We start from the raw sequence: 72,089 nt of genomic DNA on the forward strand, positions 1-72,089 counted from the left end.
ACAACTGCTGCCACTGTCCAACATGGTGGCCGGCTGCCAGTAGTCGGTTAGGTGGGTGAATGTGTTTTTGTATTTTATAAACTTTATTATATGGGGGTTTTAGCTAAATTAACAAATTGGAGGTTAAATAATCTAAATATTTTCAGAAAATGTTTTCCAAAAATATACCAAACACATTCTCGGAATTCTATCTTATCTATTTAGAATATTTATTTTAAATAATGTACCAAACAACCCCGAGTCTATATACTCAACCAAGCTTATGTTTTCTTAAAATTGTTCAAAAACCACCCTTACAGCTAACTCTGCAATATTTTTTGTTAGTGATATGCTTGTAATTCCTAATTTACCCTTGTTAAACTCATGTGTTAAATAAGTTAGAATTAAGTGGATGCTTATGAGATCTAATTACCGTACTACCCTTCACAATTAAAAATACATTAATACCCATGAAAAATAATAAAATGACATTTATATCCTTAATCAATTTGAAGTGATGTTGTTTCCATGAAAATGACCATTGTTTTTTTTTTTTTTTCTATATTTGTTTTAAGTTTTTTTGGTTATATAAAGGCCAACATATCTCTTTTCTGGTCATATTTTTTTTGCTCTAATTTTATTTTTTGTTTACCACAGTTTGACCAATGAATGAATTTATGGGTTAAGTTTGATTAATGTATGGCTTATTACTTCAAAAGTTTTTACTTGACGTTCTAGATTTAGGGTTTTCAACTGTCGTTTTCTATAAAAAAGAGCATACGAAAAGACAAAGATAACCCTCGCCACTAATGGAAAATGTAATGTAGTTAGTTGTAATTTGTAAGGGTGATTTTTGAAAATTTTAAAAAGTATAAGGGTAGTTTGAAAATAGACTCAAATCCTTAATATGATATGATACTTTTTCAAAACTCAGAAGTGGTTGTGGCAAAAAGCCCATTTATTTTATTTTATTTTTGTTGTGATTGGGTGTTTGGATTAGCTTGCATACTAATTTTAAGGATCCTAAAATTAACGATTAGATAAACTTTTAATAATTACCTTTATTAATAATCAAAATCAAGGTAAATCAAATTCGAGACCGCTCAAATAATAACTCAATATTCAACCACTTGACCGAGGGCAGTCGCCCATTTAATTTCCTTTTATACAGTTTCATTTGGGTAGAATTATAAATGGATGGTGAATCGACTTTTGACTTCTGAGACAACTCGGTCCTTTCAATGTTACTGGTTTTCATAACAATAATAAAATTAAAATATATAGTTGAGTGATGGGGCTCATGATCAATTAATTATATCGTACGTTAATAAATGCATTTATATGATTCCCAGCAACGGTGGTTATGTCTGGTGGCCAAACCCAATCGATATCAACTCTTGTTGCTTCACACATTTTATAACACAACCTCCTTTTCTTCTTTTCACTTTTCATTATCTAAAGATCTACACCAAAATGGTTGGAGAATCAAGAAAATGGATGATCCTAATAGCAACAATATGGATACAAGCATTTACAGGCACAAATTTCGATTTCTCATCTTATTCTTCAACACTCAAATCGGTTCTTGGGATTTCTCAGCTTCAGCTCAACTATTTGTCAGTCGCTTCAGATTTGGGAAAGGCTTTTGGTTGGTGCTCTGGTGTCTTACTCCTCTATTTTCCTTTGTGGGTTCTTATGTTCATGGCTACTTGCACGGGACTCCTTGGTTATGGTATTCAATGGCTTCTCATTCAAAAACTCATCGTTTTGCCTTATTTTCTGGTTAGTCTTCTATCTCCTTTAAATTTCATGAATGAATCTTTACTACAGTAGTTTCTTTTCTTTTTCTTTCCGGGCATTTGCTCCTATTCCTTATATTTGCTTTTCGCTTCTGAAAGTGCTTCTGTTTCCTTGGTTTTCTTTTTCCTTCGAGTAAATACGTTTGTTTTAGACTATTTTTGGTTTGCTTAAAAGTAGGTTAAAATTTTTCCTTCCTTTAACCAATTATATTTTGTGACACATTTAGTGGACCTAGAATTACTTTTTTGTAAAGTAAATAAGAAATATAATCTTAATTTATGTATCATCAATTAATTTTTGTTTATTTTGAAAGCTAGAGTCAGGTGCCTAACCTCCAGTAATGTCCTTTTCAAATCATACAACGTCCACTAACATTTGGTGTTGCACAGAGATTACCATTATCTTCAATTATGTCTATGTTTTACATAATAAAAATGTGTTTTAGACCTCCAATGCAATATCTTTGCATATATTAAACAAAAAGCAAATGCATATCCACAATTGAAGTTACAAATAATTGACTATAATAAACAATATTGAATGGCGAAGGCTCTTATTTGAATTTTGAACTCAATCATTCATATCCTTATTACATTTACTACTACAACTGCCTTGCTAATGAGAAATATAAACATCATTCAAAATATATATCTACTTCATGCCATAATCCATTAGGAAAAGAAACAAAAGCTAATACTAAGAAGTGCTTTTTCTTACTTCTATTTGTTGACATGTAATTCTTTGGCAGGTATTTCTACTATGCCTATTGTCAGGGTGTAGCATCTGCTGGTTCAACACAGTATGCTTTGTTTTATGCATCAGAAATTTTCCAACCAACAGGCCACTTGCATTGTCCCTCACTATCAGTTACAATGGTTTAAGTGCTGCTCTTTACACTCTTATAGCCAAAGCAATAAACCCTGAAGATGACACCATTTACCTCCTCTTGAATGCCCTTATTCCTCTCATCACATCCAGTTTAGCACTCATCCCAATCCTCCGCCAACCTCCCTCGCAGCAACTCTCTACTGATACCGCTGCCCGTGATTCCTCCATCTTTTTCATTCTCAACATTCTAGCTGTTATAACTGGTCTATATCTTTTACTACTAAACACACTATCCTCCGATGCATCAACTTCACGTGTTCTCTTTGTGAGGGCTCTATTTCTTTTATTCCTACCCTTGTGTTTACCTACCATTGTCTATGCTAAAAACTGGGCTTGTCGAAGCATCCCCACAAGGTTCCATTTTGACAGCCCAAGCTTCAATTTGGTTGACATCGACAACCTTCAGCTCCATAAAGAGCTCATTGGAAGTGAGCAAAGTAATGCCTTAAATATTGTTGGTTCATATGACTCAACTGAGAAAGAAGAATATTTTGGAAAAGTGGTGGAGAAGGACAGGTTAATATTACTGGGTGAAGAACACCTAGCAAGATTTCTAGTGCGAAAATGGGATTTCTGGCTTTACTATTTAGCATATTTTTGTAGTGGGACAATTGGGCTGGTTTATAGTAATAATTTAGGGCAGATTGCAGAGTCACTTGGATACTATTCCCAGCTAAGTTCTCTCATTACACTCTATTCCACATGTTCATTCTTCGGTCGTTTGCTCTCAGCTGCACCTGATTTCCTACATGGGTACGTAACTACTTAGACAAAATCATATATATTATGTTTATAAGTCTGACTACAAATGAATGAATTCTAATCAACTGCCTTCAGAGTTCACCAAATAAAGAGGAAATAAAATCCTGCAAAAGTTCCAGGCATTTTGCATGGATACTAGAGTTATTCTTGCAGTTGTTCATGAAGGCTCTCATTAGAATATAATCTGCATTGACATTTCAAATTATTCTTAAACAAAGTTTCTTAACAATCCTCACACATTTTCTAAACTGATATTGTTCACAACGACATTAGATTTTACCAAAGGAAAGGAATATCTTGCAGAATTTCCAGGCAATTTGAAGGATATACTCATATATGCCTAGAAAATAGTCCATAGTGTATTGGTTCATCATAGAGGGCATATATATATATATATATATTTTTTTTTTTCTATTTCTGATACCTAGAAAATAGTCCATACTCTATTTGCTCATCATAGAGGCATCATTAGAATTCATGTTCTGTAAGGATTTGAATATTCAAGTTGCTCCTATATATTTTTTGACATACTAAACAACAATCTGAAGCTTGAAAGTCTAACCAATGCAGCAAGGTGGATTTTGCAAGGACAGGTTGGCTAGCAGTCGCAACACTAGCAACACCTATTGCTTTCTTTTTGCTAACTGCATCAGGCAGTGAGGTCATATTGCGCACTTCAACAGGCCTGATAGGGCTAAGCTCTGGATTCATGTTTTCTGCAGCTGTATCAATCACATCAGAGCTCTTTGGACCAAACAGCGCCGGCATCAACCACAACATCCTCATCACCAACATCCCCATTGGATCACTCCTTTATGGCCTTCTTGCAGCTCAAGTCTATGATGACAATGCAGGAAGTTCAATACAGGAAAGCTTGATGCATGAAGCATCAGTGTGCATGGGGAGGCAATGTTATCTGAAGACATTTATATGGTGGGCATGCATTTCCTTGTTAGGCCTTTTTTCCAGTTCTGTACTTTTCCTAAGGACCAGGCCTGCCTATGACCGATTAGAAAGGAATCGCAGTTTTCTTAGCTTGTACACATAACGCCAAATTTGTATAACTTAATTTCAATATCAATAGCAAAAGAAAATGCATTATATTAATTGCATAAACTACAAACCCAACACATATTATCCACCGCATAAACTATTTGCTCGATATCTAAAATAACATAAGAGAATGTGTAATATGGATAGATTAGTTGATAAAGTTAAGATGTATATCTTTCCAATACATCATAATGAAGGAAATTACAAACAAGAGACTAAAACTAGAACCCGACACAATAGAGCGCATCCTCATAACAAGTTATAATACATTATAGAGCGCATCCTCGTCGAAAAGTTAAGATATATATCTTTTCAATACATATAAGTTTACAAACAAGAGACTAACACTAGGACCCGACACAGCAAAGTGCATCCTCGTCAACAGGTTATACTACATTACAGAGTATCTAAACCACAGTTTCAGGACAGTAATATCAAACAAGTAAAAACCCATTAAGCAAGTGATCTCAGTTAATAATGATAGGCGCATCTTCACCTAAAACTATTTTTTGAGTAGTTTAAAAATTCAGATGGCATTTTGCCTCTGACAATTTGAACTCTGAATTTGAGTACCTGAGTGCTGTAATCGAGGAGTTCAAATACACAGGCATCGCCTATCTCTAGCTTATTGTCCATGGCAAAACATTTCCACCTAGCATGAAACCTTTTATGATGAGAAACCATCTGCCATTCATTGCCCTTGAAGATGAGAAAAGTGGGAATTAGCTTCTGGATTTGAGCTGAAACCGTCGAATTTCAACAAATGAAGATTTTGTTACATTAACTGAAATTATACAAAAAAAATAAATAAAAAAATTGGGAGTTAAATTAAGTACCAGATGATAGGAGGGTTTGAGTTTTGATTTGGAAAGAACTACATGGAAGTTGGTTTCCCAGACAATGGCCGAAATTCATCCCCCAGCAACTCCATTGTTGTTGCCTTTGAAAGGGACTCCATCTCCCATTGGGCATTTTCGACTTCTTCCCCTGAATTACTTATCTGAATATTTCAAACGCTTCGCCTCTGCTCATTTACATCATTCTAGGATGTAGGGTTTCAACTGTCGTTTCTCTAAAAAAGAGCTACGAAAAGCAAAGATAACCCTCCGCATAATGGAAAATGTAATGAGTTAGTTGTAATTTGAAGGGTATTTTTGAAATTTTTAAAAAGTTAAGGGGAGTTTGAAAAGACTCAAATCCTTAATATGATATGGTACTTTTTCAAAAGTGGCAAAAGCCCATTTATTTTATTTTATTGGTATGTGGTTTCTTGGATTAACTTGCAACATTTAGGACTTAAAATTAACGGAGTAAATCTTAATAAACACCTTTATAATAATCAAGTAAATCAAATAATACACAAGATCACCCACACTTGACCAGGGCAGTCGCCACTTAATTTCCTTATATAGTTTCATTGGGTAGTTATAAAAGGATGGTGAATCGACTTTTGACTTCTGAGACAATCCGGTCCTTTCATATTACTGGTTTTCATAACAATAATAAAATTAAAATATATAGTTGAGTGATGGGGCTATGATAAATTAATCGTACGTTAAAAATGTATATGATTCCCGCAACGGTGGTTATGTCTGGTGGCCAAACCCAATCGATTCAACTCTTGTTGCTTCACACATTTTATACACCAACCTCCTTTCTTCTTTTCACTTTTCCTTATCAAAGATCTACACCAAATGGTTGGAGAATCAAGAAAATGGATGATCCTAATAGCAACAATATGGATCAAGCATTTACAGGACAAATTTCGATTTCTCATTATATCTTCAAACACTCAAATCGGTTCTTGGGATTTCTCAGCTTCAGCTCAACTATTTGTCAGTCGCCCAGATTTGGAAAGGCTTTTGGTTGGTGCTCTGGTGTCCTACTCCTATTTTCCTTGTGGGGTCTTATGTTCATGGCTACTTTCACGGGACTCCTTGGTATGGTTCAATGGCTTCTCATTCAAAACTCATCGTTTTGCCTTATTTTCTGGTTAGGCTTCTATCTCCTTAAATTTCATGAATGAATCTTTACTACGGTGTTCTTTTCTTTTCTTTCGGCATTTGCTCACTTCCTATATTTGCTTTCGCTTCTGAAAGTGTTCTGCCTTTTCTCTTCGAGTAAATCGTTGTTTTAGACTATTTTGGTTTGCTTTAAAGTAGGTTAAAATTTTCCTTCCTTTAACAATTATTTTGTGACACATTTAGTGGACCTAGAATTACCTTTTGTAAGTAATAAGGAATATAATCTTAATTTATGTATAATTTTTGTTTATTTTGAAAGCTAGAGTCAGGTGCCTAACCTCCAGTAATGTCCTTCAAATCATAAAAGTCCACTAACATTTGGTGTTGCACAGATTACCATTATCTTCAATGTGTCTATGTTTTACATAATAAAAATGGTTAGACCTCCAATGCAATCTTTGCATATTAAACAAAAAGCAATGCATATCCACAATTGAAGTTACAAATAGTACTATAATAAACAATATTGAATGGGAAGGCTCTTTGAATGTGACTCAATCATTATATCCTTCATTTACTACTACAACGCCTGCTATGAGAAATATAACATCATTCAAAATATATCTACTTCATGCCATAATCCATTAGGAAAAGAACAAAAGCTTACTAAGAAGTGCTTTTTTTTATTCTTTGTTGACATGTAATTCTGGCAGGTATTTCACTATGCCTATTGTCAGGGTGTAGCATCTGCTGGTTCAACACAAGTATGCTTTGTTTATGCATCAGAAATTTTCCAACCAACAGGCCTGCATGTCCCTCTATCAGTTACAATGGTTTAAGTGCTGCTCTTTACACTCTTATAGCCAAAGCAATAAACCCTGAAGATGACACCATACCTCCTCTTGAATCATCTCTCACACACAGTTTAGCACTCATCCCAATCTCGCCAATCCTCGCAGCAACTCTCTACTGATACGTGCCCGTGATTCCTCCATCTTTTTCATTCTCAACATTCTAGCTGTTATAACTGGTCTATATCTTTTACTACTAAACACTATCCTCGATGCATCAACTTCACGTGTTCTCTTTGTGAGGGCTCTATTTCTTTTATCCCTGTGTTTACCTACCATTGTCTATGCTAAAAATGGGCGTGTCGAAGCACCCCCGCAAGGTTCCATTTGATAATACCAATTACAAGTAACGTTGTTACAACTTACAAGGCTGTGGATTCCCTCTAAGCAATCCCTAATTCCTTAATTGATTTTTTTTTTTTATTCTATTCAAAATAGGCAAAAGTAGAAGACCTTCCCCTCTATTACTAGATTAGTTACGTGGGCACGTAACACCCTTCTCTTAAAGGGGAGATCAACTATCAACTTAAATTGACAGATTTTGAAGAAAACAACCAATATCAATATTTTCCAATATTTTGGAAACTGGACCGGCCAGTCGAATTGGTGACTGATGCCCTTTCCGGTCTGATTTACTATTTTCAACTATTCACAAAATCCTTAATTTGACCATTAACGAATGAGGGGCTATCAAGTGTCAGAGTTAGAGGGGTTTGTAGAGTAGACTCAATTGAGGCTTGTGGTTCAAGGGGTGGTGTTGGATTGAATTTTGGATGCCGAAATTTGGCCAAAAAATCAACCTAATACACAAGTCACGGGCACGGCTAGCGAACGAGAGATTACCAAGTGTTTGGGTTAAAGGGGTTTTTAAGAGTGGAGGCCGGTGGTTTAGATGGTGGTGTTGAATTGGATTTTGGCTGTCAAAATCAGTCGGAATGTGGCAAGAAAAATCAAAACCTAAACTGTCATAGGAGTGTGTTTGCAAGATTTCAAACCTCTACGGACTGATATTTTTTAGGGGTATTTTTGCAAGATTTTAAACTTTTTGGATCACAGGCAGGCCACCGGTTTAATCGATTGGATTGGTCAACACGGGACCTGGCGCCTTGGCCGGGTGGCAGCCCAAGTCAGGTTTTAGAACATTGATATTTTCTACAATACAGTCTATTGCTCTTTGAAGTATGACTAGTTCGCGAAAATTAATTTTTCTTTATAATTTCAATTTTATTTCTCTTTATTCATTGTTCTACACTCTAACAACACATGTAGTAAAAGAATATAATAATAAAATTATAACGGAAATGAAATAGTTTAAAATGTTGTAATTTCATGAATGTAGTCTATTATAGAATTGAGGTAAATGAGAAAAGTAAAGTTGAAGGGGCTAAAAGTAATTCATTTAAATTTAAAGAGATTGAAATTAATAAAAAGGAGTATATGGACTATAATGTAATTTTGGGTTTTTGTAACCACGCTGGAGTTTTAAAAGATTTCACCCCCTATTTGTTTAATTTTTCAAACTGTATTATATTTTACTATCCTATCTTAAAAAATGAAAAACATGTTTGTTTTAATATTGATTATTCAATTCAAAATCTAATCTTATTCTACTCAACTCAAAACATTTAACAATTACCTTTCACAATAAAAGCTTATAAATTAACAAAAATACCCCCACTAACCCAAGCCATAATCGCTTGCCAGCAAGCAACCATTGTTGGCCGCCAAATTCTGGCAGTAGAATTGGTTGTTTCCTGCTAAATACATTGTTCATATGGTCGAAAAATGCCAGATTGGTACACGATCAACTAGATCTAGCCGGTTGTGCGCCATTCTGACAACTGCTGGCCACTGTCCAACAGTGGTGGCCGGCTGCCAGTAGTCGGTTAGGTGGGTGAATGTGTTTTTGTTATTTTATAAACTTTTATTATATGGGGGTGTTTAGCTAAATTAACAAATGTGGAGGGTTAAATTAATCTAAATATTTTCAGAAAATGTTTTCCAAAAATATACCAAACACATTCTCGGAATTCTATCTTATCTATTTAGAATATAATATTATTTTAAATAATGTACCAAACAACCCCGAGTCTATTATACATAAACCAATCTTATGTTTCTTAAAATTGTTCAAAAACCACCCTTACAGCTAACTCTGCAATATTTTTTGTTAGTGATATGCTTGTAATTCCTAATTTACCCTTGTTAAACTCATGTGTTAAATAAGTTAGAATTAAGTGGATGCTTATGAGATCTAATTACTGTACTACCCTTTACAATTAAAATTACATTAATACCCATGAAAAATAATAAAATGACATTTATATCCTTAATCAATTTGAAGTGATGTTGTTTCCATGAAAATGACCATTGTGTTTTTTTTTTTTTTTTATATTTGTTTTAAGTTTTTTTGGCTTATATAAAGGCCAACATATCTCTTTTCTGGTCATATTTTTTTTGTTCTAATTTTATTTTTTGTTTACCACAGTTTGACCAATGAATGAATTTATGGGTTAAGTTTGATTAATGTATGGCTTATTACTTCAAAAGTTTTTACTTGACGTTTAGATTTAGGGTTTTCAACTGTCGTTTTCTATAAAAAGAGCATACGAAAAGACAAAGATAACCCTCGCCACTAATGGAAATGTAATGTAGTTAGTTGTAATTTGTAAGGGTGATTTTTGAAAATTTTAAAAAGTATAAGGGTAGTTTGAAAATAGACTCAAATCCTTAATATGATATGATACTTTTTCAAACTCAGAAGTGGTTGTGGCAAAAGCCCATTTATTTATTTTTATTTTTGTTGTGATTGTGGTTTGGATTAGCTTGCATACTAATTTTAAGGATCCTAAAATTAACGATAGATAAACTTTTAATAATTACCTTTATTAATAATCAAAATCAAGGTAAATCAAATTCGAGACCGTCAAATAATAACTCAATATTCAACACTTGACCGAGGGCAGTCGCCCATTAATTTCCTTTTATACAGTTTCATTGGTGGTAGAATTATAAATGGATGGTGAATCGACTTTTGACTTCTGAGACAACTCGGTCCTTTCAATGTTTCTGGTTTTCAAACAATAATAAAATTAAAATATATAGTTGAGTGTGGGGCTCATGATCAATTAATTATATCGTACGTTAATAAATGCATTTATATGATCCCAGCAACGGTGGTTATGTCTGGTGGCCAAACCCAATCGATATCAAATCTTGTGCTTCACACATTTTATAACACAACCTCCTTTCTTTTTTCACTTTTCATTATCTAAAGATCTACACCAAAATGGTTGGAGAATCAAGAAAATGGATGATCCTAATAGCAACAATATGGATACAAGCATTTACAGGCACAAATTTCGATTTCTCATCTTATTCTTCAACATCAAATCGGTTCTTGGGATTTCTCAGCTTCAGCTAACTATTTGTCAGTCGCTTCAGATTTGGGAAAGGCTTTTGGTTGGTGCTCTGGTGTCTACATCCTCATTTTCCTTTGTGGGTTCTTATGTTCATGGCTACTTGCACGGGACATCCTTGGTTATGGTATTCAATGGCTTCTCATTACAAAACTCATCGTTTTGCCTTATTTTCTGGTTAGTCTTCTATCTCCTTTAAATTTCATGAAGAATCTTACTCACGTAGTTCTTTTCTTTTCTTTCCGGCATTTGCTCCTATTCCTTATATTTGCTTTTCGCTTCTGAAGTGCTTCTGTTTCCTTGGTTTTCTTTTTCCTTCGAGTAAAACGTTTGTTTTAGACTATTTTGGTTTGCTTAAAGTAGGTTAAAATTTTCCTCCTTTAAACAATATATTTTGTGACACTTAGTGGACCTCGAAATTACTTTTTTGTAAAGTAAATAAGAAATATAATTTAATTATAGTATCATCAATAATTTTTGTTATTTTGAAAGCTAGAGTCAGGTGCCTAACCTCCAGTAATGTCCTTTTCAAATCATACAACGTCCACTAACATTTGGTGTTGCACAGAGATTACCATTATCTTCAATTATGGCTATGTTTTACATAATAAAAATGTGTTTTAGACCTCCAATGCAATATCTTTGCTATATTAAACAAAAAGCAAATGCATATCCACAATTGAAGTTACAAATAATTGACTATAATAAACAATATTGAATGGCGAAGGCTCTTATTTGAATTTTGAACTCAATCATTCATATCCTTATACATTTACTACTACAACTGCCTTGCTAATGAGAAATATAAACATCATTCAAAATATATATCACTTCATGCCATAATCCATTAGGAAAAAGAACAAAAGCTAATACTAAGAAGTGCTTTTTCTTATTCTATTTGTTGACATGTAATTCTTTGGCAGGTATTCTACATGCCTATTGTCAGGGTGTAGCATCTGCTGGTTCAACACAGTATGCTTTGTTTTAGCATCAGAAATTTTCCAACCAACAGGCCACTTGCATTGTCCCCACTATCAGTTACAATGGTTTTAGTGCTGCTCTTTACACTTTATAGCCAAAGCAATAAACCCTGAAGATGACACATTTACCTCCTCTTGAATGCCCTTATTCCTCTCATCACATCCAGTTTAGCACTCATCCCAATCCCCCGCCAACCTCCCTCGCAGCAACTTCTACTGATACTGTTGCCCGTGATCCTCCATCTTTTTCATTCTCAACATTCTAGCTGTTATAACTGGTCTATATCTTTTACTACTAAACACACTATCCTCCGATGCATCAACTTCACGTGTTCTCTTGTGAGGGCTCTATTTCTTTATTCCTACCCTGTGTTTACCTACATTGTCTATGCTAAAAACTGGGCTTGTCGAAGCATCCCCACAAGGTTCCATTTTGACAGCCCAAGCTTCAATTTGGTTGACATCAACGACCTTCAGCTCCATAAAGAGCTCATTGGAAGTGAGCAAAGTAATGCCTTAAATATTGTTGGTTCATATGACTCAACTGAGAAAGAAGAATATTTTGGAAAAGTGGTCGAGAAGGACAGGTTAATATTACTGGGTGAAGACACCTAGCAAGATTCTAGTGCGAAAATGGGATTCTGGCTTTACTATTAGCATATTTGTAGTGGGACAATTGGGCTGGTTTATAGTAATAATTAGGGCAGATTGCAGAGTCACTGGATACTATTCCCAGCTAAGTTCTCTCATTACACTCTATTCCACATGTTCATTCTTCGGTCGTTGCTCTCAGCTGCACCTGATTTCCTACATGGGTACGTAACTACTTAGACAAATCAATATATTATGTTTATAAGTCTGACTACAAATGAATGAATTCTAATCCACTGCCTTCAGAGTTCAGTAAATAAAGAGGAAATAAAATCCTGCAAAAGTTCCAGGACATTTGCATGGATACTAGAGTTATTCTTGCAGTGTGCATGAAGGCTCTCTTAGAATATAATCTGCATTGACATTTCAAATTATCTTAAACAAAGTTTCTTAACAATCCTCACACATTTTCTAAACTGATATTGTTCACAACGACATTAGATTTTACCAAAGGAAGGAAATATCTTGCAGAATTCCAGGCAATTAAAGGATATACTCATATATACCTAGAAAATATTCAATCTATGGTTCATCATAGAGGGCATATCTATATATATATATATTTCTATTTCTGATACCTAGAAAATAGTCCATACTCTATTTGCTCATCATAGAGGCATCATGAGATTCATGCCTGTAAGGATTGAATATTCAAGTTGCTCCTATATTTTTGACATACTAAACAACAATTGAAGCTTGAAAGTCTAACCAAGCAGCAAGGTGGATTTTGCAAGGACAGGTTGGCTAGCAGTCGCAACATCAGCAACACCTATCGCTTTCTTTTGCTAACTGCATCAGGCAGTGAGGTCATATTGCGCACTTCAACAGGCCTGATAGGGCTAAGCCTCGGATTCATATTTTCTGCAGCTGTATCAATCACATCAGAGCTCTTTGGACCAAACAGCGCCGGCATCAACCACAACATCCTCATCACCAACATCCCCATTGGATCACTCCTATTGGCCTTCTTGCAGCTCAAGTCTTGATGACAATGCAGGAAGTTAATACAGGAAAGCTTGATGCATGAAGCATCAGTGTGCATGGGGAGGCAATGTTATCTGAAGACATTTATATGGTGGGCATGCATTTCTTGTTAGGCCTTTTTTCCAGTTCTGTACTTTTCCTAAGGACCAGGCCTGCCTATGACGATTAGAAAGGAATCGCCGTTTTTTTAGCTTGTACACATAACGCCAAATTTGTATAACTTAATTTCAATATCAATAGCACAAAGAAAATGCATTATATTAATTGCATAAACTACCAACCCAACACATATTATCCACGCATAAACTATTTGCGATATCTAAATAACATAAGAGAATGTGTAATATGGATAGATTAGTTGATAAAGTTAAGTGTATATCTTTCCATACATCATAATGAAGGATACAAACAAGAGACTAAAACAGAACCCGACACAATAGAGCGCATCCTCATAACAAGTTATAATACATTATAGAGCGCATCCTCGTCGACAAGTTAAGATATATATCTTTACATACATATAAGTTTACAAACAAGAGACTAACACTAGGACCCGACACAGCAAGTGCATCCTGTCAACAGGTTATACTACATTACAGAGTATCTAAACCACAGTTTCAGACGTACATAACATCAAACAAGAGAAACCCATTAAGCAAGTGATCTCAGTTATAATAATAGGCGCATCTTCACTTAAAACTATTTTTGATTAGTTTAAAAATTCAGATGGCATTTGCCTCTGACAATTGAACTCTGAATTGAGTACCTGCGTGCTGTAATCGAGGAGTTCAAATACACAGGCATCGCCTATCTCTAGCTTATGTCCATGGCAAAACATTTCCACCTAGCATGAAACCTTTTATGATGAGAAACCATCTGCCATTCATTGCCCTTGAAGATGAGAAAAGTGGGAATTAGCTTCTGGATTTGAGCTGAAACCGTCGAATTTCAACAAATGAAGATTTTGTTACATTAACTGAAATTATACAAAAAAATAATAAAAAAATTGGGAGTTAAATTAAGTACAGATGATAGGAGGGTTTGAGTTTTGATTTGAAAGAACTACATGGAAGTTGGTTTCCCAGACAATGGCCGAAATTCATTCCCCTGCAACTCCATTGTTGTTGCCGTTTGAAAGGGACTCCATCTCCCATTGGGCATTTTCGACTTCTTCCCCTGAATTACTTATCTGAATATTTCAAACGCTTCGCCTCTGCTCATTTACATCAGGGGGGCACCCACCCACCCAAATCGAATGGAACCAAAACTGACCGGTTCTTGACCCTTCTGGTTTCTAAATGCTGGACTCAGGCTCCCGTTTCGGGTAAGAATTACAAATACCTATGTTAGATTACTGGGAAGATAGATTACCTTATAAGATTACGAGAATCTTTAAAAAAATATGTTTGGTTAGTTGGTGGGTATGTTATATGAATATGTTTGGTTATGGGGAATAAATTGGTAGGTATATTATTTAAATTACTAAATTATCCCCCTTTTAAATATTAATATAAGATTATTTTTATTATTAATTTTTGAATAATTTTTTTAACCCCCAATATTTCAGATTTAGCTAAAACACCCCGCTTATATAAAACTTTAATTTATGACGAAATCACTCCCACCTCCTGCCGCCACCGCAAACCACAGCCGAAAATCTCCGAAAGCACCCGTGAGTACCTCACCGTGACGAAGAGGCTTCGCTATGGCCGTTTTCGACCATTTCGATGGCCGAAAACGGCCATATCAGGCCAGATCTGGGCTAGATCTGGCCATTAACGGCCACAGACATGGCCGTTAACGGCCAGATCTATTCCGGCTGATCTGGCCGTTAACGGCCAATTCCATCGATCTGGCCTGATATGGCCATTTTCGACCATCGAAATGGCCAAAAACGGCCATATCGAAGCCTCCGGAGCCTCCCATGGAATTTCGTTCCTTTTCAAGGACTCTGACGATTTTCCGGCGGTGGTCCGTGGTGGTTGGCCGTTGCCGGTGGTGGTGGCTGGGTGGTAGTGGCGATGGTGGCTGGGTGAGTGGTGATCTGTAAATTATTTTAAATATAAGGGTATTATTGTCCAAAATTTTAATTAACAAGGGTAAAATTGAAATAGAATATTTATGTAAATTTGTTTTAAAGTAAGGGTATTATTGTCCAAAATTTTTATTAATAAGGGATAAAATTGTAACAAAAAAAGATAACCCTGGTAATCTCAGAATACCTAAGAAAATGGAGGTAATCAGATTACCTCTTATATTACCAATAGCAACCACTATTGGTATTTAAAGATTACCGGTATCTTATATTACTTGACAACCAAACATGGTAATCAAGTAATATAAGATGATATAACCCCAGTAATCACACTTAACCCCGAACCAAACGCTCCATTAGGTTGTGTTTAATTAGGGCTGTGGGCAGATAACTCCTGTTATCTATCTTTTGATTCAAGACATTCCTTTGTTTGGTTTGACAGTAATATAAGATTATGGGAATGTTTCATTCCCAATAGTGAATATTGTTGGTCATTTTGGGGGTTATCAGATTACCTAGTCTAGGGGGTGTTAATCTTTTTTCACCGAGGTTATTGTTTTTTTAACCAAATTTGCCCTTAAATAAAAGTCATTTCAGACTGAATTGCCCTCAAATGTCTACCAAATAACAAATACTCAAACCCCTTATATTTGAGAATTTAGCTAAAACACCCCAGCCACAAAAAGTTTTAAAGTTAACAAAATGACCATTGCCGGCCACAGGCAATAGTTGCCAGATCGACGCACGACTGGTGGTCGAAAACTGCCAAATCGCTGTGGATCTGGCTGAAAACGGCCAGAACAGATCTTGCCATTTGCGGCCCTTTTGGCCAGATCCATGACGATTTGACTGTTTTTGGCTTTCAATCTGGCTGAAAATAGCCAGATTAGCATGGATTTGGCTGGAAACAACCAGATCACCGTGGATTTGGCCATTTTCGGCCAGATCCATGACAATCTAGCTATTTTCAGCCTTCGATCTGGCTAGATACAGCCAAAACAGTGCACAGTCGGCCAAATCTGTTTGGTTGTGTGCTGTTTCGAGGACTGCCGGTAGTAGCCGGTGCTTGTGGTCGGTGGTTTTGGATGGCTAAGGGTATTTTATTAAAATTTAAACTTTGTTGTTGGGTGTTTTAGCTAAATTCTCAAATATAGGGGGTTAAAAGAATTTATTTGAATAATAATAAAAATATTATTATAATGATATTAAAAAGGAAGGGCAATTCAGTAAAAGCTTTTGTCGATAATATTTTATTCTTCCCAACCAATCATTTTAATTATTTATACCCACCAATCTAACCAAATATATTGATATAATATTTCCCCATAATCTTCAAGGTAATTTATCTCACTGGTAATCTTACATTTTTAGCAATAAAACATTCCCCGAACCAAACACACCCTAATAGGGTTTGTTTGGTTCATAGAATGTTGTATTACTGTAAAAATATAATTACCTTGAAGATAGATTACCTTGGAAATTAAGGGCATTGTCATATTATATATTATATATGTTTGATTAAATTGGTTGGTAATTTGGTGTAAATAATTAATATATTTGGTTGGGGAATAAAAGAATCCGGGAGAACCATTTATCAAATTGCCCTTCTTTTTAAATATTATTATTATTACTTTATTGTTTAGATTATTACTTTTAATCTCTTATATTTGAGAATTTAGCTAAAACACTCCAACAACAATAAAAAGTTTAAAATTTAACAAAATACCCCCAACCACCTAAGACAAATGCCGGCTATCGACCACCATCGCCAGCCTACGTTCGCAGTCACCGAAATGACGCACAACCGACCAGATCTAGTCAACCATGCTTGATCTTACCATTTTTGGCCAAATTCATGGATTTGGCTAGAAATAGCTAGATCAGCGCACAACCGACTAGATCCGACCGATTGTGTGCTGTTCCAATGATTGTCGAAAACGGCTGGCAGTGGTGGTCAGCGGCCAACAATCGTTTTGGGTGGTTGGGGTGTTTTGGGTGGTATTCATGTAAATAGTTTTCATAATAAGGGCATTACTGTCCAAAAATTTAATTATTTAAAGGTAAAATGGTAATAGGTATTGTGGGGCATTTTTGACCTAAAAATTAATTTATGAGGTTACAAAAGTCATTTCACATAGTTGAGCTAATTGTTATATGGTAAACATATGAAGGTATTTGTGTCTGAAATGGTTATTAATTAAAGGTAAAATGGGAACAAAATTCATATTACCCCGATAATCAAAGAATAACACCCATTGGGAAGGTAATTTGTTACCCCCTATATCACCTATAATAAATACTATTTCTTTTGCAAGATTATCGAAATCTTTTATTATTTGACAACCATATAAAGAAAGTCGGAATCAAAGATATATTACTAGAGTTATCTTCTTAGACCCCTAACTAAACACACTCTTATTATTCACAAAAATGATAAATATATTCAGTGTAAATTACAAATACATCACAACTTTTTACATAAATTACAAACACACTCTGCGGTCCGTTTACAAAAATTACCCAACTTAAAAGCAATGGGTAAATAAGTCTTTAAAAAACAAAAAAAAAATTAAAAGCAAAAAATCTTAATACAATAAAATTAATTACAATATTTGAAATTATAAAAATTAAAAAGAAAACTAAGAAAAAGTATAAACCCGACCTTAGAAACCAGTATACCCATTGTCGTATAGTCCTACTCCCCGGCGGCCGCGACACTCTCCATCTCCGTTCAACCAAGCAGCCCCTAATACAACAAAACCCCAGTATAACGCACACCTCCCTACCTCCAAAACTAGCCACAACCTCAAAAAACCCATAACTCTTGCACTAGCAGCGCTTTGCATCTGGTTGGCACGTTGCCAGATTTGGTTAAACGACATGGCCATGTCGTTTTGTTTCAATTAAGAGTTGAGGTGGACGAGGTGTTTAGAAGGTGCATTGGATGAATTTTTGAAGTGATGTTTGTGAGGATTTTGGTTTTGATGAATATGTTTTTTTTTTTTTTTCCTTTTTCTGGATTTTTTTTTTCTATTTGAGTACTTAGATCTTGATTCCGATTTCGGTTCTGGTTCCTACAATCGTGAACCTGAACCAAAACCAAAACCAAAACCGCACAAACCCTGGTTCCTATCGGTTTCGGTAAAACCTATTTTCTTGCTACCCTAGTTTCACTCAATGCTCCCACAATTATAATCACATTTAATCAATTAATATTGTGATAAAAGTAATTATTAAAGTGGTAATTTCTTGACAAATGTTGTTTTTTTTTTTAACATTAGTAAATTATTAATAGTGTCTTGTTATGTGATACAGATTATTGTGACTCTCCATTTTTATAATACAATTTATGAATTCTTTCAATATTACATAAAATTCCTCTTCCTTTTTCTAATTAATTTGTAAATTTAATTTACAACGATTTTAAATGTCGATTTAGGTAATTAATTTGTTTAGTTTGGTTCATTAATTTATTTTCAATCATTCTAATTAATATAAGATTAACAAAACTAAAATACTTAAGTAAGGCTATTATATTAAGCCTATTATAATTTATAAGTTATATTGACATCTAATGAAAATGAGAATACATAAATTGCATCAAAATCAATGTTCTAAAACCCGACTAGGGGTGTCACACAGCCAAGGGGTTGGGTCTTGGGTTGGCCGGTGATCCAGAAAGTTTAAAATCTAGCAAATACACCATTGAAAATACTATCAGTCCCGACAAGTTTGAAATATAGCAGATATACCTTTGTGACAGTTAGGTTTTCACTTTTCCAGCCAAATTGCAGCTAATTTCAACGGCCAAAATTCAATCCAACACTACCACCTGAACCACCGACCTTCACTGTACAAAACTTCTCTAACCCCGACAATTGGTAGACCTCTATTTGCCGGCTGTGACTCGCATATACCTTGATTTTTGGCCTTTGGTTTTTTCGGCCAAATTCCGGTTAATTTCGGCGGCTAAAAATCAATCCAACACCACCACCTTAACCATCAACCTTAACTCTACAAAACCCCTATAACCCTGACACTTGGCAGCCCCCCGTTTGCCGGTTGTGACTCGCGCATCCTTGATTTTTCCGACCAAGTTCTAGCTGATTCCCAACATCCAAAATTCAATCCAAGATCACCCCTTAAACCACCAGCCTCCACTCTACAAAACCCCTTCAACCTTGACACTTAGTAGCTTCTCGTTTGTCGGAGGTTGGGTTAGGGTTTTCAGGAATAGTTGCAAGGGGTAACTTGGCCTGGAGAAGGCCCCGGGTTCAGGTCTGATCGGTTAAACCGACTAGGCCGAGCCAAGTTTCAAAATAGAGATCAAAATAATATAATATCATCTCATTAAGAAAATTAAATATAAGATATTTTGTATGAAATCTTATCAATATTCAATAATCATCCACAAAATTAATTTTATATATATGGGAATTTCATTAAGCCTGGCCCGTCTTGACCCCCAATTGTTTCAATGAATCCTCGTCCTATTCGAATTGGGGTGGGTCGGATCTCCAATAGGGCAGTCCAAATGCCCATCCCTAATAAATACCCCTATTAGATCCCATACCCATCCCCGATAACGAGGACAACGTAAACTTTCTCCATCCTCGTCCCCAACCTTGAAATTTTCAGAAATTTTCTACCTAGTGGGAGCGGTTTTTCGGGTACTCGACCTTGATGGGTTTTATTTACATCCCTTCATCCAAAGTTAGTGTTGCATAGAGTTAGAGGTGGGAAAACTTGAAAATGAGCTGTCGTGAGAAATGCTTAGTTATATTCGAAGATACTCCCTTTCTCCTTGCAACTTCAGCAAGGAGTCAATGCCCACTTGTGTTTGGTAAGATATCAAGCCACTTTTAGATACGCAAATTAAGGGTTCATAACAAGCTCCTCCTCAAGGTTTGAGGGAAGTATACACGCACCTAAGAGCTTTGAATAGTAATGAATGCACCCAAAAACTTATTACTTCATTATATAAAGATTTTAATACCAATTGTGTAAATATACATTCTTTTCAACTTGTATTTCTTCAATTTTTGTTTTAAATATATAAATAGTAATATCTATTAACCAATTTTTATATAATACATTATAATTAACATGAATAGTTGAATTATTATTTAATTATATATAATAAACTAAAAATAAAATAAAATAAAACCTATATTTAATTAGATTACATCCTTAAAAAATGAATAATATAAAATGAGAGAGGGAAGCATAATAAGATCGAAGATACCAAGTTCTTTTCGAAACAAAGTTTAAGGTTCCTTTTCAGTTTTTATTTTTTCAAATTTTATAGTTAAAATAAAAATTGAATAAAAGGGTGTTATTATAATATTATATGATAAAGTAATCAATTTTTTGAACACATTTGTTATGATCCAAAACTCTTGCGTGTATTAGATTCCCAATCCCTGAGGAGGAAATTGTTATAATCCGGGCAAATTAAATATAATATTCCCGATAATCACGTCAGATCAGAACGACACCTTCAAAATGTGTAAACCTAACCAAACGTTCCCTTGAAAAAGCAAACCAAATTTCCTGAAAAAATCTCTCTTCTTTCAACTCATCTCGCTTTTCACTTGCAGAATCTCTCTCTATCTCTTTGAGCAAATGCTTACTTTAAATCTAATATCATCCTCTCCTGTCACTTTCTCCAAATCCAACCCCATTAATGCTTCTTCACTTTTTATCAGAACTCAAAACCATAAGTACTTAATCTCCCCTTCTTCTCTTCTCAACAAACCCACCTCTCCTAATTTTACCAAAATCCATGGATACCCACTTGGGCTCACTCCTCTGATTCAGGATTCAAGCGCCAAAAACGAATACCCTTTTGGGATTTCTTCAAAAAACAGATCTTTGATTGCTAAAGCAGCACCTGCTGAATCAAACCCAGAAGGAGATGGAGAAACAAAGCCCAACAAGACTCTCAAACTTGCACTTGTGTTTGGTTTCTGGTACTTTCAGAACATTGTTTTTAATATCTACAACAAGAAGGTATTAAATGTCTTCCCTTTTCCTTGGCTTTTGGCATCCTTTCAGTTATTTGCTGGCTCTGTTTGGATGCTTGTTTTATGGTCTTTAAAGTTGCAACCTTGCCCGAAAATTACCAAACCATTTATTGTTGCGCTTCTTGGACCTGCATTGTTTCACACTATTGGTCACATTTCAGCTTGTGTATCTTTTTCTAAGGTGGCTGTGTCTTTCACCCATGTTATCAAATCAGCTGAGCCTGTTTTCTCTGTTATTTTCTCATCCTTTCTTGGTGATACTTACCCTTTAAAGGTTTGGCTTTCCATTCTTCCAATTGTTTTTGGTTGCTCTCTTGCTGCTGTCACTGAAGTTTCCTTCAATTTTGGTGGTTTGTGGGGTGCTATGATTAGTAATGTTGGTTTTGTTTTGAGGAATATTTTTTCTAAGAAAAGTTTGCAGAATTTCAAGGAAGTGGATGGATTGAATCTGTATGGTTGGATTAGCATAATCTCTCTGTTTTATTTGTTTCCGGTTGCGATTTTCGTGGAAGGTTGTCAATGGATTCCAGGTTATTATAAAGCAATTGAAGCTGTTGCCAAACCATCTACATTTTATATATGGGTGTTGCTTTCTGGAATTTTTTACCATCTATATAACCAATCGTCTTACCAGGCACTTGATGATATCAGTCCATTGACCTTTTCCGTTGGAAATACTATGAAGAGAGTGGTGGTTATTGTGGCAACTGTTTTGGTTTTCAGGAATCCTGTCAGGCCTTTGAATGCCCTTGGATCTGCCATTGCGATATTAGGAACTTTCTTGTATTCACAGGCTACAGCTAAGAAGAAAGTTGAAGGTGAAAAGAAGAGTTAAAAATTAATTCAGTTGGGCTCTTTACTATTGTTTTCCTTGATGGGATGACATTTGCATTTTTGTCCTAGTTTTTCATTTCACAATTATAAAATCTTATCAATGCTTGGATGTTTTTTCATTTCTGTGCTCTGTTTTTTTGTGACAATGTGTTGCTCTATCTTGCCTCTTGTTTTATTTTTAGTTGGAATGTTTGCTAGAGGTCCTTGAAGATGCATAAAAAAATGTCTTTTTGTTCAGCATTCAGAAGCCATAACAGTCCAATATCTGAGTTCTGATGTGGGCTATTCTAGTGCAGAACCTGCATCGGATTTATAATTTCATATATTCTTAATTCTAGGTGTTAAAATGCTTGTTAATACTGGATTTTAATAGGGTCTGTTAAATAGTTAAAGTGGAAGAGTCTGTGGGACTGTGAAGTACAGGAAAGAAAATATATGTTTTACAGTGATTTTGGGTTTGAAGCTACACCTCTGGCTAATCGCAAACCCGGGGCCATATTGGGATGAAGTGTAATTGCCTGCAGGGAAACCGCAAACAACCGCAAACAACACCACAAATGGTCGGGGGGGTTTCCCAGGGTTGGTGGGGAGAACCCTCTTATGCTCAAGTCTACGCGAGAGAATGTGATATAATATGACATATGCCCTAGCAATTGTGTTTAAGAATATTCCTATGGTTTTTACTAGAGATGATGAAGAAATGAGAAGTTCAAAACTCATTTCATTATTTCAATATGAGTTGTGGTTTACTTATGGCACACATGTTTTACTTTTGATGTAGGAATTGAATTAATTATAAAGTTAATAAAAGCTGTTGTGTGAAAATTGAAATTGAACTTTATGTTAAGCAAATGTTTTAAAGTTGAGCCAAAACGTAATCAAGTTAATACTTTTCTGGGGCAAACCATCAATTCTGCAGACATAGATTCTTATATATTTCGACGATGTCAAGTTTTAGCTTATTAGTGTTACATAAATCTGTTTCTTTCCTTATTGAGTTTATTTAGATTGTTGAGAAAGGAGTTTAGTGCAGTTTTACAGAACTTGTTAATGCTGATTCAGATCCTTAACATACTGAGGTTATATAATCTATGATTTTCTGTTCTAGATTATCAACTGGTGAAGAGATTTGTTTTCAAGATGTTAATTTGAGTATGTTTCCAATGTAAACAGCTTTCCTTGATTGAGTTATATGGTATAGGCTTTGGATTGCTTCACAGTTACTTGAGGCAACAATTTTCACCATATGGATGAAGTTTACCATTCACCAAATATCTCTTTTCTATTTATTAGTTTACCATTCACCAAGTTTTATGATAATAGGAAGTTAAATTCTTCTTCTGAATCTATATTTTATCCCATTTCCTCCATGTTTTATCGGGTGTTTGTTAACTATTGAATGCAATGCCATTTGGACTAAATATTCTTAAGATCACGTGAGTGTTGGAAAGTGTATGAAAACAACAACCATAACCAAATACAATAATATAATACTACACACAGGGGCATCTGTTGCCTTGCTAAATTTATAATAATATATATATTAAAGTAATAAACATACAAAAATGTAATTTTAAAAGTTATACATACTAAATTATTTGTAAATGCCGTCATATCTCTTTCTCAATATATGTAATAAAATAATTATTTAACAATTGATTACAATATATATTTTATTGTAAATTTATCAATTTAGATATTTAAATTAGGTTGGTATCCATTTAGTTGTATTAAGATGCTTAACCACCTGAGCTTGAAATTGTTAAGAAGGTAAATATGTAGTAAAATGAAGAAACTAATATAATATAACCTTAGCATTAATAAAATAACTTGAGTTGTAATTAAGCACAATTTGGTGTTGTCATTCATACAAAACATTGCATAAAATTGATGGGATGAGCTTTAGCAAACAAAACTAAGAAATACAAATGGGGTACTCTGTTTTGTTTTTTGAATGAGGGGATACATGTTTTCTAAAGCATCACTTAGTATCCGAAACTGCACTTAACAATGGAAAGATGTTAGATTTAACTGAGAAAGAATAAAATGTCATGTCATAAATACCCCTTGTTCTACATAATATTATCAAGTATGATTTTTGTTGGAGGTTATATAAATGGCCATTTTTGTCAAGGAGACCCAATGCTACAATTAGGGTGTAACGCTATAAATCAAGCTCCCAAATGGCTATTTCTTAGGAAGCCTATGGCATTATCTAAATGACAGGCAAGCCCAAGATATTCTTTCAATGTAGGCCTAAGGCACTCTCAAAGGTTCAATGATGAATGATCTAGACATATCCTCTCGTAAGCCTTTTTACAACACAAGGCTCAAGTCATTTCAGCACATTAAATCTATGTCATTAGAGACAAGGTCGGTATGATTTTCTGTACCTTTTTCGAAGCTGATCATTGGAGCAAGTAAAGGTTCTAGAGCTAGCTGCATTCTCATTGAATATACTTTGAGCGGTCTTCCATGATTCTCCCCCTCTTTCCTCGGCAAATTAGGCTCAACAATTGTTCCATATGTTTAAATAGGGCATTGAAGATAATGAACTCGAAGGTGGTAGGTCAAGAAGAAATTCCTTACGCTCCCCTGCAGATAAGGTTGTTTCAATATAGGTGACATGGCTTGATTGTAAGACTCATAACCTTTCTTTGTTGGAGAATACCCAACAAACTCACATTTCATTGCTTTGGAGTCAAGTTTAGTTCTCTGGTGAGCATGAATGTGAATAAATACAACACAACCGAATGTTTTCTAAGAGAGACAGTTGAAGCCATCAAATTTAGGATAGGTTTGACAAAGGAGGCTTATCGAGGTCTTAAATGATATGGTAATCTATTGATTAAGTGGGCAACAGTCAAGACGGCTTCTCCCGAGTATGATTTTGGAACATTCATTTGAAAAATTAAGGCTCTTGTTACCTCACACAAGTGTATGATTTTACCGGATTTCCTGAAGAGATTTTTCAAACATAATGTATGTTCTATGTACCTAAAAGAGCAATTAATTAAAGTTGCGACCAAAGGTATTATTTTCACTTTAGTGGTTTGCTCATGGTGTCTAGTTAAAGTGAGAGAGTAGATTTATAATTAAATTAGCAGTTTCAGAAGACCAAAAGATTTTAATGCTCTAGAAGGCAGCCATATTGCTATGTAGAGAGCTTTTTTGGCTTGGATCAAGCGAAAAGTGAAGTAAGGACGTTGAATTAAAGGTGAACTTTGAGAAGATTGTACCTTTTTGCTTCTTTTAAACGCAACCTTATTATTATCCGTTGTTATGTAGAATTGTATTTTGTTCAATTATTTGCAGTATGATGTAATTCCAAATTTCCATCCATTTTAATCAATTTCATAATTTTTTGTGCTCATAATTTATTTTTATGTGGAGTTAGACCCATATCAGATTGTCTTCAAGAATATTGATCATTCATGCTAAAAGTGTGTTTGACATGGCATTGAATATTGATCATGCACAAACCGACTATCATATTACTTATTTATCTAATGAACACGATGCGCAATCAAATGCTTATATGGTATGCTGAAGTGAAACGTGCTAATAATCCTATCAGTCCAGAATCATCATTTCATGCTATAAATATTATGTCTTGCTTAGGAAGTAGTTTAACATACAGTCCATCCGAAGATCGACCATCAAGTTTACAACTACGGAGTACGCACCAGTGATATATGGAAACAATAAAAGTAATTGGGTGCATGGTATTGAAATGATCAATCTATTGTTCTCGTATGTCTAGTGTAGACATAAAAATTCTACGGTTATGGAAATAAGGTCTGATCCCGTGAGATTGAGGCCACTGACAATCCGCTATACCTGCACACAAAGCAAACAAGCGTGAAGCTTACGTAACACCAGTATGGTGTCTGCCATAGGCACTCCGATGCTCAAGTCAGTAAAGCTGAATGAGGCAATTTAGTGAGGGCTAAGGGAAGGAAGGGTTATCGTAAGTTTAGTCGGAGACTAGAACCACGACGTGGGTGGATAACTCTTAGGAGAAAGAGTTTGGATGCGAGGAGGTGGTATTGAGATTGAATGCCTAAACAGAGCAGTGACCCCTGTTTATATAGTAGTTGTAGGATCTTCGAATCCTAGTAGGACTCTAAATCCATAAGGGAAGAGGTCTAGTGAATAGGAAAGATCCTGGTTCACTTGCCTCATTAGTAGCAAGAGTCCTAATTCACCTAAGATACGAAATCTTGGGCGAATTAGGATATAACCAAATAGGAAGAGTCCTACTTACCTTAGTCTGGAAGGCCTGACCTTAGGTGGGCTACCCGTGATGCCCATTCTAAATAGAGGTTGGATTTGGGCCTCATGTTTCGGCCCACGTCATGAATTCTGATGTTGACCTAACCGGAATTAGACCGCGACCTTGGGTTAGTGTAATAGAAAATGCTTGTTTGGCCTTGATAATGCCCAAGGTGATTTTTGGCCCCTACAGTTAGCCCCCCCAGTTACTTTCTAAGCTAAGAAGTATTTAGCTTAGAAAGTAACAGGTTTGATGGGAGGTTAACCAAGCTGAGTACTGGGGTGAGAGAGCGTTCCCTTGGCTGGATGAAGATATCTCGTCTTGATGAAAGATGTGAGGTGCCTTTGTAGATGTGCTTAGTTGGCCAAATGATCCGAGTGATAGAATGCATGGTACAATTTCTGTAGTTGTACCCACCCGTTTGATTAAGCTGAGTGATAGGATGTGAGGCGCAATCCTTTTGTAGCTACGTTTGCTTGGCTGACTGAGCTGAGTGATAGGATGCAAGGTGCAATTCTTTTGTAGTACTCACTCGGCTGGTCAAACCGAGTGCTTATGTGGTTTGCTTATGAATTTTGAAGGGAAGATACTTGTCACTTCTAGGATTGGAGATCAAATTGGCTTGCTCGGGCGAAGCGAGCTTTGTCCAAGTAGATTTGGTGGCGCCGAGAGAACGGGACGCGTGTACTATAGGGTTTCGCATACTACTGGCAGAAAACAAGAAACTACAGATCCCAAGGAAGGGCTATCGTATGACATGTGTACGATTGGCATCTCATCTTCCATTCAAGTGAGAATTTAGAAAGTTGCAGCCAATCGGTTGTTGCCGTGTGTTATCTCTGTCAGGTTGGGCATTTTAAAGGGAAGGAGAAATGTGTTTGGGGCGATTGTTCATCTTCGCTCTTCATTGAAGCCTGATTTTTCTCTCTGTTAAAACCCTTCTCTGTTGTAGTGGCATGCTGTTTTCGCTAGATTTCTCAGTCAATCACGGTAAAACTTCATTTTCAAGTAAAATTTTCTTCATTTTCTTTTCTTTTTGCATTTCTAGACGAATTGTGAGCAATTTTTAGGCCTGTTTGAGTAGGAAACAATGTAAGGTTTTGTGAGGTTTCCTTGGGGAGAGTTTATACAAGTTTAAGCAAGTTTCTAGTTTGATTTCGTTAAAACCAAGGGTTTGATGTTTTTGAGTTTGGCGTCTTTGTTAAGGAAGTCAAGTTTCTAGGTTTTTTGTAGAGTTTTGGTGAGGTTTTGGTCGGTTTTTTTTTTTGGAGATTTTGGGTGATTTTATTGGAATTCTGGGTTTTTTTGGGTTCGTCAGAGAGAAAAAGACAAGTTCGACTTATTTAGGGATACCACTCGACTCATCTTGGTGTCTTTGTCTGAGTCGAGAGAGATATTAGGCTTGGTTTAAAAAAGGGCTAGTCGAAGTTAGGGCTACCTTAGTCATCTGGTCAGTCTGCCAAACCGAGTTGAGTATAGCGAGGTTGTAGAAGTTCATCCGATGTCTCACTCTGAGTCGAGTGAGGAGAGTCATATGGAGACGGATGTGGGGGGCGAGTACGAGCATGTTCCCACCATGGTGGTACTGCTAGAAGAAGGTAATGTGCCAGTGGGAATTCCAAATGGGGTGAATGTGACTGCTTCAAGCCAGGTGATGCCATTGATTTGTGTAGCGACAATTTTGGGAGGCAAGGGACGAGTGGGGAAGAAACAGAGGACAAGTTCGATAGCTCTGAGAGTGATGGTTCAACTAGTGGCGGATCGGTAGAGGAGCCGAGCTGATCGGGTAGTGGGATTTTGGGCACCGATTATCTGCCTCTACTCAAGGAGAATGACCAATGGTAGATTCGGAATAGTACCACATTCTTAGCTCTATGGAGATCAGAATCTCGAAGAGCTATGAAAGGGGTCGATTAGGAGGCAAAAGGATGGGTGAGTATGTATGAATTGTGGTTTCATGATGGTTTGTGCCTTCCCATACCTCGGCTCATCTGGGAGGTGTTGAATCACTTCATGATTGCAACAACATAGATAATGTCGAACAGGTGGATACTGTTATTGTGCTTGGAGGTGATGTGTGCTCAGAATCGAGTGATGTTTGGTCTGCACGAATTACTACATTCTTACTATTTGAAGGAGCATGATCGAGAGAAAGGTAGATATGCCATCACCCTTAGGCATGATCGGATCCACTTGGTAACCAACCTAAGGTCAAATGACAAGAACTGAAAGAAGCAGTTCTTCTTTATGAAGGGTGAGGCCATATGCAGTGAGAGAGGCCGAGGCGAGATGCCTTACACATGGAGAGCCACGGGTGAAAGACCGATTCTTGTCTATACTTGTGATTACAAAGTCTTAATCTCCCTTTCTGATGTAGATCTCAACTTCAATCGAGCCGGACAGAGCAGAGACAACTTGGACGTGATGATGAGGGAAGTTCTTGCCATTTCGAAGCAATAGAGAGACTGAAGAGTGATCTTGAAAGAGTCTAACCTGAAAGCGAGTCACTTGTGGGTTGGAGTTGAAGCTGTTCATGGAGGTATCCCATTTCCCTCATCGAAGCAAGTGTGGCACGTGCTGTTGATTCGCTACAACAACTACATATTATTCGAGCATTCTTTTCTTCATCCACTAACACCTGAGGAGTTTTCCATTGTAGAGAGGCTGATGAGAAATCTTAAAGTAGACATACTGAGTGCGAGTAATGTGGCTGCACAGTGTAGAGTTAAGAGGAAGAGGGAGTTAGCCTTGAAGAGAGTCCAAGTCCAATAGACCGAGTCGACTCCTCCGGCTAGACAATTTTTGGCCAGAGCCAGCTCATCGAAAGAGGTCCCGTTTGACAAGGACGAGAAGGTAATGATCACTTTCCCCAACACAGCCTCGGTCTATTTCGACGCAGCTGAGTTGGGCAATCTAGTTGAATCATTTTTGCTGCCCGCTGATGAAACCTGATTGAATCAAATGGGGATGACTACGGTGGCTGAGTGGGTAGTACCTCGACAACTTCAGGCATATCTTGATTTTGAATATTTTTGCTAAGTTATGAAGTCTGATTGCATGCTTTGAGTGGGAGCCTTTATCTAAAGAAGGCTGTGATCGCCCATGATGCGAAAATTTAGGAGTTGACCAAATCCAATACCGATTTGAGAAATTGGGAGGCCCAGACGTTGAAAAATGTGAAGGAGAGCTCCGTTAGGCAGCAATAGGTTGAATTGGAATTGGTCGAACTAAGGAAGGCGTTAGCCGAGGTGGAGAGGGTGCTGTCTGAGGTGAGGAAAGAACTGGCTGATAAGGAGGAAAAGTCGATCACACTCAGAGAGCGATGCAAATCTATTATTGAGGATGTCATGATCAAGGAATGTACTAAGATGATGAAGGAATACAAGGTCAGGAATACCACAAATTAGGACCTTGATGGCGACATTGAGCTCTCAAAGGAGATAGAGGTCGAGGTAGCTAGTGGAGACGACCGAGTGGAGGAGAAATGAGTTAAGTCTGACCCTAAAGAACAAATGGAGGATTTTATGGAGGACCAAGATGAAGCTTTGGCGAAGTCTACCGAGTCCACTGAGGATGCAGCAACTGTTGAAGGGTCGATCGGTCAAGATGAAGCGGTTGGGTCGATTGAAGATTAGTTGGCTTAGGATGATCAGTCGGATTGTGTGGACCCTCAGTTTTATATGTTTTTGTCTTTGTAAACTTTAAGGCACGTAGTGCCCTTTTGCTTTGTATTTTCGACTCCACGTCATTTGTGACTTTTTATATATTATATTCGGTTCTACTCATTATCGAGTGTTGCACTTCTTTCTATCGATGTATGTATTGCGTATACTTAAAATGTTTGATTTTTTGAAAGATGATGTACTAAGGTTGGGTCAGCGTGACCGACTGAGTGTACAGACTAATTAAGACTAAGTACGTTGATGCTTGGTCGGTGTGACCGATTGGTTCTGGTTCGTAAGAAATGTTTATAACGATGTCGTGCAACATGTCAGTATGATTGATTGACTTTGAGTTGTTAACCCATACAATAAGTACTAGTAAGCAATAGAGCAAGTGTTGAGTTGGTCGAATCGGTATCATCGACCGAATGTGTAGATTAAGACATTCGACCTTGTGGTTGAGTGTGAGTCAGTGTGGTGGATCTAAAATTGAATTTTCTAAGGCCTTATGGTTGAGTCGGCGTGACCGACTTTGTAGTGGAATTTTTAAGGCGTTAGGCCTGAGTCGGCGTGACTGACTTTGTTTGTAGTTGAATTTTCAAGGCGTTATGCCAGTCAGTGTGACCGACTTTGTAGTTGGATTTTTAAGGCTTAGGCTTAAGTCAGCATGATCGATTTTGTAGTTGAATTTTCAAGGCATTATGCCTGAGTCAGCGTGACCGACTTTGTAGTTGGATTTTTAAGCCTTAGGCTTTTGTGGGGCCAATCGGTGTGATCGACTATGTAATTGAAACTTACTCAGCCTTAAGTGCTGAGTCAATGGGCATTGATTGAAGTAGAACTATTGAACACAATTTTTTGTTGAATAGTACTTTTATTGATTTAAGACATTGAGGTCGACTAATGTTGAAGGAGGTGGACAGGCCCACTCATCCATTTTGAAAAAACAAAAAGAAGTTGTGATACGATCTATTAGAAGTGATAGCGCTTGAGGTGGATGGCGCTCCAGCTATGGCTGACGTCTTTGCCTTCAGGAGATTGGAGTTTGTAGGCGCCCTTGCTGACTAACTTGGTGATTTTGTATGGACCCTCCTAAGTAGGACTGAGTTGGCAAACGTTGATCTCCTTGGTGTTCTGAAATACTTTCCAGAGGATCCAGTCACCTTCTTTGTGTTCTCACTCAGATGTTGCAGTTGTAGTGTCGAATGACCTGTTGACCTGTTGCTGGTAGATTGCATTTCTTATTTGGGCTTGTTCTCGGAGTCATCAACGATGTCCAAGTTATGGCATAGGTTTTGGCTGTTTGATTTTTCACTTATTCATTGGAGTCTGGGTGATGAGACTGATACCTTGGTTGGGATGACTACCTCTAAGCCATATACAAGGGAGAAGGGTGTCTCACCTTGTGGATAAGCAGAAGGTTGTTTTGTATGACCATAAGGCTCTTGGTATTTGTCTGCCTATGCCCCATTTGCTTTCTAAAGGCACTTTTTCATCGTTTGCATGACAATCTTATTGGATGATTCGGCTTGGCTGTTTCATTGGGGGTTTCTAGGAGTTGAGAAGCTGAGCTTGATCCCCCACATTTCACAGAAATCTCTAAAGCCAAAGCTGATGAATTGGGACCCGTCGTCAGTGACTATCTCTTTTAGAATTCTGAAATGATAGATTGTGTTATTCCAGATGAAACCTTTTACCTCCTGGTCTCATACTTGGGCACATGCTTCTGCCTCAATCCATTCTATGAAATAGTCTATGATAGCCAACATGAATAGTCACTGCCCAGGTGCTGTTGGAAGCTTGTCAACGATGTCCATCCCTCACTTCGTGAATGGCCAGGGGGTGAGGACGGAGTTGAGTCGTTCAAGGAAGAGGTGTGAGACATGAGCAAATCATTGACAACTGTCGCACTTCCTGACATATGAGCCTGAGTCTGAGCGCATAGTGGGCCAGTAGAATCTAGAGGTTATCACTTGGTGTGTCAGGCTCCGTCCCCCTGCATGGTTCCCACACTCTCTCTTATGGAGTTCTGCTAACACATATTGGGCTTCTTCTAGAGTGATGCATTTGAGATAGGGACTGGAGAATAACTTCTTAAGGAGTTGTCCTTCATAGATGGTAAATCTGGCTGCCTTAGTCCTTAGTCAGTGTGTTTCATTCTTGTCGGCTGGGAGCTCATCCTTTTTTAAGTATTTGAGTATGAGAGTCATCCATGAGTCAGTCGGCTTAATGTGCATAACCTCTGAGGGTTCTTTGGGGATCAACATTGTATCAAATTGGGGCTTTTTCCAGTCGGCCGTCCATTGAAGAAAAATAAGTGGGATATAGGAGTCAGAAATACCTTAAAGGGTTAAGCCAAGGTTGACGAGTGCATTAGCATGTGTATTTTCAGTTCTTAGGGCTTGACTGATAGTGAATTCTTTGAAGGCCGATTGGAGCTCTTTGACTAGGTTCAGGTATGTTGTCATCTTCGAGTCTCTAGCCTGGTAGGTGCCTTGCAGTTGATTGACTACAAGTTGGAAATCAGACTTGACTTCCAACCTTGTTACCCCTATCTCCTTTGCGAGTGAAAGACCGGCTATTAGAGCCTCATATTCGGCCTCGTTGTTTATATACTTGAAGCCGCATTGGATGGCCCGTTGGATGACTTCTCCATTTGGAGTTACTAATACTATTCCCAAATTGTTACCGTTTACATTGTTCCACTCGTCGACCAAGAGAGTCTACTTTAAAGGAGTTTCTGTTAGGCATAGCAACTTTCTCTTCGCCTGAGTGGAAGCATTAGGAGTGAAGTCTGTAATAAAATCTGTTAACACTTGAGACTTGATGGCTATGCACGACTGAAAGGATATGTTGAATTCACTTAACTCGATTGTCCACTGGGTGAGTCGTCCCAAGAGCTTAGGCTTATGCAATATCTTCTTGAGTGGGTAAGTGGTGAGGACAACTATGGGATGACATTGGAAATAGGGTCGAAGCTTCCTAGATGTGTAGATGAGCGCATGTGCCAACTTTTCTAACTGATTGTATCGGGTCTCAACGTTGAGGAGGGACTTGCTTACATAGTAGACTGGTAGCTATTTCCCATTACCCTCTCTAATTAGGACGGCTGAAATAGCTGATTCTGAGAATGCCAAATATATTTACAATTTTTCCCCAGTTAGTGGTTTAGAAAGCAGAGGGGGAGAAGTCAATTACCTTTTATGTTGCTATAGGGCTTCTTCACAGGTCGGGGTCCATTCAAATTGCTTTGACTTTCGAAGGGCCGCGAAGAAGTGGTGACATTTGTTTGCCAATCGAGAGATGAATCAGCTTAGGTCAGTCACTCTTCCAGAGAGACACTGAACGTCTTTGATGCATGTTGTTGAGGGAATGTTCAGTACAACTCAGATTTGATCAGGGTTAGCTTTTATCCCATGCTAAGTCACCATGTACCCTAGAAATTTACCAGAAGAGACCCCGAATGATAACTTGGCTAGGTTGAGCTTCATATTGTACTTCCTTAGAACTGTGAAGGCCTGACTGAGGTGGTCCAGATGCTGCTCGGCTATCAGAGACTTGACGAGTATGTCGTCAATGTACACTTCCATAGTATTGAAATATGGAATGTATGGAGAATGATGCATGTGATACTATCACATGTATGTTCATATTTTGCAAAAATTTTCAATCAAATTAAAAACAAGTAAGGTATAACATGTTACTTAAGTCCTTAGCAACCTTGGAGACTTTTAATTTCAAGAGAAACTAAACAAAAGAGTATCCATACTAAGGTAAAAAAAGAATTAGGCTAAGAGAGACATTTAAGGTTCTTATCAATTTTGATCTCTATCTCAAAATTTATATATCATTTTCTTTATATATGTAGCCTTGTAAACAATTCAATAATTGTTTTGGACTTCCTTAAACAATTCCATAATAGTTTTGCAGTTGTAAATAATTTCATAATTATTATGAAGTTGTTCAACTTCTTTAAATAATAACATTGGATTAACAATTTAAGTCTTAAATTGCTTACATAACAATTTAACCTTTAAATTGTTCATATGTTTACAGTTACAACCCATTGTTAAATTCAATTTAATATAAAGAAAATGATTAATTATGAATTGAAATTCTATTTAATTCCAATTAACAATTTAACTCTTAAATTATTCACAATAACTAATATAACCCTCTATTGAATCTAATTCAATGATAATAATACAAATAACTTTATTACCCATGGTAGGTGCTAGCCAACCTTGGATAATCAACTCTCTTTGGCTATTTCTCCATTCACCTTAGTTTTTATGTGTGACCTCTTAGGTTCACTGTGGCCTAGCCATAGGCCCAATATCATAGTTTATTCTGATATGTTTTGTTATAACTCTTTATGAACAAAACTCCCACTGATTATGGTAGGCATCTAGCAATGCTCTATAACCCCTAAGTCATAATGAAGATATACTCCAACGAACCCTTTTATAATCACACGCGCTATATAATCAAATCCTTTCATTGTCTAATCCCAATTAAGAATGGATTCATGGTATGTCAAAATCCTTATCTTAATTTTATATCAAATTAACAATCAATACATATGGAACGTGTCACCATGAAACAATCTTTTAGGTAACATTTTATATACCCCAGTCGGAGATTTTCCTTTTCCAATGTATCTTGACATTTGTCTAGAAGCTTGATATCAATATATACCAAGTCAACGGATTCCATCTTGACTACCACTTGTCCTTACACATAAACAACACATGGACAAATCAACTTATTAACACATGACATGATTAGCCTCGTGTTTATACTCCATATGAACCATATGCGTTTATGCAAAATCCAACTGTGATATCTCAGGTCTAAGGATTAATAATACACTAGTACGATCTTATGATGAATCATTAACTACATTTTAAATGTCCGTGTGATTCATCATAAATGGCCATATTTGATAAATAGTTCACTAACCGCTTATCCATGCTAATGCCCTAGTGATATAACTTTTATAATCACCTACACTAATACCATCACATGATATTATACGAAGGCATTCAACATGCCTACTATGTAATGTAGAGAATACTTTGATGATTTTGATCTTCTAAAGATTTGTATCATCTGGACATTTCACATGTAATACATATATATATAAATGAAGCAATAAACCACATGTGAAATAAGAACACTTTCTTCTATTGATAAGATAAAAATGTGTATACAAAATGTATACATTAACACACACACACACACACAAAACATAATACCTTGGAACCGACGACACGATTGGTTCCTAGGGCATACGCTAACAAGTATCACCCAAGTGGTCTGCTAACATCTTGTTGATGAGCTGTTGATAGGTGGCCCCAACATTCTTGAGTCCGAATGGCATCACTTTGTAATAGTAAGTTCCCATTTTTATGATGAAAGCAGTTTTCTCTTGGTCATTCGGATACATGAGTATCTGATTGTAGCTGGAGAAGGCATCCATAAAGTCGAGCAACTCATGACCGGCTGTAGCATCGACCAACATGTCGATATGTGGGAGAGGGAAAAAGTCCTTGGGGCATGCTTTGTTCAGGTTTGTAAAATCTATACAGACTTGCCACTTTCCATTATTCTTTCGAACGACCACCATGTTAGCAAGCTAGTCGGGGTAATGGAACTCCCGAATGAGTCCATTACTCAAGAGTTTTTCTACCTCTTAGTTGACGACTCAGTTTTGCTTTGGGGCGAACTTTCTTCTCTTCTATCTGATCTGGTGGCAGTTAGGATCAACCTGGAGATGGTGCATTATTGTGTTAGGGCTGATCCCTGTCATATTCGTGTGTGACCAAGCGAAGCAGTCACGATTCTTTTGCAGGAAGTTAATCAGACACTTTCTGATTTCAGGACTCAGTTGGGATCCAATCTGAGTCTTCCGATCAGGATGATCCAGGTCAAGATGATCCAGGTCAGGATGATCCAAGTCAATTTGTACTTCATCCAGTTCTTCCATTGATGGTTGATTTGACTTGGTTGGACGAGTCAAATTTGTTTGTAGTTGCTATAAGGTATGAGACTTGCCTTTAAAGGCATTCTTGTAATAGTCCCTTGAGGCCTTATGGTCACCCTTGATTTCTTTCACTCCCTACTTGGTAGGGAATCTGATTGTCTAATGGAAGGTTAAAGGGATGACTCTCATGTCATGGATCCAAGGTTTGTCTAGGATAACGTTGTAGGGTGAAGGGCAATCCATCACAAGGAAAATAGTTTGTCAATTTACCCCACTGGCATAGACAAGAAGGGTTATCTCCTCGATTGTGTACTTTTGCTTAAAGTTGAACCGACCAGGATGGTGTGGTGCCTATTGATATCTGACTCGTCCAGGCCTATTATCTTGATAGCTTCTAAAAACAGAATGTTAGTTGAAGAGCCTTCATCCATGAATACTCTCTTTACTATAATATTTGCTATCTGTAGGGTGATCACTAAGGCATCATGGTGCAGGGCAGTCAGGGTGGCCGGCTCATCATCCTCAAACTGGATGACTTGTTGAGTGGGCTTCATGGTGATGTCTTGATCGTGCATGCCTTTTTGTCGAGGAATAATCGACTCCACTGATTTCTGAGCCACCAGATATCATGTTGAAAAAACCTTTTGGCTTTGGATCTAAAGGAGGGAGGGACCAGTTTTTCTCATCCTTGTTTTTCATGGTGTTTTTGCCCTTATCTATCAACAAGTCCCTAAGATGTCCTCTCTTAAGTAAGGCCACAACGTCTAAACTCAAAGCGATGCCCATGGTCATGGTATGCCCATGGTCATGATGGAACTCACACCATTTGTTCATGTCCCTTTTAACATCAAGTCTCAGCTTGGTGGCCACTTGACTGTCGGACCCATTCCTCTCATTATGGAAACCACTTAGGCCGGCTCAACATTGAGGTTGTATTCAGGGACCATGAATGAAGAAGAATTGGAAGGTTTGTATGCAGGTCGGGGTGGAGGGCAATCATACGGTTTCTAGTTGTTTCTGTTGGAACTGCGAGCTAGAGCTAAGTTGTTTGTTTCATAATGTCGAGTTTCTGGGCATCTCTCACTCTGGTTTTGTTGGCGTTCATCATAGGGTGTGTACCTTCTACAGTTTGCTTCATTCTCTTCCCATCTTATCTGGATGATTTGTTGGGCCAGAGCGTCCTCCATTGAATTACAACCCAGATTGGTGAGGTCTTTGTAGAGTTCCCCATTGGGGAGGAGTCCTTTCCTGAAGGCATCCACTGTTGTCTTAGGATTGCAGGATGAGATTGATATCTTCTCCTTAACCAATTGACGTATTCCTGTAGCGGCTTTCCTCTCTTCTGATAGATCCTGTACAAGTTGGCCGACAACTTCTTAAGTTTCTTGCTGCTTGCAAATTGCTAAACGAATATGTCGGTGAGCTGGGCGAATGAGCCTATAAAGTTGTTGGGGAGGTTTGTATACCACTAAAGGGCAGGTCCTGATAGGCTGGAGCCAAAGCTCTTGCACATGCATGCTTCCCTGAGATCATGTGGTATGGAGAAGGCAAACATCCTCTATTTGTATGAAGCAATGTGATCATCTAGGTCGGTTGTACTGTCATAGGGTTTCATGTTTGGGATAGAAAACTTTTGAGGTATCTTGGCTAGGGCTATAGAGTCAATGAAGGCTGAGTCGTCATAGCTGTTGGGAAGGCTTTTCTTGGTTGGGGTGGGGACTCTAGGTATGCGTCTCATCATAGCTTTCATGTCGGCCAACTTCTTTGCTAATATCTATTTAAGGGGAGTGGCAGTAGACGATAGGTCTAGATTGATAGTTTGGGAATGGGTGTTTCTCTCACTCGGTTTGGTGGGGCGAGCCGAGTCATTATGGATAGCTTGGTGGTTGGTGTTTTGTGTGCTTGGGGCTCCATTCATCCCTTCATGATGAGTCATCCTGAGTGTAATGGTTCGGGTACTTATGTCTGCATGAATGGTTAAAGGTATAATTTGGGGGTCATTCGACCCATAAGGATAAGCCGAGCAGAGTGGAGCGGTGTTTGGCAGGGGTGACTCCTTAACCCATGTTGGAGAGCTGAGCTAAAGGGGTCTTAGATGTAGTGTGGGTCATTGATGGGGTGGTCAATGTTAGTTATATTTTGTTGTTGGTGGCTGGGAATGGCTTGAGTTAGCTAGTCATGGGTGATTAAGGGGTCAGTTGATAGAGGTCGTGTTTGCATGACTAGATTTACTGTATTTGTAATGGCGGGTGCCAGGCCATTCGCTATGGGTGACTGGTTGGGAGGATTGTAGGTCTAAGGCCGAGGATCTAGGGTCTGGAGTCATGAGTGGTTGCATGGAGTTTACTGGGACGCGAAAGCGATTTTCCAGTATTTGATTGAATAGGAAGTCGAGAGAATATAATTGATTTACCTTCTCCTGTAGGTTTTGCTTCTCGAGCTAGATGTTGTTGTTCTCAGTTTCCAGCGCCGTGACCTTGTTAGCCTGTTGCTGCATTAGTGTTGAAAGAGCCTCGACCTTAGTCGAAAGGCCTGAGGCAGTATCTGTGATTTCAGCCATGACATGATTCTTTATAGAGCAGAATGTCTAACCAGAATTGATTGCCAGAGGCCCCATGGTGGGAGCCAAACTGCAGATGCAAAAATTCTATGGTTACGAAATAGGGTCTGATCCCGTGAGGTTGAGGCCATTGACAATTCATTGTACTTGTACATAAAGCAAACAAGCATGAAGCTTATGTAAACATCAATGTGGTGTCTGCCATAGGCACTCCGACGCTCAAGTTAGTAAGGCTGAATGAGACAATTTAGTAAGGGCTAAGGGAAGGAAGGGTTATTGTAAGTTTAATCGGAAAATAGAACCACGACATGGGTGGATAACTCTTAGGAGAAAGAGTTTGGATGCAAGGAGGTGGTATTGAGATTGAATGCCTAAACAGAGGAGTGACCCCTATTTATATAGTAGTTGTAGGATCTTCGTATCCTAGTAGGACGCTGAATCCATAAGGGAAGAGGTCTAGTGAAGAGGACATATCCTAGTTCACTTGCCTCATTAGTAGCAAGAGTCCTAATTCACCTAAGATACGAAATCTTAGGTGAATTAGGATAGAACCAAATAGGAAGAGTCCTAATTACCTTGGTCTAGAAGGCTTGACCTTAGGTGGGCTACCGATGACGCCCATTCTGGAGAGAGACTGGATTTGGGCTGCATGTTTTGGCCCACGCCATGAATTCTGATGCTGGCCCAATCGGAATTGGACTGTGACTTTAGGTTAGTGTAATAGAAAATGCCTGTTTGACCCTGATAAGGCCCAAGGTGATTTTTGGCCCTTACATCTAGTAGCTTTCTTTAAAGAGTTAACCAATGGATGGGATACAGGTAATGACGTGTTACATCAAGCTTTTGCCATGTTTCTTCCATGGTTGTAAAGGGTATGCTTGTTTACCGTTTTGAATGTACTCATTTCATTTTCTTTCATAGGAATTTGTGGGAAGCCAATTCAGCTACCTTTTGTTGGTGGTGTGTTGGAATTAAATAGTAAAGAAATTAAAACAATTTATTTAAATTCCAAACAATCAAATGTAAATGAAAAATACTATCTTCTAGCCAGATGCATCAACACCTACTTCAAGAGTAAACTCTTGCTATTTTCTTGCTTTAATACTTCACCACATATTTTAATCGATTCAGAGAGTCAACCCATGATCTTCCTCCAAAGATTGGCTCAAATAAGAATCTCGTTGCAGACTGGCATAGCTAATACCAATTAGAAGGAAACCAAGAGCAAATTTGGAAATATATTTTGGTGTATTAATCCAATAAGTTATGAAAAGTTTGCCAAAAATAATTAGAAGACATTAACTTTAAGCCAACACAAGATGTAAACCGAAACAATAAGGTGAAAATAGTTTAGTTTATTATTATTATTATTTTTAAATTAGTTAGATGGAGAAAAATTAACAAGCACGTAAGACGGTCAGACGTAGAGGTTTGTATGAACTGTTTTAGTGGAAAACGTGGATTTTGGAATTGAGTAATACTACGCATACAACATGTTAGGATTATTTTGGAATTAGGATAATTATGTTAAGTATTTTGTTATTATCTTTTATAGCTATGCTAAGTCTTTTATAATTACACTATTATCTTATTAGGATTATCTTATTATCCTTTTATAATTATGATAGAATATCTTATTAGATTTGAATTAGGTAATTAGAGTCATTTTGAGAGTCATTTAGAGTCAAGTGTAAGGTTATATAATAGCCTAAATCTAAATTGTGGTTATCAATGAATAATTTTGTCAATTGATCTCTTTATCTCTTGTTCTTGGAGGTCTCTGTTCCTCATATAAGCAGATCCTATCCCAAACCCTATTATTGGTGCTCTTGTTCCTTAGTTATGGCGGAAGACACTCGTTTGCATCTTTTGGATGAGTAGCTTGCTAAAATTATGGCCCTACAATCTGCCCAATCGCACAAACTCTAACTTCTTTAAAAGAGAAATTGGAAGTTTTGACAAGTGGTTTTCAAGATGTTACTTTGCATATTTCAGCTCTAAACAACAAGTTTGATCAAACTTGCCAGCAAAACCAACATTCTGGTGAATCATCTTCAGATTTGAATGGGCAACAAGGATCGACTTTCGAGAGTTTTTTTCCTAAGTCTCTTTGTTTAGAAGTCCCTCATTTTGATGGCACAGATCTGCGTGGCTGGAGGTTTAAAGCTGAGCAATTCTTTGATTACCATAATATCCCTACCAAGCAATGGTTGACGATCTCTTCCTTCCACATGGATGGGCCAGCTCTCTCCTGGTATCGCTGGATGCATTCCAATGGGCATATTCGTTCTTGGCATTCTTTCCTATAGGATTTAGATGTTCGTTTTGGGCTTTCGAAATTTGTGGATTACCAAGGGCAATTGGCGAAACTTGCTCAAACAAGTTCTGTAGTCGCTTATCAAACATAATTTGAGGAACTCTCTAATCAAGTTTCTGGCCTTCCAGGTATGTTCCTTCCAAGTTGCTCTGTATCAAGGCTCAAACCAAAAATCCGATGGGAGGTGTAGTCCTTCCAGCCTCACACCCTCAACCATGCCATGAGTCTTGCCCACTTGTAGGAGGACAAGCTGCAGGATCTACACCTATACTTGCAATTTGCCGGCCCCTAATCTTGCGATCCTAGTAAATCAACTCCTAATGTTCCTTTAGCATAGCAAGCTCTTGTGCCGACTCCAAACCAATCAGATTCTTTGCCTGTTAAGCGACTCACGGTGGCACAGATGCAAGAACAGCACAACAAAGGTTTTTTCCTTAATTGCGATGAGCACTTTCAACCTAGGCATCGCTATAGGGCCAAGTTCTTTCTCTTGCTGATAGAGGAGGATGATGATGAGCATGACGATGAATTGGGATAACTGCTGTTGATGGTGTCGTACCTTGCAACCTTGAGGACAAGGTTGAGTCGAAGGGGAAGGCAATGTTATGATTATTTTAGAATTAGGATAATTATGTTAAGTATTTTATTATTATCTTTTATAACTATGTTAAGTCTTTTATAATTACGCTATTATCTTATTAGGATAGAATTAGAATTATCTTATTATCCTTTTATAATTATGATAGAATATCTTATTAGATTTGAATTAGACAATTAGAGTCCTTTTGAGAGTCATTTGGAGTCAAGTGTAAGGTTATCTAATAGCCTAAATCTAAATTGTGGTTATTAATGAAGAATTTTGTCAATTAATCTCTCTATCTCTTGTTCTTGGAGGCCTCTGTTCCTTATATAAACAGATCATATCCCAAACCCTATTACAACATTTCTCATGAAGTGGCAAATAATGATTGAGTGAAATTTTATTTTTAATTTAAAATCAGCCAATCATCTTTTACCACATCATGTTGTATAAAAATGTTGTATGTGTAGTATTATACTTTGGGATTTTGGTTCAGAAGTCAGTTCTGGAAAGATGTTCTAAACAACCTAAAACATGCCCAAGGCACATAATGATATTTAAAACATGAAATACCTTCCAAAGAAGCAATTAAACATGCACATAAAGTCCCAAAATGAGATCAATGTTTAAAGCGTTGCATGAACAAATAATAAACATGGGAGATGCATTTTAATGCTTCAAAATATTATGTTTCATGCTGAACAAATATAATAGGATATGTGAATGATTCCTAAATACTTCTAATGAATTTAAAATGAAGAAAAGTAAAGAAAAAACTTTACTATCTTGATGAAACTTGTTCTAGAGAGAAAAAGTAATAGAAACTCGCAATCTGAAATGAAATGGGGCTAGAACCTAACCGAAAGTAATTGTCCAAGGGCTATATGACCATATGGTTTGTATGAAGGCTTTAGAACGTGTTTTTGTGATGTAGGACGTGAATATATGACAGTGGTACTCAAACAACTCTGGTTTCTCTTTCTAAACGGGCTTTGATTTACGGAATTAATGGAGCTGTTTGTGGCGCTCTGGTGAGCGCTTTTTGGTGTGTGGTTGTTGGAGGATTTGACACGAAATTGAGGTACTAGGAGCTATCAAAGGACGCCTTGAAGATGGAGAAGAAATTAACACAAAACTGAGTGATGTCGCGTCAATGACTATGGCATAAGGTTTGAGTGTTTCTTGTTTGCCGTTGTTCTTGAGTTGTGTCTTCGTTCTTATGAACAAGCCCTTTCATACATAGGAGTTGATGAAGATAAAACTTATGAAGAAATTAATAAACTACGATAATGCATGTTAATGAATTAATGCAATCGTAAGACTTATAATAATCAAACAAAAAAGCTATTTTGATAAATTATAATAGGAGGATGAATATGACTTTTAGTAAAGTCTAGGTTCACAAGGAAAATGGTTTAAATGAATTTTAACATGATAAAATGAATATGATATTAATCCTAGAAGAATAAGGGTTTTCGATTATATCAAAATTATAAAATAATAAGCTAATCTATGTATATTTCTCAAAATTGTGGTATAAGGCTTGTACAATCTCTTCTTATTGTAAACAACTTCTTGATCACCTTTTTAGCTCTGTACATGCCGTCATACACATATGCTATTACATGGCTCTCATATGAGTTTACAATCCAAAACAAATGCATCAATGGAGCCACAACTTTGGAAACTTTACCCTTGTCATCCCAGAATCCATTATCTAGAATTATGGGCATAACATTCTTGTCTTTACTACTTTTGGCATATCAGGAATCCACAAAAAATCTATCCGTCACCATAGTTAGCGAGTCTTTGCAAGTCATATTTGTACTCATAGAGACTTCTTAATGCAATGAAAGTAGTAGCCAAACGGGTTGCACTTGGTCGTACAATTTCTTTCCAACACTGTTCAAGTGATGGAAACATAGTAAAAGTTAGTAAATTATTGTAAAATGTTTATTATGTTATGAATTGACAAGAACACGAGTTAAAGGTTTATAAGCTATTTTTCCGCAACCAAGCTATCAAGATTTTGTGATTATACACAAACATGGTTAGTTCAAATGCATGTTTTGCATGATACACTATGTGGTCTAGCTCAGCTATATCTTTCAACATTAAATTTATGCAATGTGCTGCACAAGGCGACCAAGTAATATTCTCATACTTCTCAGACAACATTCTTCCAGTAGCTTTAAAATTTGCTCAATTGTCTGTGACAACATGGACAATATTAGTTGGTCCAACCTATAAAGTCATTTCCTCAAACAATTTGATAAAGTTAAAGACATCCTTTACCATATCTGAAGCATCAACTAATTTTAGAAAGCAAACTCCTTTAGGACAGTACACAAGAAAATTAATCAGTGGCCTATGGCAGTATCAATCCAACCATCACCATTAATGTACATCCAACCACTTCCCAAATATTCATCTAACTGTCAACAAGTAATTACACTTCCTTCTTAGCATCTCTCATTAAATTGACACGCATAGCATTATAAGTAGGTTGCTTTTACCCAACACCAATTGTAGCTATGACATCCACCATAGGCTAAAAACAAATTGAATTTAAAACATTCATCAGGATGCAAACATCATAAAAAGAACCATGCAACAACCATGTATGCTCTCCACGTTGCTTCTTTTCTAGCCAAAACACCCCTAATTGGTGACTGAGACCCATGAGTAGTCCATGTAGCAAAAAAATTCACTAAGCCGCATAGGTCTGCTTCTCGTAGTGCTTGTACATTGTTTTTTACTGCCACTACTACCACCATCATTCATGGTCATTTGTGATGGAGAGACCTCTTTACATTCTTCATCTAACCTATTACCCTCAAATTCATGTATCGTAAAACCATAAGGACTTGCATACTTCCGAAAATCTTCTTTTTCTTTAGTATATTGCATTTATCTTGGACAAAACTTAATCCAATGGCGTTCTAAGAAACATAAAGTTGTTGTAAAATCTTCAACAAAATCATATTAGAGATTATTATCCTAGTTGCCATAGAATTGGCTTGGCTACAAGGCTAATATAAGGAGTTACATATATCATTGCCTACTTGTCCAGATTTCCAATGTGAGAGGAGAGGAGCAGTTCACCAACAATAATCCAGTATACCATTCTAGAACAAAACATACAGAAGTACATGTGCATTATGGCAAAGACAGAGTCGAAACTAAAGAATTAGAAAGTCGAAACTAAAGAATTAGAAGGTATGTGTCTAGTCAGTTTCAGATTGCAAATTTACTAATAGAGACTTTATCAACAACAAGATTCACTTCATTAAGAATCAAGTTTAGCACTCCTTCAAAGCAATTTCAGTTGAGAGAGGTTTTTGATGAAAAATGAATTTATCTAAAGTGTTTTGGCTAGTCTGTTAAGTCACATCCAACAAGCTTTGTTTTAGTTATAGTCTTCTCTGCTGATTTTACTTTATATGCTGACTCAGCTAGCGCTGAACAGAAATCGACCAAGCTTGCTAGTTGGTTAAGTTTCTAATTACTTAGTTCTGTAAGTTTAGTTAGTAGCTAAACTAATATAAATATACGGTGGTACTTAATTCATTAATTTATTGAAAAACTTATTTAAGGGATTAGCACTTTAAACCCATCTAGATTTTCCCTAATTCTGATAAACGCCATGTGGTACTGGTACTTATTCTTAATCCCCTACCATCAACCCTCTAAAGTTTATTTGACTACTTTTAACAGAATCGAGGTTAAAAGAGCAATACACCTTTTTATAATTATTAAGGATTAATGCATTTACGCCCTCCAAAGTTTGTTCGGCTACTTTTAACAGAGTCAAGGGTAAAATAGTACAATACACCTAAATTTTTACAATTATTTAGGGTTAATGCATTTACACCCCCTAAAATTTATTTTTTATTTTTATAGATTTTAAAATTTTATTATTTACTAGTTTCTTTTCTATTTTCTTATATATAATATTTTACATAATTTAACAATTTTTAAGCATAACATGGGTGTTGGGAGTTGATAGAGATGAAATGAAAGCAAGGGTGTGGTTTGTGATTGATAAGCATAGCAGGGGAGGGCATTAAGGTCATTTACCATTTATATCATTAAAAGTAACCAAAAGACATTGACAATAGTGGGTTGAAGAGTAATTACCAATAGTATAGAGGGTTTAAAATCTTTGCCAAACTTCAGGGCTTTAAAAATTCCCATTGAATCAAAAATTTTATTCAACTAAAAACTAGTGTTTTGAAACCCGACTGGTTCAATCGGCCAGACAGGGAACTAGAGACTCCACCGGTCCAGACCAAGGTTAAACATAGCCTGAGCAGTTAACCTGGAGTGACTCACAGTCGGACCGACATAACAACAGCGAACCGTCGATTCGACCGATCGAGGCCCAAACTAGGTCATTGAATTTACAAACCTGGTTAAGCGTTTTTATTCCTAAATCCTAAATTCGACCATTTTGGGACCGTCTGTGCAATCTTCTTCTTCCAAAGGCTTCCATAGTAATCCACCCACCCACAACCACACGAACCCCAATCCTCTCCTCTTCTAAACCCACCCCTCCACCGGTCGTCCCTAGTCATAGTTTGTCATCCTCGAGCCGCACTTGATGCCACATGACAGTCGCCCTCAACAACCCAGTCCACCACAAAAATCTCACCTTCCTTCACCTCTGGCTATGTTGTTATGTTAGTATTGTGTTGTTGTGCTTGTTTTGTGTTGCTAGGCCTCTGGAAATCCTCCACCTTCACTTCTCCGTCTCCCCTGAACTTGCCCACCACCCATCCAATAATTTGTCTCACCCAACTTTCCCAACCTAGTACATAGTTTATAAGTATTTTGGACTTTTTTTTTTGGCATGTTGATGTCATCAGTTTGACCTCTCGGTCAGACTGGTTAAATTGTTTGACCCGTGACCCAGTCGCCTGACTGGGTCAGTCCCTGGGTCGGTTTTCAAAACATTGCTAAAACCAATACAAAAATAGATTATATTAAAAACTCAGTTTTAAGATTTGTTTTTTCCAAACATTTTTTTTATCCGTTTGACAACAACACTAATTAGACAGTGTCACGATATATCTTCTGAAATTTTTGAAATATTCTAGAATATGGTAGTGATTAATATGAGTCCATAGTGAAAAATAGCAAAAACAATTGCTTGTAAGAAAAATAAAGAACGAGATGACACGTTTATGTTTGGTCTCCAACAGCCACCAAACCTGATACAGTTGCTAAGGTAAATGTTGAACACGCTAATTAGTAAAAAGATATGCAAATGAAGTGTAGCACCTCATTTTATTATATGCTATTAAATTAATACATCATTCATGTTTTCTTTTTTTTATGTTACCCACAGTAAAACATATCAAACTCAAAAACCATGCATTATTAAAATTCCATATGGGTGTCAGCAAAACCAATGTTAAATACATATTTTTAGCGATAAAATTTAGATTGTTTGGACTATAACCTGAAATATGGATATACTTATTAATTGAATTTAACTTCTAGAATTCCAACATATTAATTGGCTCATACATGATAATTGATAAAGTATTAGATCTCCTTAAAGTTTGATATGATCTCTCTAGAATTATATCTTAAAAGCAAACAAATTTTGTAAAGATCCTTTGAAAAATTCTAAATCAACAATTCTTCTTTATTAATTTGTGGAAATAGTTTGGAGAAAAGAACAATCCATATATATATATATATTATTTTAATCGATCTATATTAAATAATAAAATAACATTAAATCTGATATAGAATATAATTCTTACCAAAACCCTCGGACAAATCTCCAAGGGTTTATTGTATTATTAAATATAAAATACATAAGACTTATTAAGCTAATCTAATCACTTGTTTTTTCTTTTGAAACTCTAATCACTCCAAATTGAATAACACAATTGCATACAAACCCAGAAATCAATCACAAATTACTCGTTGGCGCAATCAATTGGCTTAAATGAAACAATCTGTTTCTGAGTGTCATACCCAATCAAGAAGTTTGCCTGCACCAAATTTCCATAAATTGCAGAGCCTTCAACACCTTTGAAAGTAAAACACACAACTTTTTCACTAACCGGCACGAAAGTGTTCAAGGAACTTAACTTCACATCTGCACCACTAAAATGCACAGTGATTACTGGAGGCTCAAAATTGGAATCAGCTATGTAGCAAAGATCAAACGTTCCCTCGGGGTCTTGAACGGGTGCAGCATCGATGGATTTCGATACTTCTAAAACTAATCTAGAGTTAAACTCTTGTGGCATAAGTGCCAACGTAGTTCCTGAATCAATCACAATGTTTCCCTCTGTGGTTCCAAATGAAGAACCAAGAAAAGGGATACTTTTGTTTCCAACACTGATTGCTTTGAGAGTAAGAAGGTAATAAGTTTCCGGATCTTTAGCAACCAGAGGAGTGGAAACCACTCCAGAACCTGAAACTACTGCATTGCTACCAAAATTAATTTTGCTAGAAATGGGGTCATTTTTAGATGATACTATTGGCACCAAGCAGTAAGAGAATTTGCCGTCTATTGAATCGCCCATTTGGGAGATGAGAGAATTATCACCGCCTCCTAAGCCAACTATGCCAGTTGCTTTTGCATCAAAGGTTCCAAGATCGTTGTGTCCACAACCGAAGACGATATTGGGGAGAGGCACAGCGCTTCCGTTGGTTGAACTGACAGTTATAGTATCAGTACCGAGTTTTCCATTTGAGAACGATCCATCCCCATATGATACTGAATATAGACACGAATCATGTCCGAACCAGGCCAAACAAACGGATGATTCTAGAGATGCACATTGCCCGGAGTAACACGAAACATCTTTATAAGTGTAGGAATTTTGAGGGTCAAAAAGAGGAGCTTGTTGCATGTAACAGAAAATGCAAGGCTTGCACTGAGTCCATATAAGATCACTACCGGTATCAGCGATGGCTAGAATCGGAAAAGGCGGGGTACCGATTGATATATTCATAAGGTACTCGCCGCCGTCAGAGATGATATCAGCTTGATCACCTGCTGCACTTAGATTAGATAGGGATTTCCGATCAAAACGATTGGCATGTTTAAAAGAACGACGTGTCGCATTTCTCAATCGTTCGAAGGGAGTTTCTTTAAGGTTATAGAAAGGAGACTTTGGAGAGTCACGATGAATTAGTTCAAAACTAAAACCTGATCCTTTTAGTGCTTCTGTAAGATAGATCCCGGAGAGGCACAAAACAGAGAGGAACAGTGTAAAAAAAAGACGGAGAAAAGACATTTTTAGATCATATAAAAATGTGTGTGATTCGTGTATTTTTTTACAGGGTAGAAAAGATACTATATAAATAGGGCATTAGGGCAACACCATAAGGAGTGCTTTTGGCACGCTTAATTAGCGCAGGACCATACAGAGTGTGTAACAGATATACAAATGTATTATGTAGACGTGTTTGGCTTATTTTTAATTCTTACCGACTTTATCGTCAGTACTGGATTAAAATTTTAATTTTACTGACATTGTAGTAAGTACTGTATGAAATTTATAATTTTTACTGACTTTATAGTAAGTACCTATGAAATTTTTTGGATGAGATTCGTTTGAATTAAATTGATTTAATTGCGAATATATAACTATAATTTAAGAGAGCGATATCATGCACGCCATCCGCCTAGTCAACATATACCATCACCGCTGAAAGATCAGGCACCTCTTTTCAAATTGAGAAATACTAGCCTTACAAAGAGAAATATAAAAAAGGGTATACAAAGACAAATCCTGCCCTTAATCTTCACGATTGTCTCTCTCTCTCTCTCTCTCTCTTTTTCCTTTCTTTTAAGGGCATGATTTGTCTTTATATACTCCTCTTTATATTTCTCTTTGTAAGGCTAGTATTTCTCTTTTAAATTAATAAAGTTCATCTAATCGATACGGAAATTAACCCACATGGGAAAGCTTGAAAACAACAATACTTCCTGGCTACTGCTTGTATAAAAAGGCAGTGATTAGGAACTCGGCCTGCCTGGCCGGTTGAACCTTAACTCGGAGCCTTCATCGGGTCAGGTTACAAATTTTCCTATTCATTCAAAATCCTAGAGATTAGGACATCAATCCGTGAACAATTGAAGGATAGAATGTTAGGACTTTTGAAGAGCAATGACCGGTGAGTGGAATAGTGGCAATGACGTCAATTTCTGGTGAGTGAATCGACCGAAAATCGCAAAACAATGTCGCCAAAACAAGCTCGCTTTTGCTTGTGATTGGGGAGGCAAACAGAGGAAGGTTGAGATCGGTTTTGGTCAGGAGGCTGAGGGGAGTGTTTTCGTGGTGATGGGGAGTGTTGTTGTAGCAAAAAATAGGCCATATTTGCCGATGCCGACAATGGTGTTTGAGGTGTTTTTTGCAAGCTTTCATACCTATAGGGACTTACAGTAATTTTTAGGGATATTTTTGTTAGATTTCAAACTTTTAAACATTGGTCAAACCGGTTAAACTGCTCGACCCATGACCCAGTGGCCTAGTTGGGTCACTGCACAAGTCAAGTTTCTAGTCACTGTGAAAAGGTTTGGAGCCATAAAGAATAACTGGAATGCCGGCAAATACTTTGTTAGTGTAATTTTGTATTAGAAAAATGTACAATAAGGTAAGAGGTGAAGTGAATATGTTTACTACACGCAATTGGAGGAAACTAAAATCAACTATGTGCAAACAAAAGCCCATGGTTAAAAATCAAGTTAATTATGTACATGTAGTTAATTAATACTTTTAGGGGGCGTTTGAATTATATAATATTTTTTTATCTTAGTAATAAGATTATCGGAAAGAAAGATTACATTGTAGATTACCGGGTTTAAATTATTATTGTGCTTGGTTCAATTGAGATGTATTAATAATTAATGTGTTTGGTTGATAGTAATAACAGATGTCTTGAAATACCCTTTTACTAGAATGCCCTTGGGATGATTACTTGTATTACTAATTAATTTGTTTGGTTGGATGGAAGAGCAGATGTCTTGATTACATTTTACTAAATGTCCTTTAGATGATTACAAAATATAAATAATTAAGGGCTTGTTTGTTTTATTATTTCAAACCCTATTCCCTATCCTATTCCCAAAATACTTGTTTGTTTAATTATTTGGGAAACACTATTCATTTTTTAATTACTTTTAGACCCCTTAAGTTTATAACATCCCTAGAAAAAAGGTTTAAAAATTAACAAAAATAACCCCACCCACCCATAGTTGCCAGATTCTGGCAACCACCGTCAGTGGTGGCCGGAATCTGTCACAACGGCTTAAAAACGACCGAAAATGGACATTTATTCACTGATTTGGCCTTTTCGACCAGATATGGCCGTCAGTGACGACCAAAGAAATGGCCATTGTTGACGGTCAACGACGGCCAGATCTGGCATTTTGCGGCTGTCGACGACCAGATCTGACCGTAGATTTGGCCTTTTCCTACCAAATCCGTGGTGGATCTTGTCGAAAAGGCCAGATCGACAGACCACCGGCCAGATTTGACCAGTCTGAGTCGTAACGGTGGATTCCGACCAGATTTCGGCGATGGTGGTCGGAATCTGGCACTGTGGTGGGTGGGGGTGTTTTGGTCACAATATACAAATATATAAGGATAATATGGGCACAACAATATTTCGTGGCATTTATGAAAATATTGATAATAAGTAGGGGTGTAAACGAGCCGAGCGAGTCGAGCTTTTGGCTTATCGAGCTCGGCTCGTTTACAACAGTGTCGAGCTCGAGCTCGAGCTCGAGCCTGGCGAGCCTCAAAATTGAGACTCGAGCTCGAGCTCGGTCGAGCTCGAGTCGAGCTCGAGCCGGCTCACGAGCCGGCTCGATATCGAGCTCGCGAGCCTTGTCGAGCTCGAGCTCGAGTCTCAATTTTTAGGCTCGCAAGGCTCGATCAAACCACCATTTATCCGGGTTTGATCGAGCTAAGTTCCCCTTTTTTATAGCAATCTGCTTGCGTACAGCATTTCATATTTACATCCAATGTTGAATTAATCATGATAGTTTTGAACATTACAAAATGTCTATTACCTTACAAAATCAAAAAACAGTTCTGAATATATACAAATAACATTCCTAGGAGATTATCGATTTCAGAGTGTCTAGTTCGTGATTTGGGATTTAGGGGTCTTTGATTGCGATTTGGGATTTAGGGCAACTGGGATGGGGAACTGAAATTGAGTAATTGACACTCTGTTTTGGTGTATCATGTTATTTCAAATTTGCACTTTAGGGGGGGAAACTGTCATTTTTTAAAACTTTTTTCACTGAAAAATATCAGTTTAACACCTAATAGTTTAAAAAATCACCAAAATACCCTATTAAGTGTACAGTGCTTAATCGAGCCGAGCCGAGCCAGGCTCGCGAGCCCACAAGCCGAGCCAAGCTCGCGAGCCCACGAGCCGAGCTTCACTGTGTTCGAACTCGACTCGGTTAACGAACCGAGTTCGAGTTCGAGTCGAACCGAGCCTTATCGAGCCGAGCTCTAAACGAGCTTTTATCGAGCCGAGCCGAGCCGGCTCGCGAGCCGACTCGGCTCGTTTACAGTCCTAATAATAAGTAGGGCAATTTTGTCTGAAAAATTAAAAAACTGAGGACAAATCCATCTTCTTGTGCAAATTAGGTGTTTTGTGATTATTAACAAAGCCAAGGATATTTTCATCCACATTGTCCACTGTTTTGGGGCAAAATTGGACAGAAATTTGGATTACCGAAGTAATGTTTTAATACCACCCTCCCCCCAGGTAATATTATTCCCGGTGATTTACCCCCAATTTGGCACTGTTTGACTTTTTTTTTTTTTTCCGGAATTTTTTTTTACAAAACAACCAAACATGGTTATCTACCCAATTTAAAATATATTACCCGCGTTATATAATATCAAACCAATCCAAACGGCCCCTTAGTAAAACCACATAATAATGAGAAGAGGATAATTTCTATATAGGGTGGAAGCAATAACTAGGAACACTTTAAGGGCTCGTTTGGATGGGGATAATATTAGATAACTTGGGTAATATTTTTTAAATTGAGCAGATTACAATGTTTGGTTGATTTGTAAAAAATTATTCTTTGAATCTTTTATGACAAACAGTGGCATTTTGGGGGGGCGCCCGGGAAGTTATTAAAACTTACCCTAGGTAATACAATTTTGTGTCCCATGTTGCCCTAAACAGTAGAGCATTTGGTCCAAATTAGTCTTATATTTGTTAAGTTTTACAAAACACCCAATTCACTTATGTAGACCCTTTTGTCCTCACTTTTAAAATTTTCCGAACGACATTGCCCAGAACTGGCTACCGCCACCAACCGTCGTTGACCACTGTCGGAGGCTGTTGAAAGTCACCATAATGGCATACGATCGGTCGTATATGGTCGACCATGCGCCAGTGAGGCCTTTTCCAACCATGGATCATAGATCCATGGCCAGAAATGGCCAGATCTATGACACTGTTGGCGTTACGACTAGATCTGTGGCATTGTTGGCGGTCACTAGCGGTGGTGGCTAACTGTCGGCAGTGGCTTGGGGTGGGTAAGGGTATTTTTGTTAAGTTTAAAACGTTTTTGGTTGCTAGGGTGTTTCTGATAAATCTGAAAAGTGGGGAATTGAAAGAAATTATTCAAAAAATAATAATAATAAAATACTATTATATTAATATTTAAAAAAGAAGACAATTTAGTAAACTATATAACATACCCACGCATTTATCCTCCCAAGCAAACATATTATTTATCAATATATTCGAACTAACCAAACACATTTTCTAAACATTCTCAATAATTTTCAAGCTAATCTTTTTTTCCGCTAATATAATATCCCCATATAATAAAATATTATATGATCCAAATGCCCCTAAAAGAAAAGAAAATTAAACTTAAATTAAATAGAAATGTTACCAAGTTAAAAGCTTAAATTAATTATTCTTTTCTAGGGCTTTCGTGATATGAGAAACACACCCTAATTTGATGAGGAAGTCAAAGGTAATCCTTACATAGGCTTAGGTTAGAGACCCGGCGAATTTTTTGTTATCAAAGATTATTATATATTCATTAAATCAATTAATTCATTATTTGGACTCCAAGCCCAAACGTTTGGGCCTATAAATAATTATTCTAAGACCTTATAGACATATTTAATTAAGAGAAGTATTTTAGCCCCTTCTATTTCCCCTTTTAGCCTCTATCCTTAAGTGTGGATAATTGTAATTAAAAAAAAAATATATTCTTCTTTATCCATACTTTTACTTCAAAGTTTTATATTCACGATTCTAAAAAATTAAAAATAAATTTAAATCAATCAAAATTAACAATAAAGTGTGAGACGAATCAATCAATATTATTATTACAAAAATATAGAATAATTTGTTTACGAAACCATAACTTCAAAATCTTAAAATCAAGTAATTACTTGTAAATCCCTCCCTGATAGAAGAAAAAATAGGCTTCATACGCATTAAAACAAGACAGTGGTATCATAAATTCATTATATTCAAATATGAATTAATTTGTTTACGACATCACAACCTCAAACCTCTTACAATCAAGTAATCAATTCTAAATTCCACTTTGACAGGAGATAAAATAGTTTCACACCCATTAAAATAAAACACTCTGTATCACAAATTCCCAGTGAGGAAGAAGAATGGATTTTTTAATTACTATTATAACCTCACTTAAAATTGAATATGGGGGCTAAAGAGAAAATAATGGGGACTAAATATCACTTCCCTTTAATTAAACTCAGGGAAGTGATTTTTGAACCCTACTCGTTTTATTAGTTGCCCCCACTTAAAGGAATTTTTTTTTTAATAAATCTATAATAAGTGCTACTTATCGTAGTCTCCCTCAACCTCACTAGTTTCTCTTCGGATTGTGCCCTGACCCAGAAAGTCAGGGTATGCCTCATGAAAGGGGAAGGTCATCAGGGAAAAAAGTTGCAAGAGAAAAAGAAAAGTGATCGTTAGCACCACGAATACTCATATAAAAGGGCATGACAAACTCAAGAGGAAAAACAAACCTGAGTCTAGTCCATGACTGCCTTTCTCAACAGGGCAGCCCGATCAAGCCTCTTGTATTCTTCCCAAGCTGCCCCAGGGGCACACTCAAGGAGAGCACTCAGCAGAATGTGGAGATAGTCTGCAAACTCCCCTATTGCCTGTATAGGAGTCCTTGCCTCAACCTTCGCATGACTTGAGGTCTCGGCCTCGGGCATGGCCCTCTCAATAGAAGCTCGAACGTTTCTCCTCCTCCTCCTCCTCCTCATCCTCCTACTTTTAGAAGAATCAATTATCAGGGCCTTACCTCGATTGTCAACACCCCTCCAAGTACCAACCTTCAGTTAGTTGGGGCACAACTTGCCGAGAGGAACAACAAATGAAGGTTCTGCCTGGTTAGGGCGGGCCAACTGAGAAGTAACCTTGTTATCACAGCTTGAAGTACAGCGAGGGAGCATGACTCGGACCTCACTCGATGGAGGTGCCAATGACAACTGGTGGGGGTTGTTGTTTCTATAGTTTTCGTCTCCTCCCTAATAAAGAAAGGTGTCGAATGGCGACATCTGCAAAGAAGGGAGAAAGGTTTCAGTTAAAAACATGTCAGGCATTATGCCAACGAAATGGAAAACATAGTCAAGGAAAGGAGAAAGACAAACCTTGCCGTAGGAAATTCTGAAGCCTCAACTGAATAATGAATCAGAAGGAACTATAAAAACCTCTTTCTAAATGCAAAAGAACGAAAGCAATGGTAGAAGACAACCCAAGCCAAGGTGGTTGTATTTATAGATAGGAGGGGATGCCAACTATTAACCATTCCCGAAACCTTCATCATTGCCGTCATTTCATTGTGCTCGACAAAGAGGTACATACGCCCTTTTGCCTCCCTAACTGCAATCATTTCTAATGCTTTCGTACGCCTAGGAAAGGCGCACGAGCACATCTTCATTCATTGCACTGTCAAAGGGTCAAATGAAGAGACCTTGGATGTGACTAAGCGACGTAGGCTAAAAGGTGGGGAGACTTCAGGTTTAACAAGACAGCCCAAGCTCGCCCTAACGACCAGTTGTCATAGCTCGTGCTCCATCTATCATGCAAATTGCCAGAGGAAAGTTTTTGAAGCCTGACTTTAACCTCCAAAAATGGGGGGTTAATGTTGTGTATGATTTTTCGATGACTAGATTTGTGCCACCTGTCTATACACCATACCGAAATTTAGCTGTCAGAATTGTCTCACGTGTTGCTCTTATAGCGGATGACTTCTCTAACAATCTCATCAGTATTAAGCATGAGTGTTCAAACTTAAGCATGAGAGGGGGCTGACTCAGATTCAGATTAGGGGGGTTATGCGTGTAATCCATCCTGTAATACCAACCCTCAACCATTGTCAGACTGTGTGTATAAAAGGGGGTCACCTCCTTCGTTTTGGTGGATTGATTATTCGCACAAGCATATGAAACTCACATAGAGAAAGTCTTAGCTCAGTTATTACTTGTTATCATCCTGTAATCACCTTGTATGTAATATAAATACTAAGCAATATTATAATGTAGGTTTGGTCTCAACCCGCCAAACCACTTTAAAAGTCTCTCATGTTCTTATTTTGCGGATTCTCCAATCCATTCTTAGCTAGTTATTTATAATCACACACAAATCTTACTCAGTCCAGCCATAGTCGACTGGGTATCTTTGGTTGTTGCGAGTTTTTGTATCAACAATTACAAATTTATACTCATTGGTGCTTTTAACATTCTTTTTGTTATGCAAATGCATTTTTTTGTATTAAATAGAACTCTTAGTCTTTAGTGTTTTGGGCACAGTGATATGCAAGAGTTCTCTATACTTGTATTGATTTTTTAAGTCCAATAGCAAGTCGTGGAACCTCGTTTGAAAGAGTGGCAACAATCTATCTAGGAAGAAGTTGATTTGATTTCCTCCAATGGATGTAATTTGGGTTCATCACATACTCCTTTTTAGTTGCAACTTGTAGCTCCTTCAGATATTGCAATTGAGTTGTTGATAAACTCATTAGGTTTAGGATAGGTTCTATCTAAGAACCCTTTTATCTCCTAACTTTCAGCCAGTGCTTCAATTTGTGTTTTCCACAACCTATAATTATCTTTAAAAAGTTTGAGAGAAACAAAATTCACTATTGTTATGCCTAAAAAATCAGGGCTGACATAAGCTGATGTCAACACCATCAATCAGAGCTCAACAAACACTTAAAGGACAAAATAACAGTAGTTGTCAAGACCAAACCGACCTAAGAGATATTATATCAATTCTATCCCATTTTAAGATAAAGATTAAGGAGTGTTCCCCACGTGTCAAGACAACTAACAAAAGCACTAATTACATTGACATCAAAGGTATAAATGTGCACCTCTCTTCATAAAAAAAGAGGCTGGATAGATGAGAGCTTATTTTTCTCTGTAAACAAAACATTTCTCCATTTTTGTACGCTTTACAGGCAATACCAGAAAAATAGTCAGAGAATAATAAAATAACAGTGGATATAAGATTCGCTTTAAGTACTTGAACTACTATAAAATTCTCTCTTGCCAATCTTTTATTTATGTTTCTTCAAACATATATCATCTTAGGACCATAATCATTAATCACGTGTAATTTCTAAGACCTTCTTAGCACTTTGCACGTGCGAGGTCGTTGGTGTCAAAATCGCGTATCAACAGTTTGGCGCCATAGGAGGGGCATGATTTACATAAGCATTCCATGTCTTTCTAGCAAATCTCAACTTCTTCAGCAAATTTCAGCTTCTTTTTCTAGAATCATGTTATCAGATGTGAAAATATGAGTAGGATAAAGTCTGAATCTGGCAAAGCAGTAAACACAAAAATTGTAGCCCTTCAATCGAGCTTTCTGATGGTTTAAGAATCATCCAAATCCGAGGCCTACAACTCAAGTTATTGTCAAAATACCAAAGCTTATTCCAAATCAGAGCTCTTAGATTGCGTGGCCAAGTCGCTCAAATTGTACGCATCAAAGCTCTCAGATTGCGTGGCTTGATCGCTTATATTGGACACATCAGAGCTCTCAGATCGCATGAGTAGATCACTCAGATCGTGTGGCCAAATTGCTCAGTAGGGATGAGCAAGGGCCGGGTCGAGGCTGGGGACCCCATTCCCCATCCCCGTCCTGGTTACCCACTCCCATGACCATCCCCGGCCCGTCCCTGTGGGGGGGGATTTTTCTCATGATCATCCCCGGCCTAGCCTGATGAACGGGGATTTTTTGTGTGGGGATTTTTGCCCCATGTAGATCAAAACTTTTCGTATGTTCTCACGACAATAATATTAAATTATTTTAATTATTTTAATTGTGAGAAACTAGCACTTTGGTAGGTACTATATTTGACAATTTGACTGCTTAATTTCAGTAGTTAATTCATTAAAAAGGTTGAATTTAGGGTAAGAAAATATAAAATCAATAATTTCTTGTAAAATTTAAATTAAGATTTAAAAAGCAATACATAACTACCACCATAAACTAATTTAATTGTTACTAAGTTAGTGACACATTTTCTATATAGTATTAAATAGAGGAATTTAGATTCCACATTCTGATGTTTTATGTTGCTGAGACACTGTAATATTCTACTGAAATAGTCTCATCTACTAAAATTCATAAAATAAATACTTGAAAGAAAATTTCGTTGAGAATTGATATGAATATGGTGAATAACAACAATTTCTTGGCAAAAATTAAAACATGCTCATGGATTTCAAAGCAATAAAATATAAACATCCTTAAGGATGAAACATAAACCTAATAATATACTCAAATCATCCATTGCGACATAAACCTCATAATATATTGGTTTGGTAAATTGTAATAATCTAATCAAATTTATTTTTGGGCCATGTATTATTATTTTGTGAAATTCATAAAGTAATAATGCATATATTTAATTATTAGACTCCCTCGTTTAAATTATTTTTCTATAAATTTAATACAAACATTAGAAAGTATTATAAAAGTAAATATCATAAATTTAGATACATTTCTTAAAACCATGATTTAAACTCTTATTTTATATACAATCTCGCAAAGGGAACAAAAAAAACATAAAATTCTCAAAAAAGCGGGGCGGGACGGGGATTACACTATCCCCTCCCCTGGCCCGTCCCCGGGTGCAGGGATTTTTCTGAGGACCATCCCCAGCCTTATCCCCGAATTTTTCAAGGATTCCTTGCCCCATTTGGGTAGAGTCGAGCCGGATCCCCGCGAGGCCGGGGCAGACACCCATCTCTATCGCTTAGATTGCACATATCAGATCTCTCAGATCATACACATCAGAGCTCTCAGATTTCGCGTGGCCAAATCACTCAGATTGCATGCATTAGATCTCTCAGATCACGTGGCTAGACCGCTCATGCATCAAAGCTCTTAGATCACGTGGCTAGATCACCTAGATCACACACATCAAATCTCTCAAATGTGAACGAGGTCCCAAGCTCCGTAGCTCCCAAGCTAACAAGCTCCCAAGCTATCGAACTCCCAAGCTAATGAGCTCCCAAGCTGTTGAGATTACATGTTCAAGATCATTGAGATCATGCATTCAAGGTCATTTAGATTGCGCTTTCTAACGGCCAGATCGTGCTTCTGAGCACCCAAATCGCGCTTCCCAGCGTACAGATTGTGCTTTTGAGCACCCATATCGCCAACCTTGTGTTCTCAGATCAAGCTTCGTGCTTTCTGATCGAACTCTTTGTGTTCTCAGATCAAGTATCGCGCTTTCTGATCGAACTTCTTGTATTCTCAGATCAAGCTCCACTTTTTCTGATCGAACTTCTTATGTTCTCAAATCAAGCTCCGAACTTTCTGATCAAACTTTTGTGTTCTTAGATCAAGCTCCGCGATTTCTGATCGAACTTCTTCTGTTCTCAGATCAAGCTTTGTGCTTTTTGATCTAACTCCTTGTATTCTCAGGTCAAGCTTCGCGCTTTCTGATTGAACTCATTGTGTTCTCAGATTAAACTTCATGCATTCTAGTTGAACTCCTTGTATTCTCAAATCAAGCTTCGTACTTTCTGTTGAACTCTTTATGATCTCAGATCGAGCTCCTTATGCTCTTTGATTGAGCTTATAAGCTTGCTCGTTCGCTTGAGATCGCGCGCTTGAGATCGCTTAAATCATGTGCCTCAAGCTCTCAGGTCGAGCCCTTATCAGATCACGATAAGCTCCTAGCTCTCAAATCGTGATCAACTCTCAGCTCTAAGATAGCGAACAACCTCAGATCGTGTTCTCAGCTCTTAGATCATTATCAGTTCTCAGTTCTTAGATCGTGACCAGCTGCCAGCTTCAGAAAAAATACGTAGAAAACTCAAAACAGCCTCAAAACATATTGAAACGATGGATTTTGACCTCGAAAATGACCCCAATTGGCTGTCTCTATTGCCACAACATAGAGCTCGGAATGCGCTTTCCGTGCATATCTTATGGGCTCCAAAACTCCTCTCGGATCAAAAGTTATGACTGTTTTAAGTTGACATGTTTGTTTAGGACATCTGAACTATGTGTTTGGGTTTCTGACGTCAACTCTCTCTAGGAATTCGTCTACTAGACATTTTATGTCAGATACCGGATCATGATCAGCTTCAGATCGCTCCAAGCTCTCAGATCGTAGTTCTAGCTCTCAACTCGAAGAGTAAACATCTCTGAAGTCAAGTCAAGTCGTGGCATAATCATGAAGTTCTCAAGATTCAATTCCTTGAATCTCAAGAACTAGGGAGCTTCCGTTATGCCTAAAAAATAAAGGCTGACATAAGCTGATGTCAGTTTCACCAATCAGAGCTCAACAAGCACTTAAAGGACAAAATAACCTTAGCTGTCAAGACCAAACCGACCTAAGAGATATTATATCAATCCTATCCCATTTTAAGATAAGGATTAAGGAGTGGTCCCCATATGTCAAGACAACTTACAAAAACACTCATTACATTGACCTCAAAGGTATAAATGTACACCTCTCTTCATAAAAGAAGAGGCTGGAGGCTGGATAGATGAGAGCTTATTTTTCTCTATAAACATAACATTTCTCCATTTTCGTACGCTTTATAGGCAATACTAGAAAAATAGTCAGAGAATAATAAAATAACAGTAGGTGTATGATTCGTTTTAAGCATCCGAACCACTATAAAAATCTCTCTTGTCAATATTTTATGTATGTTTCTTCAAACATATATCATCTCAGCACATTAATCATTAATCACGTGTAATTTCTAAGACCTTCTTAGCACTTTGCACGTGTGAGGTCGTTGGTGTCAAAATCATGCATTAACAATTATGTTTGAAGTGAATGGGTACGGATATGAAAATAGAGGAAAAACTTATATACTCTTATTCACTTAAAGAAATACATATCATACATCTCTAGTTATAGACTAAATCTAGATATCTTGATAACCCTAAGTTAGGATTATCCTAACTTTTAAATTTTAAAAATAGATAATGCCTAGATAACTCCTAAGTTTTCACATTCTTATCCTAGGAATTCAACAGGATATTGTGTGGTTGCTGTAGTGTTTAAGGGAGAAGCCAAGAGCAATGTTCAGATACCATGAAAGATAAACTATATTCTTTTATTGAATGTTGAATGTATTGTTTATATGTTTTAGATAATAAAAAGAAAATTATCGTTACACCGCATTGAGAGAATTGCGGTGTGTATTAACTAGCACATATCAACAATGGAAAGAAATCATGGTTGACCTTGTATAGGTATAATCTTGGTAAATTCTCTTCTATGTCTAGTGTTGGAATCTGTTCTGTTTCTGCTATGATTTGAGCAGATTTATTTCCTTTTTGTCATTCGCTAGTTGTTGTCTTGGCTGGCTTTCCTTCTTTGTTATATTGACTTCCCTTTCTCTTGCATTGATTTCCTTAAACAATTATTAATTACAAAATCATAAAAAGTTTCATGAACAGATTACATTTAAATTTGTTGTTCATATTTCACAGCCTGTATTTTCATTTTTTTTGAAATTTTCTTTTGTCCTCAATTGTATGAGCCTATTTTGAGAAAGGGTTTGACTCCATCATCAAGCTAAAGAAGTTTCAATTTTTAAATTACTAATTTATCCTTTAACTGATTGAGTCACGATACTATAACTTAAATTCTTGACTTAATTATTTGGCACTCTCTATAAATCATTCATTTTTATTAATCCAACGATGACAAAGGTAAAGTTAAAGGTTATACTTAATGACAAAATTTGAGAGTAATTCTGTAATACTCTGTAATTGTCTAAACTTTCTTCTAATCAAAATAGTCCAATTCCATAGATTTTAGTTCTAAAATATCATGTAAGATCAAGATATCTTCGTCTATGAATAAGTAATTGAAAATATCATTAACAGTATTAATAATTGACCATTTATTACAATGTCAAATATGACAGCGTATATGGCAAAGTATTGCATGCATCATTCAAAGTACTCTCTGGTATGCAGATGAGGTGAACGGAAGTAAGGCAATTGCCTTTTGGCTTCCACTTAAATTAGGGAATTGCCTTAGGTTAGCTCTCCCCTTGAATCAGGTCCAAATTTAATAACATTGAAAAATGAATATTGTTTTTCCTTTAATGTTTGAACTAAAATATTATTTGATATCATGAATTAAATATTTATTTTTTTCCAATACGGTTTCTCTAGCATTAAGATTCTCATTCAATGAAAAATCTAATATTTCCAATATATTTCTACTTTTAAATGTAAATTTTTAAGTTAACCTTTTTATCATTCATTATTTCAATGTTTTTTTCTCATCCATCTATCTCCTGATATTGATTTTTTCATTTTTTGTGTAGCTTTTTTTTTTCTTTTTTAAGGAATCAAACTAAAAAAATCACTGTTACAATGATTTCTTTGAAAGTCTGATATTGAAAGTATGAACGAGAAAACAAAATTAGTTCTACCTTATTAATTATTATCGTGTTACAGTGCAAAAAATTTCAAATTCAATGTATATATATATTTTTTTTCTAATTACCTAATTTATTAGAGCATCTCCAAAGATTCTCTATATGACCCAAACTCTTTATTATAAAGAGTCTATCCATAAAAATAAGAGTCCCACAAACTCTTTATCTTTAAAATATAAATTATAAAGTGAGTTTGACTCTCCACATTTAAAGAGTCAAATTTCACTCTCTATCATAATTTTAATTAATAAATTACAAATTCCTATGCATTTTATTTATTAATTCTCTTTTCCATTAAGTCTCTTTATTAAAAAGCATTTTCATTAAATTTAAAAAGTCTATTGGATTTGAATAAAAATTATGTTCTTTATATTTTTAAAATGAACGAAATTACTCTTTATTTATATGAAAGATGCTCTTTAAAATAAAAAAAGCTATTAGAGATGCTCTTACTATATATCAAAGATGTAATTTAAGGCTGTATGATTTGCTTAAGATAGTGGAAAATCCCAAAAAATAAATCCAACAATCAAACAATTGTGAACTTCCAAAATCCCAATCACATTAATTGCTCTAATTTTGATCACTAAATCAACAGAAAATTCCCTTTTGCTATATAAACAACCAGATAATACAGATTTCCTACCCACATCATCTTCTTAATCACTACCACAAGTTAATTGATGGAACCCGTTTGGAGTAGTCGCTTTTTCTTCTGTTTTGCATTTTCAATATTATCAGTCACCATTGTTTGTTTTACAGAAGCAAAGAGAGGAGGGTTTAGTCTTGAACTAATCCATCGTGACTCCCCAAAGTCTCCCATTTACAACCCAAAACAAACTCACTATGAACGAGTCTTCAATGCCATACGTCGTTCTTTTAATCATGTCAACCGATTCAATCCAAATACAGCACAAGCTGATATAATCTCCGACCATGGTGAGTATCTTATAGATATTTCAATCGGTTCCCCACCTTTTCAGATTCTCGCCATTGCCGATACTGGTAGTGATCTTATATGGACACAATGCAAACCTTGCTCTCAGTGTTTCGACCAAGAAGCTCCTTTTTTCGACCCCAGAAAATCCTCTACCTACAAACAACTTTCTTGCTCCTCAAACCAATGTCAAACCCTTGAGGGTTCATCTTGCTCCGACGACCAAACTTGCCTATATTCAGTTTCTTACGGTGACAATTCCTTCTCACGTGGCGATCTTGCTATCGATACTGTTACTTTGGGTTCAACATCTAGCCGCCCTGAGAGTCTGCCGAAAACCATCATCGGTTGCGGACACCAAAATGATGGTACTTTTGATAATAAAACAACTGGCATAGTTGGGCTTGGCGGCGGTGAGGTATCCCTTGTTACTCAATTGGGTGATTCAATTGGTGGCAAATTTTCTCACTGCTTGATTCCATTGTCATCCTCATCATCAGAGGATAATGCTTCAAGCAAACTTAACTTCGGTAGCAATGGCGTCGTTTCGGGTTCTGGGGTCGTTTCGACTCCTTTGATTTCTAAAGAACCAAAAACTTTCTACTTTGTTACACTTGAAGCAATCAGTGTTGGCAACAATAATAGAATTGTTTTTAATGATTCCTCAGAAGGAGATTTGGAGGGTAACATTATAATCGATTCAGGGACTACATTGACGTTTTTGCCGGAATCATTCAACTCTAAATTGATCTCAGCTGTTTCAGAAGCCATTGATGCTGAGCCTATCAAAGACTCGAGGGCTGTACTTGATCTATGTTACAGTGCGAGGAGTGATTTGAATGTTCCAAATATAACAGTACATTTCACTGGTGCGGATGTGACGTTAAGTCCTTTGAACACATTCATCAGAATTAGTGAGGAAGTTGTTTGTTTCACATTTATGGGTGATAAAGATGAACGAAGCCTTCCAATTTACGGTAACTTAGCGCAGACCAATTTTTTGGTTGGGTATGATACTGAGAAAAAGACTGTGTCTTTTAAACCAACCGATTGCACCAAGGCGTGATTAAGTTTCATTGTGCTTAGTGTGTTACGATATCTGTAATCAAATTATTGGTTAATAAAAAAGTATCAAGAAATTTACTTAATGTGTCATAAACGAGAAAATCTACAATAAAGAGCATATGATTTGATACCACAAACTAATACTTGTCAGTTTTTGAGGTTTAGATTAAACCAAATCTCCCCCTCTTATGTCAGACTATTGTTATAACAACTTTGTTAAATCAGACAGTTTAGGGGCATTAAAGTCTTTGCACCTGATTTATTTTTTGAAAATTGAAAAACAAAATTTCAGCTAGCGTTGATGGGCAAGCTTATCACCCTAGGCTATATACTACATGGATTATTTATTCCCAACTTTTCACTTTTCACTTCTTCTTCCTTCCATCATCGTGTCAAATACACAGAGAATGAAACCCTTAGAGAACTCACCATATTCAAGTAATGAAGAACCATTAGCGAAACAAAAAACCAAAAGCTCAAGACTTTGAAATCGTGAAGACACTGGTGCAAGAAGTTGAAGAAGAACGGGGTTAGTTTCTTCTGTAACCGTTACTTTAAACCTTGTCTTTTTTCTAGAAAAGTTTTCTTGTATGATAGTGAAGTATGTAAAGACCGAAGGTACTCTAAACTGTTATAAAAATGGGAACTTTGCTCATATATCTGGTTCTATGTTTTTTTTTTTTGTTTGTTAATGGTATGACAAATGTGAATGCATGTTGTATATATGATCTTTTATATGAACGAACCACTTTTTTGTTAGGTCAAAAAATGAGTTTTTTAATATTATTTGATAGTGATATTGTATGGAGTTTAAAATGGGTTTATTGTTATGACAACTGATTTTTTATTAAGATTTTTTTACTTCTGTTGCAACCGAAGCGGAGCTTTTTGTATAACCATGTTTTGTTTCGTAGCTGTTTGGTGAAGTGAACGAAATGGGGGTGGTGTTGTTTTGTACAATATAAGTGTACTGGGTAGTTTCGTGCTTTGGAGAAAATGATGAAATTGTTTTCTTAATTTATTTTTGTAGCGTATATTTAGGGTTGCTTTTGTTCTGTTGTGGTGTACTGTTTGGTGATATAGTGTGTTTGTGTATGACTTGTTGATGAAGTAATAAAATAAATGTTATGACTTGTTGATGAAGCAATAAAAGTTGGGTTATACTATTGTTACTGTGCACTTAGGTGATCATATAGTGTGTTATGTATTGTTGATAAAGGTTTGAAGAAGAAAAAATTAGTTTTGACATAACCATGTTTGGAGAACCTTATTGGATTTCGTATGTTACTCCTGACACATATAGTAGGATTAGTTTAAAAGACGATGCTAGGATGTTGAGTAGTGGGTTGCCTTTAAGTGCTGATGAATTATATGATGCGTCTGTCAACTTGCCTTGCTCAAGTACTAAGTATAGGGTAGATAATGAGATTGATTTCACCTCCATGTTCAAGATGTTTAGTGAAAGGGGTATTCATAGGATTAACATGCCAATTGATGTTAAGTGAGAGGGGTATTCATAGGATTAACATGCACATTGATATTGTCCCACTTGCATAATCCCATCCTTTCCCATAAAGTAACCAAAAATCTCAGTGAACGAATAACCCAAACTGCACCCAAAACTAAACCAAAACTTTCTTTGAAGGTGAATTAAAATGTAGAGCATGAGGAATTGATAGATGTTGGGCTAATGATAATCCTATTTTACCCTATAATTTTGCATTGAATTTTGATAAGATTTAAGATACTTTTCATATAATTTGAGCCATAATTGCTACCTAATTCTATTAATTTGTTTTTGCAGGCTTAAACAATGATTTTTAGCATAAATGACAGTTTTGAATATAAATTGTGTAACTTGAGCTTGAAAACTCAGAATGACCTGAATTTAGAAGCTTTGGAAAGCTAAGAAGAAGAGCTACAACTTTCATGTTTTGGGTTTTTCCTAATTCTGACTGGACAAGGGTGAAAACTTGGCTTGAAATCGTGAAAAGTACACTGGAAATGGAAGAAAAATGTCTTTGGATGTACTTTAGTATTTCTGCCATAACTTGAGCTGTAGACCTTGTATTGTTCTGATTCTTAAACGAGTAGAAAAATAATTGAAAGGGCTACAATTCATATGTTTAAAACTTTTTCAGATTCAGACTCTTTCATGCTCAAATTTGGCCTGAAAGTTTCTCACTGCGGCAAGGAAAAAGCTTCACCGCAGCGAAAACTACATTAGATGTAAAAATAAAACGACGCGTTTTGGCTTGCTAGGGCTTCATCCTTAAGTGAGAGAGGTATAAATTAGAGCAAAAAGGAAGAGAAAGGGAACTTGGTTCGTCATTTGGAAGGCAGCTCTTGGAAGGAGAAGAGTATTGAAGATTTGAGCTTCAAATTAGAGAAGATTTCTCCATCTTTTGCTTGTTTTTCAATGATGAATCTTGATTCAGTTTGTTTTTGTTATTTTATTTCGTTTTTGAGTATGAACTGAGTTGTTTAGCTAGGGTTTGATGTAACCTTGATACAATGATTCAAATTTATATGAATTGATTTACTTTGAGTTTTAATTTCATGATTGAGTGTTTATCTCTTTGCTTAATGACTTTTGGATGCTTGATCACCATTCAAATGTGTGTTGTTCACAATGAGACTGAGAAGTGATTTGTGATTGTGCCTCTTGGGATAAATACCGTAGATTAAGCAAACGCTAGAGATAGGTTTAGCGATCTATGAAATCTAGATAGAATTCCATAAAGCTTAAAAGACTTTGAACTATTAATCTTCATTTTGTTGGGTGCGGAAGCTTAATAAGGATAAGTAGGGAAATGTAGCCTGAGAAGGTATGTTTTACAACTTAAGGAATTCGATTTTCAATCAAGGAATTAGAACTTGGGTAATAGATTCTATGATTTGGGTTAGCGTATCTAGGTGAAATCAACACCTTATCATTTTCTAGCAATGTTCAATTAGTTAAGTTGTTGGGTTTTGCTTTAATTTTTTTTTTGTTAAGTGGTTTTGCTTTAATTTCATTATCATTCATTTGTATTTTGTTAATTTGTATTTAGTTTGTTAATTTTCCATCAATCCAATTTATTGTTGCTTCAATTAGGACTTAAACTAGAGAAATCGGTACTTAGTAACACTATCCTCGTGGGAACGATCCTCACTCATCAGTTTATTACTTTTTGCGACTAGTGTACTTGCTATATTGTATGTTGTAGTAGCAACGCATCAGCTAATTAGAGTGGGGATGACAGTGAAGAAGACAAATGAGAGCGGGTTTGGGGATGATAGTGAGGTAGAAGTAGTTCAAGGAAAAGGTAGTGATAGTGAGCCTTTAGGAGATGAGGATTGTAATTTGAGAGATTACCATTCTGACGATGATGATGATTATGTAGGTAGTGGCCAAGTGGGGATGAGAGTGAAGTTGTAGAACAATCTAGGGAAGTTGTAAAAAGAGAATTTGTGGAGCAATCAGATAAAAAAGAACCACCTCATTTAGAAATAAGCCAAACATTTAGATACATATATCACTTTAGAGAGGTGATAAAGTGAGGTTTGCATTAGGTAAAAAGGAAGAATAAGAATGAGAAGTTCACTACTGAGTGTGCTACACCTGGCTACCTTTGGAGGATACATGCTTCAAGGTCTAGTGAGGATGACATTCAACCTTGAATAAAACTATCAAATAGTTAGGGTTAATTCAGAGGCCAAGACTAAGTGGGTAGCTAGGGAATTTGCAGAGGAAAGTCAAGTCAAACCCCAAACCTAATGTGAATGAAATCAGAGATGAAACATTCGATAATTGGGGGGTGAAGATTAGTAAACACACATGGTATAGGGCAGGCACTAAAGAACATAGGTGGAAACCATGAAGAGGCATACAATTTACTGTATAGGTACTGTGATGTGATAAAACTCACTAGCCTTTGAATCCATGACTAAGATTGCCACTGTTAAACCTAAAAATGATGAGGCACCTAGGTTTGTAAGATATTTTTTCAATTTCCCTGCAATTAAAGAAGGTTTCATTAGATTAGATCTTTGATAGGATTAGATGGGTTTTTGCTAAAGGATTCCTACCAAGGTATCTAACTGTTAGTAAAAACTAGTAGTATGTATAACATTTCTGTTCCTTTATACGCTTGGGGTGGCAATAATGTCAAAGCTTTGGGCTATTGGGTAATGTTAGGTTGCCTGCTTTTGTTTCTTGTTCCCATAGTTATCCTCTTTTCTCTTTCTTGAGTCCTTCCCGCTCTTTGGCCTATGTCTTTTGGACATATGTTCCTCGACATCCGCAACAAGTAGAGCTCTTCATCTCGCTTTCATATATAGTTTATAGATTTATGTTCTCTGAAGGATTCATAAAGTTTGTCTTGTCTTACTGCTCTGTAAAATGCATTTCGAGTGTAGGTATGTTTTGCAGCTCCAAATTTCATCACTTTAGAGTGAAACTGGTTAATAAAATTACGAAGGGACTCATGCTCTTCTTGGTATAAGTCGACTTGCAAAAAGGGATCCCTGTCATGATGTGTAGCTTTATCACTTTATCCTTGACTTGGTGTCTCTGAAGCCTTCGTCAAGTAGACCACTGCTTTGTACAAGAAATAGCAAAGTTCTTGCAGGATTGCAATGTTAAAACAGAAGTAAGATGCTAATATTCGTTGCAGTCAACTTTCAATTGGAGTGCTTAGTATGAAGCTTTTCTGTATGAATTATTGTGTATCATTCTATGCCATTAGTCTTTTTTACATAGTAAAGTAGAGAGAATTTTAAGAGGTTACTTTCCTTGGTGGGGTAGGAGTTCGGGTAGAAAATAAATGTTTGTTTTTAAGAGAATTACGCGATCTCTCTCCTGTTTGGGATTGGATCCTAGTCATATTCACTTTCTGTTGATGCATGATTTTGACACCAATGACGTCATACGTGCAAAGTGCTAGAGAGTCTTAGAAATTACACGTGAAATGATTATGAGAGTTGTGGTGACATATGCTTGAAGAAACATAAATAAAAGATTGACAAGAGAGATTTTTATAGTGATTCGGATGCTTAAAGCGAATTATACGTCTACTGTTATTTTATAATTCTCTGACTCTTTTTCTTACACTGACAGGTGGATCACGATCTGCGAACTGAAAATTGATCGCGATCTGAGAGCTGAGAACACAATTTGAGGTTGTTTGCAATCTCAGAGGTGAGAGTTGATCATGATCTGAGAGTTAGGAGCTGATCGCGATCTGATAAGGGCTCGATCTAAGAGTTTGAGGCATGCGATATGAACAAAACGAAGCGCGCGATCTGAAGGTAAGGAGCTTGACCTGGAGCTTGCGATCTGAGAGCTTAAGAAGCTCGATATGTGCATGCGATCTTAGCGATTTGAAGCGCACGATCTAAATGATCTAATAAACGTGATCTCAAGCAAATGAGCGAGTTTATGAGCTTGATTAGAGAGCATAAGGAGCTCGATAAGTGAGCATAAGGAGCTCGATAAGTGAGCATAAGAAGCTCACGGAGTTCGATCAGAAAGTGTAGAGCTTGATTTGAAAACACAAAGAGTTCGATCAGAAAGCGTAGAGCTTGATCTGAGAACACAAGAAGTTCGATCAGAAAGCGTAGAGCTTGATTTGAGAACACAAGAAGTTTAATTAGAAAGTGTGGAGCTTGATTTGAGAACACAAGGAGTTCGATCAGAAAGCACGGAGCTTAATCTGAGAGCACAAGGAGTTCAATCAAAAAGCGCGGAGCTTGATTTGAGAACACAAAGAGTTCGATCAAAAAGAGTAGAGCTTGATCTGAGAACACAAGGTTAGCGATTTGGAGCGCTTGAAAGTGCGATCTGAGCACTTGAAAGTGCGATCTGAGTGTTTGAAAGTGCGATCTGAATGATTTGAACGCGTGCTCTCAATGATCTTGAATGTGTGATCTCAATGATCTTGACCGCGTGATCTCACCGATCTTGAACGCATGATCTCAATGATCTTGAATGCATGATCTCAATGACCTTGAACGTGTGATCTGAGCGCTTTGGGAGATAGAGAGCTTAGGAGCTCGATAGCTTGGAAGCTTAAGAGCTTGGGAGTTAGATAGCTTGGGAGCTTGAGAGCTTAGGAGCTCGATAGCTTGGGAGCTAGAGAGAGATCTTTCTAATATGAGAGATCTGAGTGTGCGATCTGGGCGATCTGGCCGCGTGATCTAAAAGATCTGATACGTGTGATCTGAGCAATCTGGCCATGTGATCTGAGAGATCTGATGCGCGCGATCTGGGTGATCTTGCCACACGATCTAAGAGATCTGATCTGATGTGTGCCATCTGAGCGATCTGGCCACATGATCTAAGAGCTTTGATGCGTGCTATCTGAGCAATTTGGCCATGCGATTTGAGAGCTCTAATGAATGTGATCTGAGTGATCTGGCCATGTGATTTGAGAGCTTTGATGCGTTAGATCTGAGTGATCTAGTCACGCAATCTGAGAGCCCTGAGATGGAACAAGCTTCAATATTTTGATGATAACTTGAGCTGTAGATCTTGAATTTGGATGATTCTTAAATCATCAAAAAGCTGACTCGAAGGGCTACAATTCTTGTGTTTGCAGCTTCTCCAAATTTAGACTTTATCCTGCTCGGATTTTCACATCTGATAACATGATTCTGCGAAAAAAAGCTGAAATTTGCTAAAGAAGTTGAGACTTGTTGAAAAAACATGGATAGTTGATGTGAATCAAGCCCTTCCTCTAGCACGAAACTATTGATGCATGATTTTGACACCAACGACGTTGTACGTGCAAAGTACTAAGAGAGTCTTAGAAATTATATGTGAAATGATTATGAGAGTTGTGGTGACATATGTTTGTAGGAACATAAATAAAAGATGTCAAAAGATATTTTTATAGTGGTTCGGATGCTTAAAGCGAATCCTACATCCATTATTATTTTATTATTCTTAGATTATTTTTCTGATATCGCCTGTAAGGCGTACAAAAATGAAGTAATGCTTTTTTACAAAGAAAAATAATGAAGCTCAAACGTATGCCTAGCTCTCATTTGCCCAGCCTCCTCATTTCATGAATAGAGTTACTAATTTGTACACCTTTAAGCTCAACGTAATTAGTGTTTTTGCAAGTTGCCTTGACACATGGAGAGCTCTTATTCATTTTGATCCTTTATTTTGATAAAGGTGGGACATGTCTTATATAATATCTCTTTGAGGCAGTTTGACTTTCAACAGCTAATACCACTTTACTTTTAAGTGCTTGTTTAGCTCTGATTGGTATGACATTAGTGTGTATTTTTGGCATAACACTTTCTATTTTCACTTGATTTCCTTATTCCCTTGGATTCCTCATCCGATGTTGATTCTACTTCCTATGTTGGAGAAAATCCCTAAAAATAAATTGCTTAGTATGCAAAAGGGCTGTTATCAAGTCGAGTCGAGCTTTGGGCTAATCGAACTCGACTTGGCATGTACAGGATGAGCTCGAGCTCAATGGAGAATTTGGAGTTCGCAAGTAGCTGGAGCTCGACTCGATTCACTGTATGCACAA

At 36.9% G+C, this 72,089-nt stretch overlaps 4 protein-coding genes and 1 pseudogene across 4 annotated transcripts; 4 read left to right on the forward strand and 1 right to left on the reverse strand.

Annotated features, from left to right (window-relative positions):
- The first annotated feature begins 1,358 nt into the window (after window positions 1-1,358).
- On the forward strand, window positions 1,359-4,520 carry LOC116125758 (protein NUCLEAR FUSION DEFECTIVE 4-like). Its single transcript, XM_031411473.1, has 3 exons — window positions 1,359-1,761; window positions 2,528-3,420; window positions 4,000-4,520. Exons 1-3 carry the CDS (start codon window positions 1,453-1,455, stop codon window positions 4,475-4,477), a joined length of 1,680 nt encoding a protein of 559 aa, XP_031267333.1. The 5' UTR covers window positions 1,359-1,452; the 3' UTR covers window positions 4,478-4,520.
- A 6,042-nt stretch (window positions 4,521-10,562) lies between these two features.
- LOC116125759 lies at window positions 10,563-13,500 on the forward strand (annotated as a pseudogene).
- Window positions 13,501-20,846: 7,346 nt separating this feature from the next.
- On the forward strand, window positions 20,847-23,031 carry LOC116125760 (xylulose 5-phosphate/phosphate translocator, chloroplastic-like). The gene is made up of 2 exons (XM_031411474.1): window positions 20,847-22,210; window positions 22,600-23,031. Exons 1-2 carry the CDS (start codon window positions 20,992-20,994, stop codon window positions 22,611-22,613), a joined length of 1,233 nt encoding a protein of 410 aa, XP_031267334.1. The 5' UTR covers window positions 20,847-20,991; the 3' UTR covers window positions 22,614-23,031.
- Window positions 23,032-47,404: 24,373 nt separating this feature from the next.
- On the reverse strand, window positions 47,405-48,890 carry LOC116125809 (aspartic proteinase CDR1-like). The gene has a single exon (XM_031411518.1). The coding sequence runs from the start codon at window positions 48,870-48,872 to the stop codon at window positions 47,541-47,543; it is 1,332 nt and encodes a 443-aa protein (XP_031267378.1). The 5' UTR covers window positions 48,873-48,890; the 3' UTR covers window positions 47,405-47,540.
- A 6,817-nt stretch (window positions 48,891-55,707) lies between these two features.
- LOC116125804 (aspartic proteinase CDR1-like) lies at window positions 55,708-64,561 on the forward strand. The gene is made up of 4 exons (XM_031411514.1): window positions 55,708-55,894; window positions 59,230-59,372; window positions 62,037-62,152; window positions 63,262-64,561. The coding sequence occupies exons 1-4, from the start codon at window positions 55,708-55,710 to the stop codon at window positions 64,559-64,561; spliced, it is 1,746 nt and encodes a 581-aa protein (XP_031267374.1).
- The last annotated feature ends 7,528 nt before the right edge of the window (window positions 64,562-72,089 follow it).

This window comes from Pistacia vera, unplaced genomic scaffold (assembly GCF_008641045.1).
Source record: "Pistacia vera cultivar Batoury unplaced genomic scaffold, PisVer_v2 Contig171, whole genome shotgun sequence".
Classification (NCBI taxonomy): Eukaryota; Viridiplantae; Streptophyta; class Magnoliopsida; order Sapindales; family Anacardiaceae; genus Pistacia; species Pistacia vera.

Bases quoted from the DNA above. Each gene is read 5' to 3' on its own strand.
- LOC116125758 (XM_031411473.1), top strand. From the start codon at position 1,453: ATGGTTGGAGAATCAAGAAAATGGATGATCCTAATAGCAACAATATGG. The intron at 1,762-2,527 runs GTTAGTCTTCTA...ATTCTTTGGCAG, and splicing joins TCGTTTTGCCTTATTTTCTG to GTATTTCTACTATGCCTATT. The intron at 3,421-3,999 runs GTACGTAACTAC...TAACCAATGCAG, and splicing joins GCACCTGATTTCCTACATGG to CAAGGTGGATTTTGCAAGGA.
- LOC116125760 (XM_031411474.1), top strand. From the start codon at position 20,992: ATGCTTACTTTAAATCTAATATCATCCTCTCCTGTCACTTTCTCCAAA.
- LOC116125809 (XM_031411518.1), bottom strand. From the start codon at position 48,872: ATGTCTTTTCTCCGTCTTTTTTTTACACTGTTCCTCTCTGTTTTGTGC.
- LOC116125804 (XM_031411514.1), top strand. From the start codon at position 55,708: ATGCAAATTGCCAGAGGAAAGTTTTTGAAGCCTGACTTTAACCTCCAA. The intron at 55,895-59,229 runs GTATTAAGCATG...TCTAACGGCCAG, and splicing joins CTTCTCTAACAATCTCATCA to ATCGTGCTTCTGAGCACCCA. The intron at 59,373-62,036 runs TCTGATCGAACT...CAAATATGACAG, and splicing joins TCAGATCAAGTATCGCGCTT to CGTATATGGCAAAGTATTGC.